This window comes from Henckelia pumila, unplaced genomic scaffold, assembly GCF_033568475.1.
Source record: "Henckelia pumila isolate YLH828 unplaced genomic scaffold, ASM3356847v2 CTG_38, whole genome shotgun sequence".
Classification (NCBI taxonomy): domain Eukaryota; kingdom Viridiplantae; phylum Streptophyta; class Magnoliopsida; order Lamiales; family Gesneriaceae; genus Henckelia; species Henckelia pumila.
In genome coordinates, this window is record NW_027331813.1 from 323,002 (window position 1) to 395,090 (window position 72,089).

The 72,089-nt window shown below is 39.2% G+C and overlaps 1 protein-coding gene across 1 annotated transcript; it reads right to left on the reverse strand.

Moving 5' to 3' along the window:
- Positions 1 to 28,351: 28,351 nt before the first annotated feature.
- LOC140871066 (uncharacterized) lies at positions 28,352 to 56,651 on the reverse strand. Its single transcript, XM_073273510.1, has 2 exons — positions 55,973 to 56,651; positions 28,352 to 29,157 (listed from the first exon to the last, which is right to left on the reverse strand). Exons 1-2 carry the CDS (start codon positions 56,649 to 56,651, stop codon positions 28,352 to 28,354), a joined length of 1,485 nt encoding a protein of 494 aa, XP_073129611.1.
- Between the last annotated feature and the right edge of the window lie 15,438 nt (positions 56,652 to 72,089).

Sequence of the window (72,089 nt, forward strand, 5' to 3'; positions counted from 1 at the left end):
TTACATATGACAATTCATATTGGGCCATAAACCAGGCCCATTAATAAATCCAACAACAATAAAAACAAATGTAAATTCCTAACATACACCTACAAAATTGGTCATGGCAATCGATCATCCTTATCCAATAACATTTAATTCAAAATTAATTTATTGGATAACATGCAATGGCAATTTAAATTTAAAAGGATAAAATCATATTTCATATATAAAATCTTATTTTACATACAAAATCATATTTTATCTTTTTATCAAATAAAATCATATTTTATCTATGAAATCCAATTTTAAACATAAAATCATATTTTACTCAATATATCCATAAGATCATATCTTATCATCAATTGTACCAAAAATAATTAATTTCAAAATTCAATTTAACGGATAAAATATTTAAATTTTCCAAAAATTCAAATTTATCCAAAAATCAATCTTAAAATTTTCGGACTCGAACAATTCGATCCGACGCCTCGTGGACCAATCAAAAACAATTTCGATCGGACCAAAAATAGAATTTTAACATATTAAAATTTAATTTAAAATTAAAAAATAATTTTTCCGCGGGCCGCCCGGGACATTCCCGGGCTGCCCGCGCCCCAAAGGGCTCGGGCCGGGCAGCCCGGCTGCCCCTAGGGCAGCGATCACATCGCTGCCCCACCCCCCGGGCAGCGATCCAATCGCTGCCCGGGTTTTTGCCCGAAATTTTTTTTATTTTTAAAATATTTATTTTGTTTCAAAAACCGAGGCTCAAAAATTTTTGTACAATCGATTAATTTAATCGCTTGATCTGAGCAACCTGGCTCTGATACCACTGTTGTAGAACGCGGTGATCAGATCAATCAGAATTGATACCCGGTGCAGCGGAAGTTTAAAAATTTTATATGGAACGATTCCATAATGGGTATCAAAACTTAACGATTAAATTGTGTGTGTAAAAATTAAATAACGATTATAAATTTTTACCTTCAATCTCGAATCGAGATTTTGGACACCAACAGATTGCTCTGCTCTTGTTGTATATCCCTGGAACTGATGGACGAACTGTTCTTCAATCAGGTCCACGAACGGATATTTAATCCCTCTGATAGATTGCACTAGAAAATCTATCAGAAGTTTCTACGAAGAGATTAACGAATTTGATCCGTTAAACCAGACTGTAATTCAAAATTCACAGACTGGATTTTGCCGAGCAGAGGGGGAAGGGGGGCGGCCACTACTGAGAGAAAATCACTAGGTTTTCGAAAATTTGTGACCTGTTGTGTGTAATTTCTGTACTGCAATAACTTATTTATAATGTAGGCCGCTAACAGCTTAGGGCCCATTAGTCATAAGTTCAAGCCCGACAAGCAAAGCCCGCATGTTCAGAAATTAATATAAAATTCATCATGACTCCGATTGATAAACCGATTTCACCAATGTGCACAGAAACCATTTCTGTACCTTTTAAAGTCAAGATAAATTTTTTTGAATCTGAATTCAGTGATTTCCAAAAATGCCCATCCCTATGTCATTTTAGGAAATCTTACTCCTCTACTCTTAATTAAGAAGTCCAACTTCTTTGTTCATTAAATTTAACTCTTTAAATTTAACTATCTCAATGGGGATTAAAAATCCATTACTCTGTGTGACCCTCAATGGTTCAGGGATACAGCTAGCCGTGGGCTCACAACTCCTTGTGACTCGGAACAACAATTTCCGACTTGCCCATCGAATCATGGTAAGAGCGTCTAGCAACATCGCCCCATGATTCCCTAGGTATCACTGATAGTGCCTACAAGAACCAATAGATTTTGGTTAGCGTACAGTACGGTCCCTTCATCCAAATATCCCGATCGAATCAACAACCATTGGTATATCGAGAGTCGTTCGAGATTCGATAACTATGCAATACATCTTGAAGATCAAATAGTGACATCGCATGTGCTACTAAGAAACCATTTCTTAAAACACATCATGTACTCTGGCCAGAGATTCGTCACACTAATATCTCCTCAGATCGCATAGGATATCCACACTCGCAAGTATGTGGTGAATCCTTGACAACAAAGAATCGACTCCTATATGTGTTGTAACTGTACCCAATCCCGACACCTGTTGACCCCAATAGAGTCGGTAAACGAGTCAAAGCACAGTACTAGCATATAGAGTCTCAATGATGTTTCAAGTAGTAAGGACTAATGGTGTACAACCAAAACCGCGGACTTTATCCACTCGATAAGTGATAACCACTTGGAAATTTCGGATAGGGTAGTTCAATCATTCATCGTATGAATATCCATTTGCATGCTTCGAATATCTCTATGTTCCTTACCAATGAAACGTGGTACTCTGCATCGCAAATGCTAGTCTCAAACTCGAGCGATCCTTATCCTTATTATCGGACGGCTCAATCGACTAGGAACAGTTTAGAATACACAGTGACTATAAGATGTGTTTCATGATAGACATCTCCATGTTCTACCACATCTTACATACACTATAGTATATTGAAGGTCTTTATCAAAACAACAATAGTATATCACAATATAACAATATGAAGAAAGATAAAGTCATTGCCATTAATAAAAGTGTAAATTATATTAAACAAAAGATTGTTTATACAAAGAGTCATCAAAGCCCTTAGCCACAAGTTGGCTCACCGGGCACCCACTCTTTCACGATTTTCAGAGTAATGATTTGATGCGTGATCCGTTCGGTAGACGATTGATATCACCCGACGTTTCACCTTCTCTTATTATGCCTATAAATATGAAGTGAATATATTAGTCGTGTAACAATAAGAAGTCATTCAATAAATCAGAAAACAATATGCTGGGTCCGGGAGGTGATTTGGCAGAAGAATTCGCCGCTGCGCTGACGAGAGTAAGGTCTCGAGAGTACGAAGATGATGTGTTCTTCCAGGTTGTTGAAGAAATGGAGACAATTGAAGAGTTGCGTCTGTTTCTCTCAACTGGCCATCCGCATGATTCTGAGAGAGACTATGCTGCCCTTGTGCAGCAATATGAAGACAAGCTGGGGTCATCTGACTCGATGTTGGTCTTCAGTCCAGAGGGCCTGTTGCTCCTCTCGCTTTACAAAAAGCTAGAAGGACTCGAGCGCTTCCGGTCGGATGATCTCGGCTACATTTGCTCTCCTACCAGGAAGCTTACGTTCTTCATGCTCTCTTGGAAGAGTGAGGTGGAGAAGGAGATCGGTAGGGCTCTTGAAGCCTTTAGGGCCCTTATGTAATATTTCCTTCTCTGTTTCCTGAAATAAACAAATCTATTTTGCGCATTATCTGCTTTTATGAATCAATAAGCAATAAAGTTACGTCACATCACACATTAAACGAGATATCATCGAGAAGTAAAACAGATATTGATGAAGACAAATCACTGTTTGCAAATAATAACTATTTTGAGCTTTTAGATAAATGCAAGAGTGCACAAATATCGATAATGTATGTTTATCAACAGTCTGAGCCAGTATTTCTTTCGGATTTTCTCGAAGATAAATTAGTAGGTAACTGTTGGCATTCATGACCTTTGGCCTTTGGTATTATTTGCCTATAAATACTGTGATGTAAACAAGTAAATAGATCATTTCTTCGTTGAAACAATAACAAATAACAAAAAAAATAATGGATGAATCCGATTTCGAAAGACGAAAGTCCATCTACAAAAGTAGAGTTGTGGAAAGAGGCATGAGCGTGTGGTATATGATGAAAGCCATTCGTCGTCAACATCGTTCAGGTGTTGTGCCTCTTAGGCCGGGCCTTGCTGCAGGGTTGCTGTGGTGCAAGCGTTGCTTGCGAACCCAGAGCACTGGTGTGGTGCTAAGGCCATCTGCTATTCGACTTATGATGCTGTTGGCAGAAAGAGACAAGATGCAGAACATATGTTTCGAGGATGACGTCTGCAATGGTCAAGGCTCGCTCTCCGTTTGGATGATAGAGTGGAGTCATGAAATGAGAAGCAGAATTTCTGCGGCTCATGCTGACTTCGGACTCACTAGGGGTTTGGGTTAAGCACTCCATGTAATGAAAGTATTTAAAAGAAATAAACGATTATTCCCCCTAAACTTATTATTGTCTTAATTTAAATCAATTAAACCAAGAATATTGCGAAAATAAGAAAACATAGCATCCGGCAATGGCTTGGTGAAAATATCTGCTGCCTGCTGGTCAATAGATACATAGATCATTTGAATCTCCTTTTTGAGTACGTGTTCACGAATAAAATGATGGCGCACATCAATGTGCTTGGTTCTGGAATGCATCACTGGATTTTGAGTGATTGCAATAGCACTCGTGTTGTCACAAAATATAGGAGCTTCATTTGACTTGATTCCATAGCCCCTAAGCTGTTGTTGTATCCACAGTATTTGAGCACAGCAACTACCAGCTGCAAGATATTTTGCTTCAGCAGTAGAGGTGTCAATTGATTTTTGCTTCTTACTGAACCATGAAATAAGTCTATCTCCCAAAAATTGACACGATCCGCTAGTGCTTTTTCTGTCAATCTTGCAACCTGCATAATCTGCATCTGAATAACCAACAAGGTTAAATTCTGAGTCTTTGGAATACCAAAGACCCACATTTGTAGTGCCTTTAAGATATTTAATAATCCTCTTGGCGGCGATGTAATGCGATTGCTTGGGTGCTGCTCGAAATCTTGCACACAAACATACAACAAACATAATATCTGGTCTACTGACCGTAAGATAAAGTAATGAACCGATTAGACCTCGATACATAGTTACCTAAACTGGTGCTCCTGCTTCATCTTTGTCATGTTTAATAGAAGCACTCATAGGGGTAGAAATGTCAGAGCAATTCTCCATACCAAACTTCTTGATAAGTTCTTCGGTGTACTTAGTTTGATTTATGAAGATGCCATTATCCAGCTGCTTGACTTGTAGTACGAGGAAGAAATTTAATTCTCCCATCATGCTCATTTCAAACTGTTCCTGCATCATCTTAGAAAATTTCTCGCATAGACAAGGATTAGTTGATCCAAATATAATATCATCTACATATATTTTAACGAGTAAAATGTGATCTCCTTTAACAAACTTAAAAAGAGTCTTATCGATTGTTCCTATAGTAAAGGCATGATCTAATAGGAATTGTGATAATGTATCATATCATGCACGCGGTTCTTGTTTTAAGCCATAAAGAGCTTTATCAAGCTTAAAAACAAAATTAGGAGTTAAAGAGTTGATAAAACCTGGTGGTTGTTCAACATAAACTTCTTTTTGAAGTAGACCATTGAGAAAATCTGACTTGACATCCATTTGATATACTTTGAAGTTTTTGTAAGCAGCATAGGCAAGGAATATTCTGATATCCTCAAGCCTTGCTACTAGAGCGAATGATTCGTCAAAGTCAATGTCTTCCTCTTGTCTGAATCCTTGAGCAACCAGTCAGGCTTTATTTCTTAACACTGTCCCATCCTCATTCAATTGGTTGCGAAACACCCATCGGGTGCCTATGATGTTTTGATTTGTCGGTCGAGGGACTAGATTCCACACTTTGTTTCTAGTGAATTGATTTAGTTTTTCTTGCATTGCTTCAATCCAGCTAGCATATTGTAATGCTTCATCTATGTGTTTGGGCTCTAGCTGTGAAATGAAAGCTGCATCCAATAACTCATCAATCAGTTGATTATGTGTACGAATAGGTGCCGTAGGGTTACCGATGACCAGATCAGGTGGATGATTTATATTCCACCGAAGATTTGGTCCGAGAGGATTTGCGCCTGTTTGAGTGTCTTCCTCATCCCTGATTGCGTTGTTATGTTCAATAGCACCCTCTCCGATTATCTGTTCGTCATTGATATGATCTACTCCTCCTTCATTGAGTTGAATAATCTCTTCTGCTTGCTCATCTCTTGTGTTAGGAGGGTCATCACTATCACTTTCATCTTGTAGAAGAGTTGATTTCAGCCTACTGGCTAAATCTTGAATGTCAGTTTGAAACTTTTCTGCACATACAGTAGTTTCATCAAAAATAACATGAATGGATTTCTCTATAGTCAGTGATCTTTTATTGAACACTCTGTAAGCTCGGCTGACTGAGGAAAATCCAACAAATATGCCTTCATCTGCTTTTGCATCAAAAGCTGTCAGGCAATGTTTTCCATTATCATGAATATAACAAACACAACCAAATACCTTAAAATACGAGACATCAGGTTTTGTGCCATTCCAGATTTCATATGGTTTTTTGTTGTGTCTCTTGTTAATCATAGATCTGTTTTGAGTGTAAAATGCTGTGTTAATTGCTTATGCCCAGAGTCTTTGAGATACATTGGAATCAACAATCATAGTTCTAGCTGCCTCTTTAAGAGTTCGATTTCTTCGTTCAGCAACCCCGTTTTGTTGTGGGGTCCGAGCAGCAGATAACTCATGCTTGATGCCTTGGTCATCTAGATAGGATTCAAGGGTTTTGTTTAAAAACTCAGTGCCTCTATCACTCCTGATCCTGTCTATCCCAGTATGTTTCTCATTTTGCATACGTTTGATAATTTTTAATTAGGTGAGTAGCAGTTTGATCTTTGGATGATAAGAAAATTATCCAAGTAAACCGAGAGTAATCATCCACAATCACTAAGGTATATCTCATTCCCCCTAAGCTCCTGATTGGTATAGGACCAAACAGATCCATATGTAACAGATCCAAGAATTTGGAAGAAGATGAGCATCCTTTGTTTTTAAAAGAGGCTCTCACCTGTTTGCCCTTCTGACAAGCGGAGAAAACTCTATCTATTTTAAAATCACATTTGGGCAAGCCAAGAACCAAATCATGTTTACTCAGATGCTTAATGGACTTGAAATTTATGAAAGAGTGGGTGCCCAGTGAGCCAACTTGTGGCTATGGGCTTTGATGACTCTTTGTACAAACGATCTTTTGTTTAATACAATTTACACTTTTATTAATGGCAATGACTTTATCTTTCTTCATATTGTTATATTGTGATATACTATTGTTGTTTTGATAAAGACCTTGAATATACTATAGTGTATGTAAGATGTGGTAGAACATGAGGATGTCTATCATGAAATACATCTTATAGTCACTGTATATTCTAAACTGTTCCTAGTCGATTGAGCCGTCCGAGAATAAGGATAAAGATCGCTCGAGTTTGAGACTAGCATTTGCGATGCAGAGTACCACGTTTCATTGGTAGGGAACATGGAGATGTTCGAAGCATGCAAATGGATATTCATAGGATGAATAATCGAACTACCCTATCCGGACTTTCCAAGTGGTTATCACTTATCGAGTGGATAAAGTCCGCGGTTTTGGTTGTACACCATTAGTCCTTACTACTTGAAACATCATGGAGACTCTATATGCTAGTACTGTGCTTTGACTCGTTTACCGACTCTATGGGGGTCATCAGGTGTCGGGATTGGGTACAGTTACAACACATATAGGAGTCGATGCATTGTTGTCAAGGATTCACCACATACTTGCGAGTGTGGATATCCTATGCGATCTGAGGAGATATTAGTGTGACGAATCTCTGGCCAGAGTACTTGATGTGATTTAAGAAATGGTTTCTTAGTAGCACATGCGATGTCACTAATTTGATCTTCAAGATGTATTGCATAGTTATCGAATCTTGAGCGACTCTCGATATACCAATGGTTGTTGATTCGATCGGGATATATGGATGAAGGGACCGTACTGTACGCTAACCAAAATCTACTGGTTCTTGTAGGCACTATCAGTGATACCTAGGGAATCATGGGGCGATGTTGCTAGGCGCTTTACCATGATTCGTTGGGCAAGTCGGAAATCGTTGTTCCGAGTCACAAGGAGTTGTGAGCCCACGGCTAGCTGTATCCCTGAACCATTGAGGGTCACACAGTGTAATGGAGTTTTTAATCCCCGTTGAGATAGTTAAATTTAAAGAGTTAAATTTAATGAATAAAGAAGTTGGACTTCTTAAATAAGAGTAAGGGAGTAGGATTTCCTAAAATGACATAGGGATGGACATTTTTGGAAACCACTGAATTCGGATTCATGAAAATTTATCTTGACTATAAAATGTGCAGAAATGGTTTCTGTGCACATTGGTAAAATCGGTTTATCAATTGGAGTCACGATGAATTTTATATTAATTTCTGAACGTGTGGGCTTTGCTTGTCGGGCCTCAACTTATGACTAATGGGCCCTAAGCTGTTAGTGGCCTGCATTATAAATAAGTTATTGCAGTACAGAAATTAAAAAAAACAACAGCTCATTATTCTGAGAGAAAAAAAAATCGAACCCTAGCTCTCTCAAAGAATTTTCGGCCGTCCCCCTCCTGCTCTGCCCGAGAAAATTTCGGTCTGTGATTTTGAATCGCAGTCAGGAATAACGAATCAGATTCGTTTAATCTCTTCGCAGAAAACTTCTGACAGATTTTCTAGTGCAATCTGTCAGAGGGATTTAAACCTCATTCGTGGACCTGATTGAAGGAGTTCATCAGTTCCTGGGAGATACAAGAAGCGCAGAGAAATCTGTGTGGTGTCCATTAATCTCGCTTCGAGATTGAAGGTAAAATTTAATTAATTGTTATTTGAATTTTACACACACAATAATTTAATCGTTGAACGGTTGATACCCACACCATGGAATTGTTCCATGATAAAATTTTTAAACTTCCGCTGCACCGGGTATCAATCGTGATTGATCTGAACGCCAGTTTTCCAACAGTGGTATCAGAGCCAGGTTGCTCAGATCAAACGATTAAATTAATCGATTGTACAAAAATTTTTTGAGTCTCGGTTTTTGAAACAAAATAAATATTTTTAAATAAAAAAAAATTTTTTTTTTCGGGGCAAAACCCGGGCAGCGATTGGATCGCTGCCCGGTGGGGCAGCAATTGTTGCTGCCATGGGCGGCGCACGGCGTCGCCCAGGGGCGGCGCTCAGCGCCGCCAGGGCAGCGCTCGGCGCTGCCCAGCGCAGCGCTGGGCGCTGCGCAGGGCAGCGCTGGGCGCTGCCCAGGGCGGCGCACGGCGCCGCCGCAGGCGCCGCCAGGGCAGCAACTGTTGCTGCCCTAAAGGGGCAGCCGGGCTGCCCCGGCCCGCGCCCACGGGTGCGGGCCGGCCCGGGAGTGTCCCGGGCGGCCCGCGGGAAAAATTAAATTTTTTATTTTAAAATTAATTTTAATGTGTTAAAATTTTATTTTTGGTCAGGTCAAAAATTGTTTTTGATTGGTTCACGAGATTTCGGATCGAATTGTTCGAGTCCGTAAACTTTAAAATTGATTTTTGGATAAATTTGAATTTTTGGAAAATTTTAATATTTTATCCTTAAATTGAATTTTGAAATCAATTATTTTTGGTACAATTGATGATAAGATTTGATCTTATGAATATATTAAGTAAAATATGATTTTATCTATAAAAATTGGATTTTGTAGATAAAATATGATTTTATTTGATAAAGAGATAAAATATGATTTTATATGTAAAATGAGATTTTATATATAAAATATGATTTTATCCTGTTTAAATTTGAAATGCCACTGCATGTTATCCAATAAATTAATTTTGAATTAAATATTATTGGATAAGGATGATCGATTGCCATGACCAATTTTGTAGGTGTATGTTAGGAATTTACATTTGTTTTTATTGTTGTTGGTTTTATTAATGGGCCTGGTTTATGGCCCGATATGAATGTCATATGTAATAAAAGTGGGCTTGGTTTATGGCCCGTTCCCACCCTAAAAATGTATCCCCTGCTTGTCATTGTTATTTATTGTAAATACATTAGATTTAGTGGGAGATCAAGATTTGAAGATGGTGGGCCCAGCAGACAATAAAGACGAAGAAATGTAAATTGGAAGCTAATGTAATAGGATTGCATTGCATACTGCATATTACCTAGGATTGGACTAAGACTCGTGATTGGCAACCACGGGTCAATTAGAAATGGAATCGATCATCCTATATAATATATGATATTATGATTGTATGCATGTTTTAGACATAATTGCGTGAATCCGGCAAGCATGCAATAATTTGAAAAATTGATGAGACAAATTTTCATAATTAAAAATCCCTCATTTTAAATATGATTTAAAATTGATATCAAGATAAATAAAGGAAATTTAAATTTGTTTAAATGTTCCTACCTTCCATCAACGGTCAATGTATGTGATGCTACCCGCGGATACGGTCCGGCTCATATTATTGGGGGGGCCCGTCCGTCGGAAAGCTGTACATTGGATCGACACATGTTGTAAGTTGGGTGGAACTCCCATGGGATTGGCTCATATTATTGGGGGATCCACATGGAGACCGTCCATCACAACTTAATATTGATGGGTCATCTTGACATGTCACTTTAAACGGCGTCATATTATTGGGCCCTTATTGGACATGAGGTAAAAACATGGGGGTTGCTTTGGAAGCAATTGGGCTCTACCTTTTGAGAATTATGGTTGGCTGATATTATTCGGGACCATAAGTTTGTCAATTGGACTCCATGTTCTCACTAAGGAAAAAGTTTCCCGTTTTCACTAGAGGGTAGTGAAATCGTTAAAATAGTGGGAGTGAGATTCATAAAATTAAATTCGCCTATTTTATGTCTTAGTAAATTTCTTAAACAATCATCGATAATTGTCTGTTTCATCTCAGTAATCCACATGTTTCTATTCTCCAACAAAACAAACTTATTGGCGCAAACAATACAGAATGATTCCATAAGTTAAGATTGTCCTAAGTTCGGAAAAGATTTTCTAAAGTGTTAGAAAAGGCTTCTCCGAAAACAGCCCCGGCTGATGTAACTGCCGAAAGGTTGGCCGAACTAGAGAAATGGTTGGACCATGATCTCAAGGCCAAATGTTACATGCAAAATTGGACAAGTCTAAACAAGTTTGCCATCACTGCAAGAAACCCGGTCATTGGAAACGTAACTGCAAGGAATACCTCAAGCAGTTGCGAACTGCAAAGGGTATGTTTTACATTAAAATGTTTTTCTTAATACTACTTCTTGGGTATTGGATACCAGATGTAGATCTCATATTTGCAATGAGTTGCAAAATGATGACAAGAAGTAATAGGCTAAGGATGGGTGAGACCCAGTCAAGGCTCGGGAATGGTTCCAGAGATAAATCCAAAGCTATAGGAGACATTTTTGCAGAACAATTTTAAGTTTTTTTGAGAGATGTTTTATTTGTTCCAGATTTGATTAAAAACATTATTTCTGTTTCTATGCTTGATAGAGATAGTTATTCTTGCAATTTTGTGAATGGGATTTGCAATATTTACAAGAATGAATGTTTGATTGGATATGGACAACTTGAAAACGATCTATATAACTTAAAACTAAAAGACGTTCCAATAAATTATATTGATAAACCGGCAACAACAAACAAAAGGAAAATCGATAGTCAAAACCCGGCGAACCTTTGGCATGCTAGGCTAGGTCATATTTCCTCAAGGAGGATGAACAAGCTAGTGGGAGAGGGCATGTTTGATATGTCTGATATTAACTCTCTACCTACTTGTGAATCCTGTCTAAAAGGGAAAATGACTAAATCTCCTTTTAAGGGGAAGCCTGAGCGTAGTCAAAATCTGTTGGATTTGATCCATACAGATGTTTGTGGACCATTTAGAGTTGGGACTCAATATGGCCACACCTACTTCATTACCTTTACTGACGATTATTCAAGGTATGGGTATTTATATTTAATGAAATATAAGTCTGAAGCATTTGAAAAGTTCAAAGAATTCAAGGCTGAAGTAGAAAACAAGCTAGGTAAAAGTATTAAAGCACTTCGATCGGATCGAGGTGGAGAATACTTAAGTACCGAGTTTTTGGACTATCTAAAAGAGAATGGGATTCTCTCTCAGTGGACTCCTCCTATGACACCACAGCTGAATGGTGTATCGGAGCGTCGTAATCGAACTTTGTTGGACATGGTTCGATCCATGATGAGCTTCATTGAGCTTCCACCTTCGTTTTGGGGCTATGCGCTTGAAACGGCGGTATTGTTGTTGAACAACGTCCACACTAAAGCAGTGGACAAAACACCATACGAGTTATGGAATGGCAAAGCTCCTAAGTATTCGTACTTGAGGATTTGGGGATGTCCTGCTTACGTGAAGCGGACAGTGGGAGATAAGTTGGATAGTCGATCCACCTTATGTTATTTTGTAGGGTATCCGAAGAATTCAATCGGATATTATTTCTATTATCCTGCTGAAACAAAGGTGTTTGTTTCTAGGAATGCCACCTTCTTGGAGAAGGAGTTCTTATTGGATAAGAAAGGCGAGATGATGGAACTCAAAGAAGTTCGAGAAGAACCCGAAATACAAAATAACGATCCTACGCCTCAGGAACCATTACTGGACACGCCTGAACCTAGAAGATCCGAGAGGACTTCTAGACCTCCTGTTCGATATGGTCTTCTTCTTGAAGGGGATCAAGATGAACCCGACATTGGATGTGATCCAAGAAACTTCAAGGAAGCAATTTCTGATGCGGATTCAAATTTATGGCTTGAAGCTATGCAATCTGAATTGGATTCAATGCATACAAACCAAGTTTGGTCTTTAGTAGATCCTCCTGATGGAATTGTTCCAATAGGGTGTAAATGGATCTACAAGAGAAAGCTTGGGCCTGATGTTAAGGTATTGACCTACAAGGCGCGATTGGTGGCGAAAGGTTACACTCAAAGACAAGGAGTTGACTATGATGAAACCTTTTCACCAGTTGCAATGTTCAAGTCCATAAGAATCCTTATTGCCATAGCTGCATGGTATGACTATGAGATATGGCAAATGGATGTGAAGACTGCTTTTCTTAATGGAGACATTAAGGAAGAAATCTATACGAAGCAGCCAGAGGGGTTCACATCCATGGGAAGCGAGCATAAGGTATGCAAGCTTCAGAGATCAATTTATGGTCTAAAACAAGCATCAAGAAGTTGGAACCAGAAATTTGATGAAACAATAAAAGATTTTGGTTTCATCAAGAACCCGGAGGAACCGTGCGTGTACAAGAAAGTAGTTAAGGATGCTGTGACATTCTTAGTACTTTATGTTGATGACATCCTACTCATTGGGAATGATGTAGGGATGTTGCAGTCAACAAAGATATGGTTATCAGGTAGATTCTCGATGAAGGATTTGGGTGAGGCATCCTACATTCTTGGGATACAGATCTATAGAGATAGATCTAAGAGAATGATAGGACTCACTCAATCAACCTACATCGACACCATATTGAAACGGTTTTCAATGGATGGGTCCAAGAGAGGACATCTACCCATGTGTCATGGAGTTTCTTTATCCAAGTCTATGTGTCCCAAGACTGATGCAGAGATAGAGAATATGACACATGTACCATATGCGTCAGCTATAGGTAGTATCATGTATGGGATGATATCTACCAGACCGGATGTAGCATTTGCTCTGAGTGTCACGAGCAGATATCAGTCTAATCCTGGTCAAATGCATTGGAAAGCCGTGAAGGACATTCTTAAGTACTTACGAAGGACTAAGAATATGTTCATGGTATATGGAGGACGAGATCTGAAATTGGAAGGCTATACCGACTCTAGCTTCCAAAGTGACGTGGATGACTCGAAGTCAACCTCTGGATTTGTGTTCATGCTCAATGGCGGTGCTGTCTCTTGGAAGAGTTCCAAGCAGGACACCACAGCGGATTCCACCACTAAGGCTGAATACATTGCAGCATCAGCTGCTGCTAAAGAGGCCGTTTGGATGAGGAAGTTCGTCCAAGAGTTGGGCGTCATTCCTGAATTTGTTGGTCCAGTCCCGGTGTACTGTGACAACACGGGTGCCGTTGCTCAAGCAAAGGAACCAAGGTCTCATCAAAGATCCAAACACGTACTGAGGAAATACCACATCATCCGGGAGATTGTGGAAAGAGGAGACATCACTGTCGAACGAGTGGCCTCTGCAGACAATATCGCTGATCCGCTTACTAAGCCCTTGCCAGGACCATTGTTTGACAAACATCGCGAAGCAATGGGTCTACGTAGTATGACTAGTTGGCTATAGGGCAAGTGGGAGATTGAAAGAGTGGGTGCCCAGTGAGCCAACTTGTGGCTATGGGCTTTGATGACTCTTTGTACAAACGATCTTTTGTTTAATACAATTTACACTTTTATTTAATGGCAATGACTTTATCTTTCTTCATATTGTTATATTGTGATATACTATTGTTGTTTTGATAAAGACCTTGAATATACTATAGTGTATGTAAGATGTGGTAGAACATGGGGATGTCTATCATGAAATACATCTTATAGTCACTGTATATTCTAAACTGTTCCTAGTCGATTGAGCCGTCCGAGAATAAGGATAAGGATCGCTCGAGTTTGAGACTAGCATTTGCGATGCGGAGTACCACGTTTCATTGGTAGGGAACATGGAGATGTTCGAAGCATGCAAATGGATATTCATAGGATGAATAATCGAACTACCCTATCCGGACTTTCCAAGTGGTTATCACTTATCGAGTGGATAAAGTCCGCGGTTTTGGTTGTACACCATTAGTCCTTACTACTTGAAACATCATGGACACTCTATATGCTAGTACTGTGCTTTGACTCGTTTACCGACTCTATGGGGGTCATCAGGTGTCGGGATTGGGTACAGTTACAACACATATAGGAGTCGATGCATTGTTGTCAAAGATTCACCACATACTTGCGAGTGTGGATATCCTATGCGATCTGAGGAGATATTAGTGTGACGAATCTCTGGCCAGAGTACTTGATGTGATTTAAGAAATGGTTTCTTAGTAGCACATGCGATGTCACTAATTTGATCTGTAAGAGTGGGTGCCCAGTGAGCCAACTGTGTGGCTATGGGCTTTGTTGACTCTTTGTATAAACAATCTTTTGTTTAATATTATTTACACTTTTATGGCAATGACTTTATATTACTTCATATTGTTATATACTATTGTTGTTTTGATAAAGACCTTGAATATACTATAGTGTATGTAAGATGTGGTAGAACATGGAGATGTCTATCATGAAATACATCTTATAGTCACTGTATATTCTAAAACCGTTCCTAGTCGATTGAGCCGTCCGATAATAAGGATAAGGATCGCTCGAGTTTGAGACTAGCATTTGCGATGCGGAGTACCACGTTTCATTGGTAGGGAACATGGAGATGTTCGAAGCATGCAAATGGATATTCATAGGATGAATAGTCGAACTACCCTATCCGGACTTTCCAAGTGGTTATCACTTATCGAGTGGATAAAGTCCGCGGTTTTGGTTGTACACCATTAGTCCTTACGACTTGAAACATCATGGAGACTCTATATGCTAGTACTGTGCTTTGACTCGTTTACCGACTCTGAGGGGGTCATCAGGTGTCGAGATTGGGTACAGTTACGACACATATAGGAGTCAATGCATTGTTGTCAAGGATTCACCACATACTTGCGAGTGTGGATATCCTATGCGATCTGAGGAGATATTAGTGTGACAAATCTCTGGCCAGAGTACTTGATGTGATTTAAGAAATGGTTTCTTAGTAGCACATGCGATGTCACTAATTTGATCTTCAAGATGTATTGCATAGTTATCGAATCTTGAGCGACTCTCGATATACCAATGGTTGTTGATTCGATCGGGATATTTGGATGAAGGGACCGTACTGTACGCTAACCAAAATCTACTGGTTCTTGTAGGCACTATCAGTGATACCTAGGGAATCATGGGGCGATGTTGCTAGGCGCTTTACCATGATTCGTTGGGCAAGTCGGAAAGTGTTGTTCCGAGTCACAAGGAGTTGTGAGCCCACGGCTAGCTGTATCCCTGAACCATTGAGGGTCACACAGTGTAATGGAGTTTTAATCCCCGTTGAGATAGTTAAATTTAAAGAGTTAAATTTAATGAACTAAGGAGTTGGACTTCTTAAATAAGAGTAAGGGAGTAGGATTTCCTAAAATGACATAGGGATGGACATTTTTGGAAACCACTGAATTCGGATTCAGGAAAATTTATTTTGACTTTAAAACGTGCAGAAATGGTTTCTGTGCACATTGGTGAAATCGTTTCATCAATCGGAGTCACGATGAATTTTATATTAATTTCTGAACGAGCAGGCTTTGCTTGTCGGGCCCCAGCTTATGACTAATGGGCCCTAAGGTGTTAGTGGCCTGCATTATAAATAAGTTATTTCAGTACAGAAATTACATACAACAGGTCATAATTTTTGAGACAGAGCAAAAATCGAACCCTAGCCTCTCTCTCAACAAATCGGCCGAACCCTCCCCCTCTGCCCGAGAAAATTCCGGTCTGTGATTTTGAATCGCAGTAAGGAATAACGAATCAAATTCGTGTATTCTCTTCGCAGAAAACTTCTGATAGATTTTCTAGTGCAATCTATCAGAGGGATTAAACCTCTGTTCGTGGACCTGATTGAAGGCGTTCATCGGTTCCAGGGAGAGACAACAAGAGCAGAATTGTTCTGTTGGTGTCCATTAATCTCGTTGCGAGATTTGAGGTAAAATTTATTTAATTGTTATTTAAATTTTACACACACGTAATTCAATCGATGAACGGTTGATACCCATACCATGGAAACGTTCCATGAAAATTTTTAAACTTCCGCTGCACTGGGTATCAATCGTAATTGGTCTGGGAACTCGCCAGTTTTGCAACAGTGGTATCAGAGCCAGGTTGCTCAGATCAATCGATTGAATTAATCAATTGTACAAAATTTTTGAGTCTCGGTTTTTTGAAACAAAATAAATATTTTTAATAAAAAAAAAAAAAAATTTTTTTTCGGGGGCGAAACCCGGGCAGCGATTGGATCGCTGCCCGGAAGGGGCAGCGATGGTCGCTGCCCCCAGAGGCGGCGCACGGCGCCGCCCAAAGGGGGCGCTCGGCGCCGCCCAGGGCGGCGACCGTCGCCGCCCAGCGGCGGCGCCAGGCGCCGCCCTGGCAGCAAGCGTTGCTGCCCTAAGGGGGCAGCCGGGCTGCCCCCGGCCCGCGCCCCGGGTGCGGGCCAACCCGGGAGTGTCCCGGGTGGCCCGCGGAAAAATTAATATTTTATTAAAAATTAATTTTAATATGTTAAAATTTTATTTTTGGTCCGGTCAAAAATTGTTTTTGATTGGTTCACGAGATTTCGGATCGAATTGTTCGAGTCCGTAAATTTTAAAATTGATTTTGGATAAATTTGAATTTTTGGAAAATTTTAATATTTTATCCGTAAATTGAATTTTGAAATCAATTATTTTGGTACAATTGATGATAAGATATGATCTTATGATATATTAGATAAAATATGATTTTATTTGTAAAATTGGATTTTATAGATAAAATATGATTTTATTTGATATGGAGATAAAATATGATTTTATATGTGAAATGTGATTTTATATATAAAATATGATTTTATCTTGTTTAAATTTGAATTGCCACAGCATGTTATCCAATAAATTAATTTTGAATTAAATGTTATTGGATAAGGATGATCGATTGCCATGACCAATTTTGTAGGTGTATGTTAGGAATTTACATTTTGTCTTTATTGTTGTTGGTTTTATTAATGGGCCTGGTTTATGGCCCGATATGAATGTCATATGTAATAAAAGTAGGCTTGGTTTATAGCCCGTTCCCACCCCCTAAAAATGTATCCCCTACTTGTCATTGTTATTTATTGTAAATACATTAGATTTAGTGGGAGATCAAGATTTGAAGATGGTGGGCCCAGCAGACAATGAAGACTGAAGAAATGTAAATTGGAAGCATATGTAATAGGATTGCATTTGCATACTGCATATTACCTAGGATTGGACTAAGACCCGTGATTGGCAACCACGGGTCAATTAGAAATGGAATCGATCATCCTATATAATATGTGATATTATGATTGTATGCATGTTTTAGACATAAATTGCGTGAATCCGGCAATGCATGCAATAAATTAAATATGATGAGACAAATATTTTTATAAATAAAATCCCTCATTTTAAATATGATTTAAAATTTATATCAAGATAAATAAAGGAAATTTAAATATTGTTTAAATGTTCCTACCTTCCATCAACGGTCAATGTATGTGATGCTACCCGCGGATACGGTCCGGCTCATATTATTGGGGGGGCCCGTCCGTCGGAAAGCTGTACATTGGATCGACAAATGTTGTAAGTTGGGTGGAACTCCCATGGGATCGGCTCATATTATTGGGGGATCCACATGGCGACCGTCCATCACAACTTAATATTGATGGGTCATCTTGACATGTCACTTTAAACGGCGTCATATTATTGGGCCCTTATTGGACATGAGGTAAATACATGGGGGTTGCTTTGGAAGCAATTGGGCTCTACCTTTTGAGAATTATGGTTGGCTGATATTATTCGGGACCATAAGTTTGTCAATTGGACTCCATGTTCTCACTAAGGAAAAAGTTTCCCGTTTTCACTAGAGGGTGGTGAAATCGTTAAAATAGTGGGAGTGAGATTCATAAAATTAAATTCGCCTATTTTATGTCTTAGTAAATTGTTAAACAATCATTGATATATGTCTGTTTTTCCTTTTCAGTATTTCATACAATGAATTCGCGAAATCCTTTATTCTCGATCCTCGAACAAAACAAGCTGACTGGCGCCAACTATACGGAATGGTTCCGGAAGTTGAAGATTGTCTTAACTTCGGAGAAAATGCTCTACGTGTTAGAGAAAGCACCTCCGAAGGAAGCACCAGCTGACATAAGTCCGGAGGAATTGGCCAAACTTGATGCATGGTGTGACCATGACATCAAGACCAAATGCTATATGCAAGCCTCGATGTCTGATGAACTCCAGAGGCGATTTGAGGACACGGTGAATGCTGCTGACATTCACACGCAACTCAAGGAACTTTTTGGGGCTCAGTCGAGGGCTGAAAGGTTCTCTACTGTTAAGGAGTTGATGACGTGCCGCATGCGTGAAGGGACTTCGGTCCGTGATCATGGGGTACGAGTGATTTGGCTCATACAGAAGTTAGCGACCCTTGATTTGGTGTTGGAGCATGAACTCAATGTGGACTTGCTGCTTCTATCTCTTCCTTCTTCATTTGATGGATTCGTGATAAATTTTAATATGAACAAGATAGAGGCCACCCTTGAAGAGATGGTCAATATGCTCGTTACATATGAATCCACACTTAAGAAGGATAAGCCAGCTTTCTTGGTGGGCTCCTCATCTTCTGCTAAGAAGGGGCCAAGTATGAAGGGCAAGAAACGTTCTGCCCCACCCAAGAAAGTGGAACCCGAGAAGAAGCAAAAGACAAAGGCTTCAAACGATGGAAAATCCAAGGATGTTTGCCATTACTGCAAGAAGCCGGGTCATTGGAAGCGCAACTGCAAGGAGTATCTTGAGCAGTTGGGAACTGCAAAGGGTATGTTCTATATCGAAATAAACATGTCACTTAATACAACTTCTTGGGTATTGGATACCGGATGTGGATCTCACATTTGCAATGATTTGCAGGTGATGACAAGAAGTCGCAGGCTTAGAATGGGTGAGACCCAGCTGAGGCTCGGGAATGGTTCCAGAGTTGAAGCTACGGCCATTGGAGATGTTTGTTTGATTTTGCAGAATGGTTTTAAATTATTGTTGAGAGATGTTTTATTTGTGCCAGATTTAATTAAAAACATTATTTCTATTTCTATGCTTGATAGAGATGGTTATTCTTGTAATTTTGTGAATGGGATTTGCAATATTTACAAGAATGAATGTTTAATTGGAAATGGACAACTTGAAAACGATCTATACAATTTAAAACTAAAAGACGTTCCAGTAAATTGTATTGACAAACCGGCGACAACAAACAAAAGGAAAATCGATAGTCAAAACCCGGCAAACCTTTGGCACGCTAGACTAGGTCATATTTCCTCAAGGAGGATGAACAAGCTAGTGGGAGAGGGCATGTTTGATATGTCTGATATTAACTCTCTACCTACTTGTGAATCCTGCCTAAAAGGGGAAAATGACTAAATCTCCTTTTAAGGGGAAGCCTGAACGTAGTCAAAATCTGTTGGATTTGATCCATACAGATGTTTGTGGTCCATTTAGAGTAGGGACTCAACATGGCCACACCTACTTCATTACCTTTACTGATGATTATTCTAGGTATGGGTATTTATATTTAATGAAATATAAGTCTGAAGCATTTGAAAAGTTCAAAGAATTCAAGGCTGAAGTAGAAAACAAGCTAGGTAAAAGTATTAAAGCACTTCGATCGGATCGAGGTGGAGAATACTTGAGTACCGAGTTTTTGGACTATCTAAAAGAGAATGGGATTCTCTCTCAGTGGACTCCTCCTATGACACCACAGCTTAATGGTGTATCGGAGCGTCGTAATCGAACTTTGTTGGACATGGTTCGATCCATGATGAGCTTCACTGAGCTTCCACCTTCGTTTTGGGGCTATGCGCTTGAAACGGCGGTATTGTTGTTGAATAACGTCCACACTAAAGCAGTGGACAAAACACCATACGAGTTATGGAATGGCAAAGCTCCTAAGTATTCATACTTGAGGATTTGGGGATGTCCTGCTTACGTGAAGCGGACAGTGGGAGATAAGTTGGATAGTCGATCCAGCTTGTGTTATTTTGTGGGGTATCCGAAGAATTCAATCGGATATTATTTCTATTATCCTGCTGAAACAAAGGTGTTTGTTTCACGGAATGCCACCTTCTTGGAGAAGGAGTTCTTATTGGATAAGAAAGGCGAGATGATGGAACTCGAAGAAGTTCGAGAAGAACCCGAAATACAAAATAACGATCCCACACCTCAGGAACCATTGCTGGACACGCCTGCACCTAGAAGATCCGAGAGGACTTCTAGACATCCAGTTCGATATGGTCTTCTTCTTGAAGAGGGTCAAGATGAACCCGACATTGGATGTGATCCAAGAAGCTTCAAGGAAGCAATTTCTGATGCGGATTCGAATTTATGGCTTGAAGCTATGCAGTCAGAATTGGATTCGATGCATACTAACCAAGTCTGGTCTTTAGTGGATCCTCCCGATGGAATTGTTCCAATAGGGTGTAAATGGATCTACAAAAGAAAGCTTGGGCCTGATGGTAAGATATTGACTTACAAGGCGCGATTGGTGGCGAAAGGTTATACTCAAAGGCAAGGAGTTGACTATGATGAAACCTTTTCACCAGTCGCAATGTTCAAGTCCATAAGAATCCTAATTGCCATAGCTGCATGGTATGACTATGAGATATGGCAGATGGATGTGAAGACTGCTTTTCTTAATGGAGACATTAAGGAAGAAATCTATATGAAGCAGCCTGAGGGGTTCACATCCATGGGAAGCGAGCATAAGGTATGCAAGCTTCAGAGATCAATTTATGGTCTAAAACAAGCATCAAGAAGTTGGAACCATAAATTTGATGAAACAATTAAAGATTTTGGTTTCATCAAGAACCCGGAGGAACCTTGCGTGTACAAGAAAGTAGTTAAGGATGCGGTGACATTCTTAGTACTTTATGTTGATGACATCCTACTCATTGGGAATGATGTAGGGATGTTGCAGTCAACAAAGATATGGTTATCAGGTAGATTTTCGATGAAGGATTTGGGTGAGGCATCCTACATTCTTGGGATACAGATCTATAGGGATAGATCTAAGAGAATGATAGGACTCACTCAAGCAACCTACATCGATACCATATTGAAACGGTTTTCAATGGATGGGTCCAAGAGAGGACATCTACCCATGTGTCATGGAGTTTCTCTATCCAAGTCTATGTGTCCCAAGACTGATGCAGAGATAGAGAATATGACACATGTACCATATGCGTCAGCTATAGGTAGTATCATGTATGGGAGATATCTACCAGACCGGATGTAGCATTTGCTCTGAGTGTCACGAGCAGATATCAGTCTAATCCTGGTCAGATGCATTGGAAAGCCGTGAAGGACATTCTTAAGTACTTGCGAAGGACTAAGAATATGTTCATGGTTTATGGAGGACGAGAACTCAAACTGGAAGGCTATACCGACTCTAGCTTCCAAAGTGATGTGGATGACTCGAAGTCAACCTCTGGATTTGTGTTCATGCTCAATAGTGGTGCTGTCTCTTGGAAGAGTTCCAAGCAGGACACCACAGCGGATTCCACCACTGAGGCTGAATACATTGCAGCATCAGCTGCTGCTAAAGAGGCCGTTTGGATGAGGAATTTCGTCCAAGAGTTGGGCGTCATTCCTGAATTTGTTGGTCCAGTCCCGGTGTACTGCGACAACACGGGTGCCGTTGCTCAAGCAAAGGAACCAAGGTCTCATCAAAGATCCAAACACGTACTGAGGAAATACCACATAATCCGGGAGATTGTGGAAAGAGGAGACATCAGTGTCGAACGAGTGGCCTCTGCAGACAATATCGCTGATCCACTTACTAAGCCTTTGCCAGGACCATTGTTTGACAAACATCGCGAAGCAATGGGTCTACGTAGTATGACTAGTTGGCTATAGGGCAAGTGGGAGATTGTAAGAGTGGGTGCCCAGTGAGCCAACTGTGTGGCTATGGGCTTTGTTGACTCTTTGTATAAACAATCTTTTGTTTAATATTATTTACACTTTTATGGCAATGACTTTATATTACTTCATATTGTTATATACTATTGTTGTTTTGATAAAGACCTTGAATATACTATAGTGTATGTAAGATGTGGTAGAACATGGAGATGTCTATCATGAAATACATCTTATAGTCACTGTATATTCTAAAACCGTTCCTAGTCGATTGAGCCGTCCGATAATAAGGATAAGGATCGCTCGAGTTTGAGACTAGCATTTGCGATGCGGAGTACCACGTTTCATTGGTAGGGAACATGGAGATGTTCGAAGCATGCAAATGGATATTCATAGGATGAATAGTCGAACTACCCTATCCGGACTTTCCAAGTGGTTATCACTTATCGAGTGGATAAAGTCCGCGGTTTTGGTTGTACACCATTAGTCCTTACGACTTGAAACATCATGGAGACTCTATATGCTAGTACTGTGCTTTGACTCGTTTACCGACTCTGAGGGGGTCATCAGGTGTCGAGATTGGGTACAGTTACGACACATATAGGAGTCAATGCATTGTTGTCAAGGATTCACCACATACTTGCGAGTGTGGATATCCTATGCGATCTGAGGAGATATTAGTGTGACAAATCTCTGGCCAGAGTACTTGATGTGATTTAAGAAATGGTTTCTTAGTAGCACATGCGATGTCACTAATTTGATCTTCAAGATGTATTGCATAGTTATCGAATCTTGAGCGACTCTCGATATACCAATGGTTGTTGATTCGATCGGGATATTTGGATGAAGGGACCGTACTGTACGCTAACCAAAATCTACTGGTTCTTGTAGGCACTATCAGTGATACCTAGGGAATCATTGGGCGATGTTGCTAGGCGCTTTACCATGATTCGTTGGGCAAGTCGGAAAGTGTTGTTCCGAGTCACAAGGAGTTGTGAGCCCACGGCTAGCTGTATCCCTGAACCATTGAGGGTCACACAGTGTAATGGAGTTTTAATCCCCGTTGAGATAGTTAAATTTAAAGAGTTAAATTTAATGAACTAAGGAGTTGGACTTCTTAAATAAGAGTAAGGGAGTAGGATTTCCTAAAATGACATAGGGATGGACATTTTTGGAAACCACTGAATTCGGATTCAGGAAAATTTATTTTGACTTTAAAACGTGCAGAAATGGTTTCTGTGCAGATTGGTGAAATCGTTTCATCAATCGGAGTCACGATGAATTTTATATTAATTTCTGAACGAGCAGGCTTTGCTTGTCGGGCCCCAGCTTATGACTAATGGGCCCTAAGGTGTTAGTGGCCTGCATTATAAATAAGTTATTTCAGTACAGAAATTACATACAACAGGTCATAATTTTTGAGACAGAGCAAAAATCGAACCCTAGCCTCTCTCTCAACAAATCGGCCGAACCCTCCCCTCTGCCCGAGAAAATTCCGGTCTGTGATTTTGAATCGCAGTAAGGAATAACGAATCAAATTCGTGTATTCTCTTCGCAGAAAACTTCTGATAGATTTTCTAGTGCAATCTATCAGAGGGATTAAACCTCTGTTCGTGGACCTGATTGAAGGCGTTCATCGGTTCCAGGGAGAGACAACAAGAGCAGAATTGTTCTGTTGGTGTCCATTAATCTCGTTGCGAGATTTGAGGTAAAATTTATTTAATTGTTATTTAAATTTTACACACACGTAATTCAATCGATGAACGGTTGATACCCATACCATGGAAATGTTCCATGAAAATTTTTAAACTTCCGCTGCACTGGGTATCAATCGTAATTGGTCTGGGAACTCGCCAGTTTTGCAACATGATCTTCAAGATGTATTGCATAGTTATCGAATCTTGAGCGACTCTCGATATACCAATGGTTGTTGATTCGATCGGGATATATGGATGAAGGGACCGTACTGTACGCTAACCAAAATCTACTGGTTCTTGTAGGCACTATCAGTGATACCTAGGGAATCATGGGGCGATGTTGCTAGGCGCTTTACCATGATTCGTTGGGCAAGTCGGAAATCGTTGTTCCGAGTCACAAGGAGTTGTGAGCCCACGGCTAGCTGTATCCCTGAACCATTGAGGGTCACACAGTGTAATGGAGTTTTTAATCCCCGTTGAGATAGTTAAATTTAAAGAGTTAAATTTAATGAATAAAGAAGTTGGACTTCTTAAATAAGAGTAAGGGAGTAGGATTTCCTAAAATGACATAGGGATGGACATTTTTGGAAACCACTGAATTCGGATTCAGGAAAATTTATCTTGACTATAAAATGTGCAAAAATGGTTTCTGTGCACATTGGTAAAATCGGTTTATCAATTGGAGTCACGATGAATTTTATATTAATTTCTGAACGTGTGGGCTTTGCTTGTCGGGCCTCAACTTATGACTAATGGGCCCTAAGCTGTTAGTGGCCTGCATTATAAATAAGTTATTGCAGTACAGAAATTAAAAAAAACAACAGCTCATTATTCTGAGAGAAAAAAAAATCGAACCCTAGCTCTCTCAAAGAATTTTCGGCCGTCCCCCTCCTGCTCTGCCCGAGAAAATTTCGGTCTGTGATTTTGAATCGCAGTCAGGAATAACGAATCAGATTCGTTTAATCTCTTCGCAGAAAACTTCTGACAGATTTTCTAGTGCAATCTGTCAGAGGGATTTAAACCTCATTCGTGGACCTGATTGAAGGAGTTCATCAGTTCCTGGGAGATACAAGAAGCGCAGAGAAATCTGTGTGGTGTCCATTAATCTCGTTTCGAGATTGAAGGTAAAATTTAATTAATTGTTATTTGAATTTTACACACACAATAATTTAATCGTTGAACGGTTGATACCCACACCATGGAATTGTTCCATGATAAAATTTTTAAACTTCCGCTGCACCGGGTATCAATCGTGATTGATCTGAACGCCAGTTTTCCAACAATTTAAATGGTTGAGCCGTTTATGCCATAACCACTGCTTATCATTCTGAGCAACAAAACAAGTAGGAGCTATCGGTTGTTTACTTTGCAAATTCAGCCTATACGTGTTTTGTTCTCTTAGTCCAGTTAGCATAATATCTCCGTTTGTGGGGACCCGGGTTGCTAATATTATCTTGGGGCAATTTATTAGAATTAACAATTAATCAAGTAAACAAAGAATATAAAGAACCAAGAGCTAAAAAAAAACTTTTTTTTTTTTAAAATTACACAGTCTCGCTCGATCGGCAAAAGTTGCCCGATCGAGCGAGCTCAAACTTGAAGCTCTCGGGTCCAGGACAAACTTGGCCTCGCTCGATCGGTGAATTTCTACCGATCGAGGGGGCACAAAATTGATTTCTCTGCCTTGCAAAATAAGGGCCTTGCTGGATTGGTGAATTTCTACCGATCGAGCTGGCTACATTTTCCAAAAAATACAGGAAAGATTTTTGCTGTCCAAACTTGAAACATACAAACACATACTCTGATACAAGCTTCAAAATAATAAACATGCAATCTACTAACATCTGATAAGCTTTCCTACACAAGTTACACATGTAGTTAACAACTTATACAACATTCTTGTATTCTTTTCTAACATGTTTATCCACTCAAAGTACATGTCTTGCTGCTACAACCCGTATCCTCACATGCTAAGACTCTATCTCGAGCTATCCCTGTCTTTTCTGACCAGCTCCTGCCCCACCTATTGCCATGCACACATACAAAACAAAGCAATAGCCGGATACCTCCGGTGAGAATAAAATCCCAGTATAAACAACATAAAGCGCGAGATAATAAACGTGAATGCAATGCATATGGCAAAAGAGGCTATCAAGCTTATATCAATCGAATATAAGTTCTTTGGGATCCCGAGGAAATAAAATCTTTAACGAACACCAACTCACCCAATCGAGGTGAAGTTAAATACTTTATTTTCTCTGACTTTGGTGCAACTATAGTGAGTCTTCTGGCTCTGGATGTAAGTCTACAATCCGTGCCACTCAACTACAGCCCTCCAAACGTCATATGCACTCTAGGCCTTTCAACCCTCTGTGCTTTTTAGGCTGGAGTTCAAGATGAATGCAACATGTTCTGTATGCATTAAATGCTATAAAACATCTTGAACAACTAATCACATAAGCATGTAAAGCAATCAAAGCATATAATCACATAAAATACATAATCAACCAAGTATGTGATTAACAAGGAAATACTCGAAACGATAGCTATTTTGAGTGTGCTATCCCATCTGGATTCGCTATCATTTATATCTTTCGATGTCGAGTCTGAAAGTACTTCAAATCTGTAAATACAATCAACAACAACATGTCAAAATCTGCTCAGCTTCTCAACTTCATTTCAAATACAATACTAGCAAACCTTGCTTCAACTCTTTCTCGGCTCGAATCGGGATTCTCGAATCGTCAATCTTCGAATGAAAGCTGAGAAATAACATATCAAATAACTAACAATATCAGATGCAACTCAAACCATGTTTTCTTTTAATCCATAATATCAAAGTCTTGACATTTTGCGAATCGACGGCGTAACGGCTACAAACCGGCAATCCAAACAATATCACAATCGATCCAACAATCCATATAACTCATTATCTCTAACATATCATCACACATAACTCGAAAATCATCATAATCAGATAGGGTAGGGTTCGAATTTTGCTTCATAAAATCATATAAAATCCGAACGATAGTCTTTTTCCAAACCGTCTGCGATTATGTAATCGATACCGCTCATAAATGCTTATATCTTAAAATCATAAATTTCCATCTTCAACATACAAATAAAGTCTGAGAAAGATGAATGAAACTTGTACCAAAATGAAGGTCTCGGAGCGGTGATCGCAGATATATATTTATTCGGAATTTCTGATGACCGGAGCGCGAGTTATCGAAGTTTTTAAGAGACAAAAATGGAGTCTTTCTTGTTGCTGTTCGATTCTCCCTTTTGTTTCTGCTGAGTACACGTTGAATTCAGATATTAAAAGTGGGAATTAAGATAAATATAGCCAAATTGCAGTTTAGTCCCTGAACTTTTGGCTATTTGCAATTCAGTCCCCGGAAAAGCGATTTAATTCAATTTCAACCCTTTTCAATTTAAGAATATTAGAATTTAATTCTAAACTCTAAATATTCCCAAATTCAATATTCTCGGATTAAAATTATATAATCCCGGGCCTTACACCGTTGCTAGATTTGATCATGCAAGAATGTTTAAGAAATTCAACAGTATAACCATTGTCACATAGTTGACTGATGCTGATCAGATTATAACATAAGTTATCAACGAGCAATACGTCATTAATGATAAAGTTACCATGAGTAATCTTACCCTTACCCACGGTCTTACCCTTCGAGTTATCACTAAAAATAATCTTAGGCCCTTTGTAATGCATGATATCGGATAGTAAATCTTTGTTTCCAGTCATGTGTCTGGAACATCCGCTATCAAGATACCACGTTGACCTTTCTGTTGCACTATTCTTCTCGACTGATTTTACTGATAGTACCTATAAGAAGAATGTACAACCATGGTACCCTTATCTATTTGGGTCCAAATTGGATTAGACCTTTTGGAACTCACACCTGAATTACTCTAACGGTTTTACCCATGTGAGTGTTTACAAAGTGAGTCGGTCGAGGTACACGATGTGAATTTGTGTGTGATCTAGGCTTTACAGTGTACTGTTTGAACTTTTGATCTGTGTTATTCAGTCTATATTGTTTTTGAATAGGCTTACAATTTAAGTATTGGTTATGTGTCACCCGATGATTCCTGTACTTGAGTTGACTTGGTTCAAACCTTGATTGTTTGAACTTAGTTTGGTTTCCCATTCTTTGTTCATTCAATCTTGGTTTATTTCATGTCTCTTCTTTCCTTGGGATCTTAGGTTTCACATATCCTAGTCCTTCATGCTTACCTTTACCATAGCGACTTGGTTGTTTAACATCTGCATCTGGTTCAGTGTGTTCATATATCGTACTAGATCGAACAAATCTCATCTCATTGGGATTGTTCCCACTAGAGTATGGTTGAGTATTTTCTTTTGAGCCAGTACATTCATTTGATCCATATCCAAGACCGGTTTTATCACCTGCTTGCTTCTGGTTCTCATGTATCTTATCCAAAGAGACAGAAGCCTTATTCCAAGCATTGATTGTTTTAAGCAACTTTTGATTTTCAAATAAAGTAGCTTGGAATACTCGTTTCATATTATCATTCTCAGTAGCTAACAGATTTAGCTTAGTCCTTAGACCATCAAGTTCTTTTTGCTGTAAACAGCTAGATTCCCTTGATGTATCAATGAGACATGCTTTTTCTGTTTTTGATTCCTCGAATGGTATAGAAAGCTTCTTATACTCAGTGACCATCTCATTTAGTGCCTGAATAACTTCCTCTTGTGTAAAGTCAGATGAGTTGAATTCAAATACCTCAGTTTCATCTTCTTTATATATGGAGTTAGCCATGAGACATTGAACTCGCTCTTCCTCGTTTTCCTTGGATAAGCTATCTGTATCGGTTGAGTCAGATTCTATTTCAGCCCATTTGTTTTTCCCTTCGTCTGCAACTAGTACCTCCTTCTTCTTTCGATATGTTCTTCTTCCTTCTTTGCCTTTCTTCTTCTCATAATGCTGCTTTCTTTCTTCATTCTTAGGTTTAGTACAATCTGCAATAAAATGGCCTTGCTTGCCACAGTTAAAGTGTAGTGACCCTTACCTAGATCACCTACTAAACAGAACTTAGGCATGCAATTAACTTAATTAAACGGATATCAGAATAAAACTGCGGAAACCATAAACAATATACAATCCCAAGGCAAGGAATCTGTAAATACCAAAATATTATACAACCAGATCGAACAGCTGTATCAATCCAAATAACAATAGAATAAAACCTAGACGAAGCTCCAGCTGGCCAACCACTGCCTAGCCCCTCTTGGATCCACCCGCCTCGTCCAATAGCAAACCTGCCCCATGGAATAGGGTGTCCAGAAACACAGAGTACGAGACGTGAGCATAAAACGCTCAGTACGAGAGTATGAGTATACATGCATGCAAAGTGAACTCCCTATAACTCGAGGTCAAGGATCAGATACAAACACAGACCGGGCCCTGACATGTAGCACGCTGTGCCGTCGCTTCAGGAGGTGGCTCCCATATCATAATACCCGTGGATTTACCGGACCCAAAGCCATGGAAGTCCATCCACTAACAGGATAGAGTACAACCCTACTAATAGACATCTCGAAGGAGATAGCTCAGTATGCAAATGAATGCAGCATAAATCAATGACATATAAATCATGCAATCACATAATACATGCATACTCAGTCAGGATATCTCGAACAGTACTTTCGTACCTCAAATCAATGCAAGCTCTACCAACTCTAGGACCATGCCTATAGTCTGCTCTACACTGCCAAATGATACTACTATCATTAAAGTGCTCTAAAAGCCTTAACTAAGCTATTGCAGACTCCTAAATATTTTTAGAAAGCAAAAGCTATACCTTCGTCCGTCGATAGCCCTTTGATGTCGATGCCTCCAAACTTGGGCACAACTCCGCTGCGACTATCGAACGCCTCGTTGACCCCCGGATCAAGCCTTGGAAGACTAGAACTAAGCAAATAAGACTAGAATGGAGAGGGAAATCTCAAAATTTGCAAATCAGAATGAAGCCTCGGCCTTCTATTTATAGACCACGATCGAAACGTCCGATCCTGCCATCGGGGCTTCCGAAGAGCCTCATCTTCCATGTGTCAAACTATCACTGGTTGACTTTGGATAGGGGTGATCGGTGTTGGAAAACTGGCGAGTTCCCAGACCAATTACGATTGATACCCGGTGCAGCGGAAGTTTAAAAATTTTTCATGGAACGTTTCCATGGTATGGGTATCAACCGTTCATCGATTGAATTACGTGTGTGTAAAATTTAAATAACAATTAAATAAATTTTACCTCAAATCTCGCAACGAGATTAATGGACACCAACAGAACAATTCTGCTCTTGTTGTCTCTCCCTGGAACCGATGAACGCCTTCAATCAGGTCCACGAACAGAGGTTTAATCCCTCTGATAGATTGCACTAGAAAATCTATCAGAAGTTTTCTGCGAAGAGAATACACGAATTTGATTCGTTATTCCTTACTGTGATTCAAAATCACAGACCGGAATTTCTCTGTGACAAAGCAAGGGGGCGGCCGAAATATTATTTGAGAGAGCTAGGGTTTTTCGATTTTTGCTCTCAAAAATTATGACCTGTTGTGTGTAATTTCTGTACTGAAATAACTTATTTATTGTTGGAAAAACTGGCGAGTTCCCAGACCAATTACGATTGATACCCGGTGCAGCGGAAGTTTAAAATTTTTCATGGAACGTTTCCATGGTATGGGTATCAACCGTTCATCGATTGAATTACGTGTGTGTAAAATTTAAATAACAATTAAATAAATTTTACCTCAAATCTCGCAACGAGATTAATGGACACCAACAGAACAATTCTGCTCTTGTTGTCTCTCCCTGGAACCGATGAACACCTTCAATCAGGTCCACGAACAGAGGTTTAATCCCTCTGATAGATTGCACTAGAAAATCTATCAGAAGTTTTCTGCGAAGAGAATACACGAATTTGATTCGTTATTCCTTACTGCGATTCAAAATCACAGACCGGAATTTTCTCGGGCAGAGGGAGGGAGAGGCGGCCGAAAACGTTTTTGAGAGGGGCTAGGGTTTCGAAAATCCTGTCTCAAAAATTATGACCTGTTGTGTGTAATTTCTGTACTGAAATAACTTATTTATAATGCAGGCCACTAACACCTTAGGGCCCATTAGTCATAAGCTGGGGCCCGACAAGCAAAGCCCGCTCGTTCAGAAATTAATATAAAATTCATCGTGACTCCGATTGATGAAACGATTTCACCAATGTGCACAGAAACCATTTCTGCACGTTTTAAAGTCAAAATAAATTTTCCTGAATCCGAATTCAGTGGTTTCCAAAAATGTCCATCCCTATGTCATTTTAGGAAATCCTACTCCCTTACTCTTATTTAAGAAGTCCAACTCCTTAGTTCATTAAATTTAACTCTTTAAATTTAACTATCTCAACGGGGATTAAAACTCCATTACACTGTGTGACCCTCAATGGTTCAGGGATACAGCTAGCCGTGGGCTCACAACTCCTTGTGACTCGGAACAACACTTTCCGACTTGCCCAACGAATCATGGTAAAGCGCCTAGCAACATCGCCCCATGATTCCCTAGGTATCACTGATAGTGCCTACAAGAACCAGTAGATTTTGGTTAGCGTACAGTACGGTCCCTTCATCCATATATCCCGATCGAATCAACAACCATTGGTATATCGAGAGTCGCTCAAGATTCGATAACTATGCAATACATCTTGAAGATCAAATTAGTGACATCGCATGTGCTACTAAGAAACCATTTCTTAAATCACATCAAGTACTCTGGCCAGAGATTTGTCACACTAATATCTCCTCAGATCGCATAGGATATCCACACTCGCAAGTATGTGGTGAATCCTTGACAACAATGCATTGACTCCTATATGTGTCGTAACTGTACCCAATCTCGACACCTGATGACCCCCTCAGAGTCGGTAAACGAGTCAAAGCACAGTACTAGCATATAGAGTCTCCATGATGTTTCAAGTCGTAAGGACTAATGGTGTACAACCAAAACCGCGGACTTTATCCACTCGATAAGTGATAACCACTTGGAAAGTCCGGATAGGGTAGTTCGACTATTCATCCTATGAATATCCATTTGCATGCTTCGAACATCTCCATGTTCCCTACCAATGAAACGTGGTACTCCGCACCGCAAATGCTAGTCTCAAACTCGAGCGATCCTTATCCTTATTATCGGACGGCTCAATCGACTAGGAACGGTTTTAGAACATACAGTGACTATAAGATGTATTTCATGATAGACATCTCCATGTTCTACCACATCTTACATACACTATAGTATATTCAAGGTCTTTATCAAAACAACAATAGTATATCACAATATAACAATATGAAGTAATATAAAGTCATTGCCATAAAAGTGTAAATAATATTAAACAAAAGATTGTTTATACAAAGAGTCATCAAAGCCCATAGCCACACAGTTGGCTCACTGGGCACCCACTCTTACATTTATAATGCAGGCCACTAACACCTTAGGGCCCATTAGTCATAAGCTGGGGCCCGACAAGCAAAGCCCGCTCGTTCAGAAATTAATATAAAATTCATCGTGACTCCGATTGATGAAACGATTTCACCAATGTGCACAGAAACCATTTCTGCACGTTTTAAAGTCAAAATAAATTTTCCTGAATCCGAATTCAGTGGTTTCCAAAAATGTCCATCCCTATGTCATTTTAGGAAATCCTACTCCCTTACTCTTTTTTAAGAAGTCCAACTCCTTAGTTCATTAAATTTAACTCTTTAAATTTAACTATCTCAACGGGGATTAAAACTCCATTACACTGTGTGACCCTCAATGGTTCAGGGATACAGCTAGCCGTGAGCTCACAACTCCTTGTGACTCGGAACCACTTTCCGACTTGCCCAACGAATCATGGTAAAGCGCCTAGCAACATCGCCCCATGATTCCCTAGGTATCACTGATAGTGCCTACAAGAACCAGTAGATTTTGGTTAACGTACAGTACGGTCCCTTCATCCATATATCCCGATCGAATCAACAACCATTGGTATATCGAGAGTCGCTCAAGATTCGATAACTATGCAATACATCTTGAAGATCAAATTAGTGACATCGCATGTGCTACTAAGAAACCATTTCTTAAATCACATCAAGTACTCTGGCCAGAGATTTGTCACACTAATATCTCCTCAGATCGCATAGGATATCCACACTCGCAAGTATGTGGTGAATCCTTGACAACAATGCATTGACTCCTATATGTGTCGTAACTGTACCCAATCTCGACACCTGATGACCCCCTCAGAGTCGGTAAACGAGTCAAAGCACAGTACTAGCATATAGAGTCTCCATGATGTTTCAAGTCGTAAGGACTAATGGTGTACAACCAAAACCGCGGACTTTATCCACTCGATAAGTGATAACCACTTGGAAAGTCCGGATAGGGTAGTTCGACTATTCATCCTATGAATATCCATTTGCATGCTTCGAACATCTCCATGTTCCCTACCAATGAAACGTGGTACTCCGCATCGCAAATGCTAGTCTCAAACTCGAGCGATCCTTATCCTTATTATCGGACGGCTCAATCGACTAGGAACGGTTTTAGAATATACAGTGACTATAAGATGTATTTCATGATAGACATCTCCATGTTCTACCACATCTTACATACACTATAGTATATTCAAGGTCTTTATCAAAACAACAATAGTATATAACAATATGAAGTAATATAAAGTCATTGCCATAAAAGTGTAAATAATATTAAACAAAAGATTGTTTATACAAAGAGTCAACAAAGCCCATAGCCACACAGTTGGCTCACTGGGCACCCACTCTTACAATCTCCCACTTGCCCTATAGCCAACTAGTCATACTACGTAGACCCATTGCTTCGCGATGTTTGTCAAACAATGGTCCTGGCAAAGGCTTAGTAAGTGGATCAGCGATATTGTCTGCAGAGGCCACTCGTTCGACACTGATGTCTCCTCTTTCCACAATCTCCCGGATTATGTGGTATTTCCTCAGTACGTGTTTGGATCTTTGATGAGACCTTGGTTCCTTTGCTTGAGCAACGGCACCCGTGTTGTCGCAGTACACCGGGACTGGACCAACAAATTCAGGAATGACGCCCAACTCTTGGACGAAATTCCTCATCCAAACGGCCTCTTTAGCAGCTGATGCTGCAATGTATTCAGCCTCAGTGGTGGAATCCGCTGTGGTGTCCTGCTTGGAACTCTTCCAAGAGACAGCACCACCATTGAGCATGAACACAAATCCAGAGGTTGACTTCGAGTCATCCACATCACTTTGGAAGCTAGAGTCGGTATAGCCTTCCAGTTTGAGTTCTCGTCCTCCATAAACCATGAACATATTCTTAGTCCTTCGCAAGTACTTAAGAATGTCCTTCACGGCTTTCCAATGCATCTGACCAGGATTAGACTGATATCTGCTCGTGACACTCAGAGCAAATGCTACATCCGGTCTGGTAGATATCATCCCATACATGATACTACCTATAGCTGACGCATATGGTACATGTGTCATATTCTCTATCTCTGCTTCAGTCTTGGGACACATAGATTTGGATAGAGAAACTCCATGACACATGGGTAGATGTCCTCTCTTGGACCCATCCATTGAAAACCGTTTCAATATGGTATCGATGTAGGTTGATTGAGTGAGTCCTATCATTCTCTTAGATCTATCCCTATAGATCTGTATCCCAAGAATGTAGGATGCCTCACCCAAATCCTTCATCGAAAATCTACCTGATAACCATATCTTTGTTGACTGCAACATCCCTACATCATTCCCAATGAGTAGGATGTCATCAACATAAAGTACTAAGAATGTCACCGCATCCTTAACTACTTTCTTGTACACGCAAGGTTCCTCCGGGTTCTTGATGAAACCAAAATCTTTAATTGTTTCATCAAATTTATGGTTCCAACTTCTTGATGCTTGTTTTAGACCATAAATTGATCTCTGAAGCTTGCATACCTTATGCTCGCTTCCCATGGATGTGAACCCCTCAGGCTGCTTCATATAGATTTCTTCCTTAATGTCTCCATTAAGAAAAGCAGTCTTCACATCCATCTGCCATATCTCATAGTCATACCATGCAGCTATGGCAATTAGGATTCTTATGGACTTGAACATTGCGACTGGTGAAAAGGTTTCATCATAGTCAACTCCTTGCCTTTGAGTATAACCTTTCGCCACCAATCGCGCCTTGTAGGTCAATACTTTACCATCAGGCCCAAGCTTTCTTTTGTAGATCCATTTACACCCTATCGGAACAATTCCATCGGGAGGATCTACTAAAGACCAAACTTGGTTTGTATGCATCGAATCCAATTCTGACTGCATAGCTTCAAGCCATAAATTCGAATCCGCATCAGAAATTGCTTCCTTGAAGTTTCTTGGATCACATCCAATGTCGGGTTCATCTTGATCCCCTTCAAGAAGAAGACCATATCGAACTGGAGGTCTAGAAGTCCTTTCGGATCTTCTAGGTGCAGGCGTGTCCAGCAATGGTTCCTGAGGTGTAGGATCGTTATTTTGTATTTTGGGTTCTTCTCGAACTTCTTCGAGTTCCATCATCTCGCCTTTCTTATCCAATAAGAACTCCTTCTCCAAGAAGGTGGCATTCCTAGAAACAAACACCTTTGTTTCAGCAGGATAATAGAAATAATATCCGATTGAATTCTTCGGATACCCTACAAAATAACATAAGCTGGATCGACTATCCAACTTATCTCCCACTGTCCGCTTCACGTAAGCAGGACATCCCCAAATCCTCAAGTACGAATACTTAGGAGCTTTGCCATTCCATAACTCGTATGGTGTTTTGTCCACTGCTTTAGTGTGGACGTTGTTCAACAACAATACCGCCGTCTCAAGCGCATAGCCCCAAAACGAAGGTGGAAGCTCAGTGAAGCTCATCATAGATCGAACCATGTCCAACAAAGTTCGATTACGACGCTCCGATACACCATTAAGCTGTGGTGTCATAGGAGGAGTCCACTGAGAGAGAATCCCATTCTCTTTTAGATAGTCCAAAAACTCGGTACTCAAGTATTCTCCACCTCGATCCGATCGAAGTGCTTTAATACTTTTACCTAGCTTGTTTTCTACTTCAGCCTTGAATTCTTTGAACTTTTCAAATGCTTCAGACTTATATTTCATTAAATATAAATACCTATACCTAGAATAATCATCAGTAAAGGTAATGAAGTAGGTGTGGCCATGTTGAGTCCCTACTCTAAATGGACCACAAACATCTGTATGGATCAAATCCAACAGATTTTGACTACGTTCAGGCTTCCCCTTAAAAGGAGATTTAGTCATTTTCCCTTTTAGGCAGGATTCACAAGTAGGTAGAGAGTTAATATCAGACATATCAAACATGCCCTCTCCCACTAGCTTGTTCATCCTCCTTGAGGAAATATGACCTAGTCTAGCGTGCCAAAGGTTTGCCGGGTTTTGACTATCGATTTTCCTTTTGTTTGTTGTCGCCGGTTTGTCAATACAATTTACTGGAACGTCTTTTAGTTTTAAATTGTATAGATCGTTTTCAAGTTGTCCATTTCCAATTAAACATTCATTCTTGTAAATATTGCAAATCCCATTCACAAAATTACAAGAATAACCATCTCTATCAAGCATAGAAATAGAAATAATGTTTTTAATTAAATCTGGCACAAATAAAACATCTCTCAACAATAATTTAAAACCATTCTGCAAAATCAAACAAACATCTCCAATGGCCGTAGCTTCAACTCTGGAACCATTCCCGAGCCTCAGCTGGGTCTCACCCATTCTAAGCCTGCGACTTCTTGTCATCACCTGCAAATCATTGCAAATGTGAGATCCACATCCGGTATCCAATACCCAAGAAGTTGTATTAAGTGACATGTTTATTTCGATATAGAACATACCCTTTGCAGTTCCCAACTGCTCAAGATACTCCTTGCAGTTGCGCTTCCAATGACCCGGCTTCTTGCAGTAATGGCAAACATCCTTGGATTTTCCATCGTTTGAAGCCTTTGTCTTTTGCTTCTTCTCGGGTTCCACTTTCTTGGGTGGGGCAGAACGTTTCTTGCCCTTCATACTTGGCCCCTTCTTAGCAGAAGATGAGGAGCCCACCAAGAAAGCTGGCTTATCCTTCTTAAGTGTGGATTCATATGTAACGAGCATATTGACCATCTCTTCAAGGGTGGCCTCTATCTTGTTCATATTAAAATTTATCACGAATCCATCAAATGAAGAAGGAAGAGATAGAAGCAGCAAGTCCACATTGAGTTCATGCTCCAACACCAAATCAAGGGTCGCTAACTTCTGTATGAGCCAAATCACTCGTACCCCATGATCACGGACCGAAGTCCCTTCACGCATGCGGCACGTCATCAACTCCTTAACAGTAGAGAACCTTTCAGCCCTCGACTGAGCCCCAAAAAGTTCCTTGAGTTGCGCATGAATGTCAGCAGCATTCACCGTGTCCTCAAATCGCCTCTGGAGTTCATCAGACATCGAGGCTTGCATATAGCATTTGGTCTTGATGTCATGGTCACACCATGCATCAAGTTTGGCCAATTCCTCCGGACTTATGTCAGCTGGTGCTTCCTTCGGAGGTGCTTTCTCTAACACGTAGAGCATTTTCTCCGAAGTTAAGACAATCTTCAACTTCCGGAACCATTCCGTATAGTTGGCGCCAGTCAGCTTGTTTTGTTCGAGGATCGAGAATAAAGGATTTCGCGAATTCATTGTATGAAATACTGAAAAGGAAAACAGACATATATCAATGATTGTTTAACAATTTACTAAGACATAAAATAGGCGAATTTAATTTTATGAATCTCACTCCCACTATTTTAACGATTTCACCACCCTCTAGTGAAAACGGGAAACTTTTTCCTTAGTGAGAACATGGAGTCCAATTGACAAACTTATGGTCCCGAATAATATCAGCCAACCATAATTCTCAAAAGGTAGAGCCCAATTGCTTCAAAAGCAACCCCCATGTATTTACCTCATGTCCAATAAGGGCCCAATAATATGACGCCGTTTAAAGTGACATGTCAAGATGACCCATCAATATTAAGTTGTGATGGACGGTCGCCATGTGGATCCCCCAATAATATGAGCCGATCCCATGGGAGTTCCACCCAACTTACAACATTTGTCGATCCAATGTACAGCTTTCCGACGGACGGGCCCCCCCAATAATATGAGCCGGACCGTATCCGCGGGTAGCATCACATACATTGACCGTTGATGGAAGGTAGGAACATTTAAACAATATTTAAATTTCCTTTATTTATCTTGATATAAATTTTAAATCATATTTAAAATGAGGGATTTTATTTATAAAAATATTTGTCTCATCATATTTAATTTATTGCATGCATTGCCGGATTCACGCAATTTATGTCTAAACATGCATACAATCATAATATCACATATTATATAGGATGATCGATTCCATTTCTAATTGACCCGTGGTTGCCAATCACGGGTCTTAGTCCAATCCTAGGTAATATGCAGTATGCAAATGCAATCCTATTACATATGCTTCCAATTTACATTTCTTCAGTCTTCATTGTCTGCTGGGCCCACCATCTTCAAATCTTGATCTCCCACTAAATCTAATGTATTTACAATAAATAACAATGACAAGTAGGGGATACATTTTTAGGGGTGGGAACGGGCTATAAACCAAGCCCACTTTTATTACATATGACATTCATATCGGGCCATAAACCAGGCCCATTAATAAAACCAACAACAATAAAGACAAAATGTAAATTCCTAACATACACCTACAAAATTGGTCATGGCAATCGATCATCCTTATCCAATAACATTTAATTCAAAATTAATTTATTGGATAACATGCTGTGGCAATTCAAATTTAAACAAGATAAAATCATATTTTATATATAAAATCACATTTCACATATAAAATCATATTTTATCTCCATATCAAATAAAATCATATTTTACTCAATATATCATAAGATCATATCTTATCATCAATTGTACCAAAATAATTGATTTCAAAATTCAATTTACGGATAAAATATTAAATTTTTCTAAAAATTCAAATTTATCCAAAATCAATTTTAAAATTTACGGACTCGAACAATTCGATCCGAAATCTCGTGAACCAATCAAAAACAATTTTTGACCGGACCAAAAATAAAATTTTAACATATTAAAATTAATTTTTAATAAAATATTAATTTTTCCCGCGGGCCACCCGGGACACTCCCGGGTTGGCCCGCACCCGGGGCGCGGGCCGGGGCAGCCCGGCTGCCCCCTTAGGGCAGCAACGCTTGCTGCCCTGGCGGCGCCTGGCGCCGCCGCTGGGCGGCGCCGAGCGCTGCCCTGCGCAGCGCCCAGCGCTGCGCTGGGCAGCGCACAGCGCTGCCCTGGGCAGCGCCGTGCGCCGCCCTGGGCGGCGCCGTGCGCCCCCTTTGGGCGGCGCCGTGCGCCGCCCCTGGGGGCAGCGACCATCGCTGCCCCTTCCGGGCAGCGATCCAATCGCTGCCCGGGTTTCGCCCACGGAAAAAAAATTTTTTTTTTTATTAAAAATATTTATTTTGTTTCAAAAAACCGAGACTCAAAAATTTTGTACAATTGATTAATTCAATCGATTGATCTGAGCAACCTGGCTTTGATACCACTGTTGGAAAACTGGCGAGTTCCCAGACCAATTACGATTGATACCCGGTGCAGCGGAAGTTTAAAAATTTTTCATGGAACGTTTCCATGGTATGGGTATCAACCGTTCATCGATTGAATTACGTGTGTGTAAAATTTAAATAACAATTAAATAAATTTTACCTCAAATCTCGCAACGAGATTAATGGACACCAACAGAACAATTCTGCTCTTGTTGTCTCTCCCTGGAACCGATGAACGCCTTCAATCAGGTCCACGAACAGAGGTTTAATCCCTCTGATAGATTGCACTAGAAAATCTATCAGAAGTTTTCTGCGAAGAGAATACACGAATTTGATTCGTTATTCCTTACTGTGATTCAAAATCACAGACCGGAATTTCTCTGTGACAGAGCAAGGGGGCGGCCGAAATATTATTTGAGAGAGCTAGGGTTTTTCGATTTTTGCTCTCAAAAATTACGACCTGTTGTGTGTAATTTCTGTACTGAAATAACTTATTTATAATGCAGGCCACTAACACCTTAGGGCCCATTAGTCATAAGCTGGGGCCCGACAAGCAAAGCCCGCTCGTTCAGAAATTAATATAAAATTCATCGTGACTCCGATTGATGAAAAGATTTCACCAATGTGCACAGAAACCATTTCTGCACGTTTTAAAGTCAAAATAAATTTTCCTGAATCCGAATTCAGTGGTTTCCAAAAATGTCCATCCCTATGTCATTTTAGGAAATCCTACTCCCTTACTCTTTTTTAAGAAGTCCAACTCCTTAGTTCATTAAATTTAACTCTTTAAATTTAACTATCTCAACGGGGATTAAAACTCCATTACACTGTGTGACCCTCAATGGTTCAGGGATACAGCTAGCCGTGAGCTCACAACTCCTTGTGACTCGGAACCACTTTCCGACTTGCCCAACGAATCATGGTAAAGCGCCTAGCAACATCGCCCCATGATTCCCTAGGTATCACTGATAGTGCCTACAAGAACCAGTAGATTTTGGTTAACGTACAGTACGGTCCCTTCATCCATATATCCCGATCGAATCAACAACCATTGGTATATCGAGAGTCGCTCAAGATTCGATAACTATGCAATACATCTTGAAGATCAAATTAGTGACATCGCATGTGCTACTAAGAAACCATTTCTTAAATCACATCAAGTACTCTGGCCAGAGATTTGTCACACTAATATCTCCTCAGATCGCATAGGATATCCACACTCGCAAGTATGTGGTGAATCCTTGACAACAATGCATTGACTCCTATATGTGTCGTAACTGTACCCAATCTCGACACCTGATGACCCCCTCAGAGTCGGTAAACGAGTCAAAGCACAGTACTAGCATATAGAGTCTCCATGATGTTTCAAGTCGTAAGGACTAATGGTGTACAACCAAAACCGCGGACTTTATCCACTCGATAAGTGATAACCACTTGGAAAGTCCGGATAGGGTAGTTCGACTATTCATCCTATGAATATCCATTTGCATGCTTCGAACATCTCCATGTTCCCTACCAATGAAACGTGGTACTCCGCATCGCAAATGCTAGTCTCAAACTCGAGCGATCCTTATCCTTATTATCGGACGGCTCAATCGACTAGGAACGGTTTTAGAATATACAGTGACTATAAGATGTATTTCATGATAGACATCTCCATGTTCTACCACATCTTACATACACTATAGTATATTCAAGGTCTTTATCAAAACAACAATAGTATATCACAATATAACAATATGAAGTAATATAAAGTCATTGCCATAAAAGTGTAAATAATATTAAACAAAAGATTGTTTATACAAAGAGTCAACAAAGCCCATAGCCACACAGTTGGCTCACTGGGCACCCACTCTTACAATCGGAGCTTCCGATCCTGATCGGAGCTTCCGATCCTGCCACACGTCATGCCTGACGTAATTCGATCGGAGCTTCCGATCGCTCACGGAGCTTCCGATCCTGTTCGGAGCTTCCGATCTGTCCGATACCCAATTTGTTTAATTAGCGTTGATTAATCCCTTAATCACTGATTTCGGGTACGGGCTACTACATTCTCCCCCACTTAAGATGTTTCGTCCTCGAAACAGATCTTAAGTACTGAATGTAACACAAGGTACAGAAACATTCTTTATTCAAATCAAACGTTTACAGAGTTTGCAACTGAATACAACTTAAGAATGAAATCAAAACAACTCAGGATATTCTGTGCGCTTCCTGTCTTCGAGGTCCCAAGAAGCTTCCTCAGTGCCTTGGAACTTCCACTGAACTAAAACCAGAGGAATGACTTTGTTCCGCAAAACCTTATCCTTATGATCCAGGATACGAATAGGTTTCTCAACATAGGTCAAATCCTTGCTCACCTGAACCTCAGACCGCTGCAGAATATGGGACTCATCCTCCACATACCATCGCAACAGAGATACGTGGAACACGTCGTGAATACTGGAAAGATGCGGTGGCAAAGCTAATCGATAAGCCAAATCGCCAATGCTCTCCAAGATCTCAAACGGACCGATAAAACTGGGAGACAACTTGCCCTTAAGGCCAAATCTGAGAATTTTGCGAAAAGGTGACACTCTCAGAAACACTTTCTCTCCGACATCGAACTGCAAAGGCCTACGCTTGGTGTTAGCATAGTTGGCCAGACGATCCTGTGCAGTCTTAATCCGTTTTTTGATCTGATCAACAATGTCTACCGCTTGCTGGATAAATTCTGGTCCCTCAGCCTATATCTCCCCTACTTATCAGTCTCCGGATGATAGGCAGTACTCAAACTGAGAGTAGTACCCATCGCACGCTGAACACTCCCCCAGAATCTAGAAGTAAACCTGGGGTCCCGATCGCTGACAATGCTCACAGGAACTCCATGAAGTCGAACGATCTCCTGAATGTACAACCGAGCCATACGATCCACATTGTACTCCCGGCTATAGGCAATGAAATGCGCTGACTTGGTGAGTCGGTCCACCACAACCCAAATAGCATCACAGTTCCTTGGGGATACCAGCAAATGGGTCACAAAGTCCATTGTGATAAACTCCCATTTTCATTCAGGAATAGGCAGACTGTGAAGCAATCCTCCAGGTCTTCGGTGCTCTGCCTTGACCTGTTGACACACCAAACATCTCGAAACAAACTAATAAACACTGCGTTTCATTCCCTTTCACCAGAAACGAGTACGTAGATCCTTGTACATCTTGTTGCTCCCAGGATGAATACTCAACTTAGTGCGATGCGCCTGAGACAAAATATCCTCTCGCAACTCTACATCCTGCGGAATCACAAGCCTACCAGACAAACACAGAAAGCCATCTGACTGATAATGAAATCCAGATGAGCTACCCTCGTTAGCTAGACGAGCTAAACGCTGGGTCTTCGAATCAGACATCTGAGCATCTCGAATCCGCGAATACAAAGCTAGATCAGATAATATCGCAAACATCTGAATACTCTGCATACCTTTCTTATGTTTGAACGTATATCCTAAAGTACAACAGTAACTGATCGCACTAGGCATCGAACAAGTCTGAAGTGCGGATAGTCGCACCTTGCGACTCAATGCATCAGCGGTGAGATTAGCAGCTCCCGGATGGTACTTAATCTTGCAATCATAGTCCTTAAGCAAGTCCATCCAATGTCTCTGCCTCATGTTCAACTCCGTCTGAGTGAACAAATACTTGAGACTCTTATGGTCGGTGAAGATCTCAAATTTCTAGCCATATAGATAATGACGCCAGATCTTCAAAGCGAACACAATGGCTGCTAACTCCAAATCATGGAATGGATAGTTGTCCTCATGAAGTTTCAGGTGTCTAGAAGCGTATGCGATCACATGCCCATTCTGAGTCAGGACACAACCTAACCCTTGAAGAGAAGCATCAGTGTACACCACATACCCTCCAGATCCTGATGGTAATGCCAACACTGGCGCAGAAGTTAACCGCCGTCAAAGCTCACAGAAGTTCTCCTCACACTCGGAGGACCACTCGAAATCCACACCCTTGCGGGTAAGTTGCGTTAACGGTCGAGCTAACTGAGAGAAGTTCAGAATTAAGCGACGATAATACCCTGCTAGACCCAGAAAACTACGGATCTCAGCAACTGTCGTCGGACGCGACCAATTAAGCACCGCCTCAATCTTGCTTGGATCAACAGAAATCCCCTCCCTGGATATGATATGGCCAAGAAAGACCACTCGATCCATCCAGAACTCACACTTGCTCAGCTTGGCGTATAACTGCTCATCTCGAAGAGTCTGCAGTACCAACCGCAAGTGAGAAACATGCTCTTCCGTATTACGCGAATACACCAAGATGTCGTTAATGAATACCAAAACAAACTTGTCCAAATACTCCCTGAAGACACAGTTCATCAGATCCATAAATATAGCCGGCGCATTAGTCAATCCAAATGGCATCACTAGAAACTCGTAATGCCCATAGCGAGTACGCAATGCAGTCTTGGCTACATCCTGATCTCGGACTCTCAACTGATGATACCCAGATCTCAAGTCAATCTTGGAGTAAACTGAAGTGTCCTGCAGCTGATCAAACAAGTCATCAATACGAGGCAAAGGATACTTGTTCTTCACAGTGACTCGATTCAGCTGCCAATAGTCAATGCACAGCCGCATCGACCCATCCTTCTTCTTCACAAAGAGAATAGGAGCTCCCTAAGGAGATACACTAGGACGAATGTACCCCTTGTCCAAAAGATCCTGTAGCTGATTCTTCAACTCACGCATCTCTGACGGAGCCAGACGATACGGTGCTCGAGAAATAGGCGAAGTACCAGGCATCAACTCTATGCCAAACTCGATTTCTCTAACAGGAGGAAAACCCGGAATCTCATCAGGAAATACATTTGGGAATTCGTTCACAACAGGAATACTCTCTATCCCGATGCTCTCAACGGACAAATCAACTGCATATATAAGTTAGCCTTCCCCGCCAGACGCTAGAGCTCGACAGGCTCTCAAAGCTGATACAAAAGGCATCGGGGGTCACACTCCCTCTCTATAGAAAAACCAGCTATCATTCCCCCCGGATGAAAGCGTACTAATCTCTGGTAGCAGTCCTTTGAAGCTCGATAGGTAGTCAGCATGTATATCCCCAGAATACAATCGAAGTCATCCATCGCAAGAACCATGAGATTCGCTAACAGAATGTTCCCCTCGAACTCTAAAGGGCAACCCATCTCTAGACGCTTAGCCAAAGAAGATAGGCCTGTCGGAGTAGAAACAGACATCACTACGTCTAGTGCAATGTATGGTAACTTATGCCTCTTAACAAAATGTGCGGAAATAAAGGAATGAGATGCACCAGTGTCAATAAGTACAAGAGCAGGTATACCATAAAGCAGAAATGTACCTGCGATGACTTTTTCATTCTCCTCCACTGCCTGATCATGTCTCAGGCAAACACCTGGCCAGAAGCTCGTGGCCTCAAATGAGAACTCCCAGCAAGATGTCCCTGCAACCTCTGCTGAACGGTGGCCTGAGAACCAGATCCTGAAACAGAACCAGAACTGCCTCCCCCAGATAGTGGACAATCCCTCCGGATATGACCCACCTCACCGCAACGAAAACAAGCTCCAGAAGCTTTACGGCACTTGTCGGATGAATAGTTCTTCCCACAGTGATCACACTTGTCCTTCTTTCTGAAACAAACAACACCAGCAGAGCCAGAGGAAGAAGAAGTAGATCCAGACTTCTTGAAAGATTGGGCATGGGGACCCAAAGAACTAACAGGTCTCGACTGAGAGAAAGACCTGTTCTGTCGAATGCTGTCCTCCGCCTGTTGACAACGGCTCACCAAGCCCTTGTAGGACATGTCGTCACCAACCGCCACACGGTCATGGATCTCAGGATTAAGGCCCTGAAGGAACAGATTATACTTCATCTCGGAGCTGTCAGCAATCTCCGGGCAATAATACAATAGATCGAAGAACTTCTGCTGATACTCGTCAATAAACATAGCTCCCTGATGCAGACTCAGTAGCTCACCCGCCTTCGTCTGTCGGAGTGCAGGAGGAAAATATAGCTTTGTGGAAAGCTGTGCGGAATTCGGCCCAGGTGGCCACTCCTCTCGCCGCAACAAAAGTTGCAGAAGTAAACCTCCACCACCTGCGCGCACGTCCATCCAAAAGATAACCTAGTGTCTCCATCTTCTGGTCCTCGGTGCAGTGAAACGTCCGGAAAGTCGTCTCCATGCGGTCTAACCAGTTATCCGCCTCTTCCGGAGACTCACCTCCGCCCAAGGGCTTAGGCCCCATCTGCAAGAATCGACGTACACTGAAACGGTCCTCATCTCGATGATGATGGCGGCGTTCCCTACGAGGCTCCCGGTCGGCATCACCCCAACGCCTGCCAATACTGCCATGAGAACTCTGGTCATCATGATCTGCCATCTACAAAATTAACCTAACGGTTATCTTATGTAGAATCTAAATCCCAAGAATACTTTGCATGCTCTAATACCATAAATGTAGTGACCCTTACCTGGATCACCTACTAAACAGAACTTAGGCATGCAATTAACTTAATTAAATGGATATCAGAATAAAACAGCGGAAACCATAAACAATATACAATCCCAAGGCAAGGAATCTGTAAATACCAAAATATTATACAACCAGATCGAACAGCTGTATCAATCCAAATAACAACAGAATAAAACCTAGACGAAGCTCCAGCTGGCCAACCATTGCATAGCCCCTCTTGGATCCACCCGCCTCGTCCAATCGCAAACCTGCCCCATGGAATAGGGTGTCCAAAAATACAGAGTACGAGACGTGAGCATAAAACGCTCAGTACAAGAGTATGAGTATACATGCATGCAAAGTGAACTCCCTATAACTCGAGGTCAAGGATCAGATACAAAAATAGACCGGGCCCTGGCATGTAGCACGATGTGCCGTCGCTTCAGGAGGTGGCTCCCATACCATAATACCAGTGGATTTACCGGACACAAAGCCATGGAAGTCCATCCACTAACAGGATAGGGTACAACCCTACTAATAGACATCTCGAAGGAGATAGCTCAGTATGCAAATGAATGCAACATAAATCAATGATATATAAATCATGCAATCACATAATACATGCATACTCAGTCAGGATATCTCGAACAGTACTTTCGTACCTCAAATCAGTGCAAGCTCTACCAACTCTAGGTCCATGCCTATAGTCTGCTCTACACTTCCAAATGATACTACTATCATTAAAGTGCTCTAAAAGCCTTAACTAAGTTATTGCAGACTCCTAAATATTTTTAGGTAGCAAAAGCTATACCTTCGTCCGTCGATAGCCCTTTGATGTCGATGCCTCCAAACTTGGGCACAACTCCGCTGCGACTACCGAACGCCTCGCCGACCCCCGGAACAAGCCTAGGAAGACTAGAACTAAGCAAATAAGACTAGAATGGAGAGGGAAATCTCTGAATTGGCAAATCAGAATGAAGACTCGGCCTTCTATTTATAGACCACGATCGGAACCTCCGATCCTCGATCGGAACTTCCATTCCTCGATTGGAACGTCCGATCCTGCCATCGGGGCTTCCGAAGATTCTCATCTGCCACGTGTCAAACTATCACTGGTTGACTTCGGATAGGGGTGATCGAAGCTTCCGATCCTGATCGAAGCTTCCGATCCTGTCACACGTCATGCCTGACGTAATTCGATCGGAGCTTCCGATCGCTCATCGGAGCTTCCAATCTGTTCGATACCCAATTTGTTTAATTAGCGTTGATTAATCCCTTAATCACTGATTTTGGGTACGGGCTACTACATAAAGCATGCGTGTAAGGCCCTGAAATTAATTATTTTGGGATTAGTGGAATTTATTAATTATTGGAATTGAATTTATGGGAACTAGTTGAGCCAAGATTGAATTGATTTAAATTGGAGTTTCAGGGACCGGTTTGCAATTTAGATGATTGGACTTAGTCAAAAACTTGACTTATTATTATCTACTCTATCCTACCCATACCTCTCTCTCCCTTACCCATCACTCTCTCCTCCCCATCCCTCACGTACAGAATCTAGAAAAGCCATGGCCAACGATATTTCAAGCTTTTTCTCCGTCCGATTCGCATGATCCGACCATTAGTTTTCAGATTCGAGATGAGATTCACGATAATGGCAACGAGGGCGTCGTTTTGACGTAAGTTTTGCTACGATCCATAAACTTTGACTTTTGTTGGCTTGTCAGAATTTGGATTTTATATGATTTTTGGAGCATAAATTCGAATATGGGGTTTTGAATATTGTTGAGATTTTTTGTGTTTTGGAGGAATTGGAAGATGATATGAGTTGTTTAGAATTGTTGGATGTTGTTGATTTTTGGTTTGACCGTTTATAGCCGTTATGCCATCGAAATCGAGTTTGAATGCAAGATGGTATTGTTTCGGTTTGATTTGCAGGTTTTTTTGAATTAGTAGATTGATATCGAATCCGTATGTTCAACATTTTCAGATTTGGGTTGAAGGTTCGGGTTTGGAACGAACTTGGGAGCTTTGAACCGATTCAAGAGTTGAAGACGGTATAGTATTGAATTTTTTTGAGATGGCTCGACCTATTTTGATTTGATATTGATTGAGTTCGTTGTATTTTTCAGATTTGAATTCCCGACGAACTTGAAAAAGTTAAGAAGACAACATTTGAATGAATGGGACGATTAACTCAAATTTGAAATAATTCGAGTGCCCAAAAGAAATCACTTACTGCATGTTATTTGTTGGTGTGAACTTGATTGATTTATTTTGATATTGCATAGCATTCATATTGAGCCAATTACCTTGGTTTTACGGGCAAGAGAGGCCCAGAGGAGTTAGATGTTCTGTGGACTCTAGTTGAGTGACATTGGTTAGCAGAATTTTACCAATTGTCGAGAAACACTCTCTATAGGTGCCCAGAGTTTAGAGGAGTAAAATATACACCGTCCACCTCGATCGGGAGAGTCGGTGTGTTGGTGATATTTTGTCCTCGGGATCCCAATTGAGAGAAGAGAACCTTTACCTTGTAATTATCCAGACTTGATAATCTTTGTTTTAAAGACATGCATTGCATTTTATGCATTTTGATTTGGAATTATTGACATGCCATTGGAATTCTTAATTGGTTGTGTCATATCTCATGTTTGATATATTAAGTTATGTACATGTTTTCTCTCTTTTACTGAGAATTGTATTCTCACCGGATTTATCCGGCTGTTGTCTTGTCTTTGTATGTGTGCTTGGTAATGTGTGCTTGGTAACAGATGGGGCAGGACCGAGTCAGAGATCGCTTGGCTAGGTGGTCGAGTTGATAGAGCGAGGCCTCGTTGTTGTAGGAGTCAATTTTGTTTTCGAACTCGGTTGTACTTGTTGTATTTTGATTGTAGAACTTAGAAGTGATGCATGTTCTACTAGATTGATTATTGTACAACCCTAGAACTTCATGTATTGTATTTTGACAGTTTGGTATATCAATGCATGTTTATGATTAAGATGGTTTATGGTTTTGCACTTTCCCAAGCTTTAGTTTTGCTTTTTGGGAGTGTTTCTCAGTGCATGTCGAAGGGGCAGCGTGCCCGCGCGACTTTAGGAGCGCCCGCGCCTCCCCTGGGATTGCAATTTTGCATTTTGCGAAATTCCGGCGCGCCCGCGCCTGATGTTCGAAATTTTAAAAAAATAATAAATAAAATTTTTTTTTGTTGTTTCGCGACGTGATTTTGCGTCGCCATATGTCCGATTTTGCGTCGCCATTTGTGCTGGATTAATTTATGTTTTATTTGCCGAGATTAGATGATTAGAATCGAGGTCTCACATTAAGTGGTATCAGAGCGATAAGATCTTGGATTGAATTAGAGTGAGCGGGGTAGATCGAGTCTGCATGAATTTAATTGTCGCATGTGATTGTTTTATTTAAATGATTTATTTAAGATACATGCGAACATGCTTTATTGATTAAGAATTATTTGAATTACATGGTTATCTGATTTAAATTTTAAAGCATGAATTACTTGAAATATGAACTGTATTTCTATTTCGGATCCGAGTACCACCTTCTGTTTGAGCTAGCAGATCAGAGATTGTTTGCGATGTGAATTAGAATCCAATTGAAATCAAAAATTCAGTAATTTGTAGTTGAACGAACTTATCAAAAGAGATGTGGAACACCGAATTTTGGAGATGGAGAATTAGTATCCTTTCATATCGAATATCAGAATTGTCTCCTGAGAATTTTAGCAAAAGACAACCAGCAGTAACTCCCACGACTGATCTAGATCGTACCACCATTGCACGGATAGATGTCACTATGACACCGATGGGATTACTACCAAGGAGGTTTTAGTCGTTTAGATTACCAATTTTGAAGAGTACCAAGAATAATGTTGGATGCAGAAGTTGAATAGCAGAGATCGATCAGTTGGGTGATTCTCTGAACTACACAGGTGATCGGAGAATTCGGTTAGTGTGGTATCAACTTAGAGGATTGATAAAGGTTGGTAGAATTTGTAGAAGAGAGCATTAGGGAATCAAGGTTTGATCAATTTTTGGAATCCTCTTTCATCTGAATTTCTTCGAGAAATTCCTTTTCATCATTTGATCAAAGTTAGAGGGACTTAGAGATCATCTTTAATCGAAGAGAAAGCAGTTTATGAAATCAGTGAGCAGTGCCTTGAGATCAGAAGACGCTGTCAGGTCTGTCATCAGCCCGGACGCTAGGCCAGAGTTTGTCATCATGATATTATCGAAAGATCTCCGAAGGAAATTTCCTTTTGTCTTTAACTCCGACAAAGATACTAGCCGCTTCAGTTGCTCCTATCAGCCGCAATAACAGAATCTATGAGAACTTAATCATTTGACGAATCAATCTTCGAGGCAATAGATTCTAGTTGTACTCTTATCGAGGGTCAGACTCATATTTCACCGATGATGACCGCAGGAAACAGTATAGTATGGTTTCTCTTCTTATTTTGATATGATCGGTTACGCACCTTATCTTTCTTCTTATTGATATTTATTGATGCATCTCGGTTTGTTGAATTTTGATTATTATTAGTCGCAATTCTTTGAATTAATGGGATGAGTTGGAACCGAAAAGTATTGTACTTCAGCTTCTGATTTGATTGAGATTTTGATTTGATTGTAACTGAACAGTATCGTACTTCAGTTATCAGATTTTGATTTGATTGTCTGTTAGCTGCTTTATCTAGTACAGGACTACTGTGGATTGTTTCAAGAAGTTGACAGATTCAGATCCGAGTCAATAGACGAACGGAAATCCTCCGGTAAGGATTCTCGATTCCAGGATTATTTGTTAGTTGATCTGCCGAATGACCTTCGGTTTTCAGAATTTCGCGGAGGAATTCTCTTGTTCACAGTTGATGTCCTAGAATCTAGCCTGAATTGGTTGATACACCAGTGGTTAGAGAGTTGCTGTTATCATCCAGATGAGATTTCTGGATTACTTCTGAGTCATGAGGTTAGATTCAGCAATGACTTGAGATCAGACATCATCGACTAAGAGTTTGATAGAAAAAAAGTATTGAAGACTGGACTTGGACCAAGGTAAGACTACTTTGGAGTATATTCGTACCGTTTGAAGTGAAACTCGTCTACAGTATTGTAGATCTTTTGAACTGAATCTATCAGAGGTATTTAGATGGAGTTAGAAATTCTTATCGATCTTTTCGGTTCTGTTCGAAGAATAGTACTGATCATACAGAGTATTGGAGAATGGTCTTACAGAATTGAGTGCCGAGACGTTGCATGCTATGCTATTGAAGTCTGAATTTTGATTGTATCGAAATGTCCTTTCCTCGATCATATTAATTCTAGAGCTGGAATTTCTGTGATCATTGCAAGACCGAAGCTATTTTGATTGAAGCCAAACAGACATCTGTACCTGAGAATTGAAGATTTTGATCTATAGCAGATTTTCGAGAGATTCTTATCGTCGTGAAGCCGATTTCCCATCTAACTCCTGAGAATACACTTGTACCTGAACCGAATCTTATGAGATCAGTTTGTGTGACATGAAATAGAGATCGACCCGAGCTCCAGTATTTCTTATTTCCTCTGTACTAATAATCTTCAGTGCATTGCATCTTCTTATCCAGATTCGGGAGGTATTCTTATTCAGAGGGAGCCTGCGATAGCTCAGTCATAGTAGCAGCTGAAGCAGTTTGAGACTCAACATCTAATTCATGATATTGTATTGGCAGTGATCTTATTGCCTGTGAGATTGGGCATCACTATCTCCAGTGAAATTTTCGATGTCTTTTCTGAACTGAGAAGTCAAAGTTTGAGTTTCGCAACCGAACTGATTTTGAGATTGAGGAAAATATTTGATGTGATGAAGAATCTGATGGTGAATTCCAGTATGATCCGAAGTAATAGAATGCAACAACTGAGGTTTGAACAGAATGATCTATTATTATTTTATCTACTACCGTTATTCTCTTTGAGCCGATGGATCTGTTCTTATTTTATCTACTATCCTTGACTTCGTCGACCGATGAGTGTTGCATTTCTGATTTAGAGTCTGGAACAGATATGAATTCTATCAGAATTCTTTTATCCGAACTGAGCCAGAATTGATTTATAAGATGGAGATAGCGAAGAAAACAGATTTGTTCGGGAGAATTTATTGAAGAAGGGCCAGAACTGGGCACAGTCTGAGTTTCAGGGCAGTGACGACACCTCAATGGTGAGTAATTGTTTTGTTGTGCCAGAGATTTTGATTGAGACAGAGTATCTTGAGATTGGCACTTTGCAGTTATTCATTAGTCTTTCAGACGGCCGAAAGATATTCAGAGGATTGAGGAATCGATCAGTCTGTAAATTAGAAGCCATCTGAGCTTTATTAGACCGATTGCAGAAATCTGCTACTTCTTTTTGTACGAAATGAATTCCAGACTCAACCCGATGTTGAGAAGTTGGTAAGAAAGAATTTCAGATTGTTTTGCCCTGTCGCAGTTTATCTGTGCAGAATGGATTCAGACACGGCATTATGATTAGGATTGTTATTAGGAGGATTTTCAGATAGTTGACTTGTCAAAGTCTGTCCTTTTAGAATGATATTTTCAGTTAACTCTCACCTTGAACTCAGTCTTTAAGAGACTTTTGTTATTGGATTATATTTGGATTCAGTTATTATCCTCAGAACGACAGACAGCCAAGAATAAGCGATATAGACTTTAAGAGGATATGTTGAGCTGTAGTGCTTGATTTTGGCACTAGCTGGATGGATTTCTCATCTTTTGCAAAGTTACTGTACAACAGCTATCAGACGAGTATCTTGATATCAACTTTTGTAAATGAGCTGTATGAGAAGAAATGAGAATCCCAATTGAATTGGGATGATTTTCTAAGTTCCCTGACTTGGGATCAGATTTGATTCGAGGTTCGATGGACGAATGGAGATTTCCTGTCTAGGATGAAGATGATTTGAGAAAAAGGATGAACGAAGTATTTGGATTCCGATGCAGATCTCCATACTTATGTTCAGGGAGGCCGAGTAATTCAGAAGATTCCTCCTTTTAGAGGCTGTGGCGGTTATGATAAGAGAGAGAACTGTCTTGATGAACTCACGGGTTCCTCTGTGATTCTAGATGAGATAGGCGATCTCTCATACCGACTTTTACTCCTTCAGTTCTCCTTGCTTTCCACTACTTTGTTCTTCCATATTCTTTGGGTATTCTTGACGTGCTTCACGTCTTTTGTTGCCAAATTCACAGATTTTTCTTTGATGTTGAGACGGAAATTGGTGAATCTCCAGTTTTGTTTAAGACAACCGATTCAAATGGGTTTGTGCAGTTGAGCCGATACGGATTTGAAGAAACGGTTCAAGAAGCGGAGTTTGATTAGAACCGCGATTCAGAGTTATTGTTTTTGAGAGAATAATTATTATAGCAGTCTTTGAACTTTGTCTTGTTTTATGAGATTGAACTGTTTTGATTTCGAGGACAAAATCGATTCTTAGAGGGGGAGAATTGTAAGGCCCTGAAATTAAATATTTTGGGATTAGTGGAATTTATTAATTATTAGAATTGAATTGATGGGAACTAGTTGAGCCGAGATTGAATTGATTTAAATTGGAGTTTCAGGGACCGGTTTGCAATTTAGATTATTGGACTTAGTCAAAGACTTGACTTATTATTATCTACTCTATCCTACCCATACCTCTCTCTCCCTTACCCATCACTCTCTCCTCCCCATCCCTAACGTACAGAATCGAGAGAAGCCATGGCCAACAACATTTCAAGCTTTTTCTCCGTCCGATTCGCACGATCCGACCGTTAGATTTCAGATTCGAGTTGAGATTCACGATCACGGCAACGAGGGATTCGTTTTGACGTAAGTTTTGCTACGATCCATAAACCTTGACTTTTGTTGGCTTGTCAGAATTTGATGATTTTTGAGTATGTCATTTTTGAGCTAGCATAGACCGTGTATTCGAAGTCGGTTTGGAAAAAGAACGAAGTTTGGATTTTATATGATTTTTGGAGCATAAATTCGATAATGGGGTGTTGAATATTGTTGAGATTTTTTGTGTTTTGGAGGAATTGGAAGATGATATGAGTTGTATAGAATTGTTGGATGTTGTTGTTGATTTTTGGTTTGACCGTTTATAGCCGTTATGCCGTCGAAATCGAGTTTGAATGCGAGATTGTATTGTTTCGGTTTGATTTCCGGGTTTGTTTGAATTAGTAGATTGATATCAATCCGCATGTTCAACATTTTCAGATTTGGGTTGAAGGTTCGGGTTTGGAACGAACTTGGGAGCTTTGAACCGATTCAAGAGTTGAAGACGGTATAGTATTGAATTTTTTTGAGATGGCTCGACCTATTTTGATTAGATATTGATTGAGTTCGTTGTATTTTTCAGATTTGAATTCCCAACGAACTTGAAAAAGGTAAGAAGACGACATTTGAATGAATGGGACGATTAACTTGAATTTGAATTAATTCGAGTGCCCAAAAGAAATCACATACTGCATGTTATTTGTTGGTGTGAACTTGATTGATTTATTTTGATATTGCATAGAATTCATATTGAGCCAATTACCTTGGTTTTACGGGCAAGAGAGGCCTAGAGGAGTTAGATGTTCTGTGGACTATAGTTGAGTGACATTGGTTAGCAGATTTTTACCAATTGTCGAGAAACACTCTCTATAGGTGCCCAGAGTTTAGAGGAGTAAAATATACACCGTCCACCTCGATCGGGAGAGTCGGTGTGTTGGTGATATTTTGTCCTCGGGATCCCAATTGAGAGAAGAGAACCTTTACCTTGTGATTATCCAGACTTGATAATCTTTGTTTTAAAGACATGCATTGCATTTTATGCATTTTGATTTGGAATTATTGACATGCCATTGGAATTCTTAATTGGTTGTGTCATATATCATGTTTGATATATTAAGTGATGTGCATGTTTTGTCTCTTTTACTGGGAATTGTATTCTCACCGGATTTATCCGGCTGTTGTCTTGTCTTTGTATGTGTGCTTGGTAATAGGTGGGGCAGGACCGAGTCAGAGATCGCTTGGCTAGGTGGTCGAGCTGATAGAGCAAGGCCTCGTTGTTGTAGGAGTCGATTTTGTTTTCGAACTCGGTTGTACTTGTTGTATTTCGATTGTAAAACTTAGAAGTGATGCATGTTCTACTAGATTGATTATTGTACAACCCTAGAATTTCATGTATTGTATTTTGACAGTTTGGTATATCAATGTATGTTTTTGATTAAGATGGTTTAGGTTTTGCACTTTCCCAAGCTTTACTTGTGCTTTTTGGGAGTGTTTATCAGTGCATGTCGAAGTGGCAGAGCGCCCGCACGACTTGAGGAGTGCCCGCGCCTCCCTTGGGCTTGGAATTTCGCATTTTGCGAAATTCTGGCGCGCCCGCGCTTGATGTTCGAAATTTTAAAAAATAAATAAATAAATAAATAAAAATTTTGTTGTTTCGCGACGTGATTTTACGTCGCCAAATGTCCGATTTTGCGTCGCCATTTGTGCTGGATTAATTTATGTTTTCTTTGGCAAGATTAGATGATTAGAATCGAGGTCTCACAATGCGGGACCATCCTCTGTATGGTCTTGTTTGTAGTAAGGTTTAAATTTTTTATTATTACGCATAAATTTCCCAAACCTTTTGATAAAGAGAGACATAGCTTCTCCACTCATTTGTTCCGCTGTCTTCTTTGTTGTATCCTCGATTGGTTGAGATAGGATAGTTGTCGTTAGTGCCTTGGTGGGGTTTGACGCTAATGGTTCTTCCTCTGTTCGGATTCCAAGTTCAAACTCATATGCTTTGAGATCTGCAAACAGATCATGAAGCTCTAGCTTGTTCAGATCTTTTGATTCCCTCATGGCTATGGTCTTGACATCCCATTCTCTGGGTAGTGCTCGCATAACCTTCAAAGCAATTTCACGATTAGTGTATATCTTTCCAAGAGCAATTAATTCACAAATAATATTGCTGAATCTTTCGTCAAACTCAGTCATTGTTTCTCCTGGTTTCATCTTGACATTGTCAAACATCTGTATTGCTACAGTGAGTTTGTTTTCTTTGGTTTGGTCGTTCCCTTCGCACAGTTGAGTGAGTTTCTCCCAAATTTCTTTGGCAGTTGAGCACGCCTTGATTTTGCAAAACATATTTTTGTCCAGCGTCTTGTACAGCATATATTTGGCTGCATTATCAAGATTTGCTTTCTTTTTATCCTCATTATTCCATTCCATTATGGGTTTCTCGACCATCTGTGATTCTCCTCCAGTTATGGCTACATCATTGTTGACTTTGAGAATCTTCATGGGTCCGTCAGTGATAACGTACCACATATCATCATCTTGAGCAGAAAGATGTGCCTGCATACGAATTTTCCAGTCATCATAATCTTCTTTAGAGAACATAGGAATTTTATTTAAAGATGTCATGATGAATATCAGTAGCTAAATAGAAAAACCCTTTCTGATACCACTTGTTGGGGATCGATATAGTGTGTAGAGGGGGGGGGGGTGAATACACAATATTGATAGTCTTTAAAATCTAATGCAATATGGTTGAGTAAATGTTAGTTCACTCGACCGGTTTTCATTTAGCCTGCTAGAAATGTAAGAGCAACTATGATTAGTGCGGAAATAGCTCTCAACATGCTAGATGATATCCATGGAATGATGAAATGCAATAACGTAAGTAGACACAGATATGTTTCTTGGATATTCGGAGCTCAATCTCCTACGTCACCCCTTCTTCCACCTCGAAAGGATTCACTAGAAGACTTTGGTTATTACAACATCTTGCAATACACCCGATCCAAGTTAGGACTTATCCAATGCCTAATATGGAACTCCTAGATTCACAGTGATAATATTTGAAGCTCTTATCAAACTTTTCTTAAGATGGTGATGATGATTGTCTTAGTCTCTTGAGGACTTAAGACTTCTCAAATCCTTGTATTAGGTAGCGTTCTTCAAACGATATCTGGATTTGAGCAACCCTTGAAAAGATCTCTTCAAAGATCGGATAAAGCTGTTAAGGCTAAGGGTTTTCACTTTGAGCGGTTGAGTATTCAAGATGGGTTCGAGAGCTCAGATAGACAGATTCTCAATAAGCGTTTGTTGTGTTGTGTTTTGTCGTCTCTTTTTTGTCTAGAGAGGCTTTGATATATATAGCCTTTGTCTTCAACGTTTTTCTTCTTTGTCCAATGGTAGAATTTCCCTACTGATAAAGCTTTCTGAATATTTCGTACTTGGAGCGCCTTTAATTGTCTATTCAATGTGTCGCTTACATTAAATGCTATTTAAGGCTTTCTCACTTTATCAAAAAAATCCTTAAATGCTTCCTCCTTTTGCTTTTCAGTTGTCTTGTCACTTTATGATATTTGGAAAACTGTAACTTCGAAATGTAGCGTATAGCTTTTTGTATTTGAATTTCGGTAGATATCTCAGTCGGTAGATATGTTTGACATACAACTGTTTTGCATCTTTCGTTGGTTGATAAGCTTTAGCTGAAGTCGGTAGATATGTTCTTGTTCGGTTGACGCACAACAACTTTTCATGCTTTGGCTGCCGTTAGTAGATATGTCTTTGTTCGGTTGGCGTAGCTGCTTATACAAATAAATGGCGGACGACTAAACAACAAAGTATTGTTTTGTTATCACCAAAAGTCAGGATTCAACACCCATCACCTCCTCCCTAGCCGTCTTCCTCCATTGTTGTGCCTCTTTCTCTTCTTTGAGCTTTCAGATTTTAGTTTTCGGTTGATCCGTCCGTTAGAAATTATTTTTGAAGGCAGATTAGCGATCACAGCAGCAGAGCTTCGTTCTATCGCAAGTATTTCTCCGATCAGTTGTACTTCTATTTTTGGATGTAGTTAGAATCGATTGAGTTTCGGTTATGTCGTTCTTGAACGAGTTCTTATCGTTTATTCTCAGTCGGTTTTGAATTAGGGCGTCGTTCAAAATTGTTATGATTTTTGAAAGCCTATTTTGAAAATGGGGATTTTGAGATGTGTTGGATTTGTTTTGTTGTTTTAGAATTGATACGAGTTGTTTTCAATGTTGTACTGCTGTCTGCGTTTCCGATTTGATCAGTTATAGCCGTTATGCCGCCGATTTGATTTTTGAGATTTTGAACCGTTTGAATCGTAGAACTTTGGAAAATGGATTTGTTCATCGTTGTTGATTATCTTTTGCCTATGTACAGATTTGATTGGAGTTTGTCGAGCCCAGAGTTATCAGGAGTCGATCGTCGAAGAGTTGGACGAAGAGCGGTAAAGACTTTACCTTGAGCGATGTTGTTGTTTAGGTTGTATAGTTTTTGATATAACCTTTTATTGTAGCTTATCCAGAGTTGGAGCTATTCGTATCGAAAGGTACAAGCAGTCATCGTTTTAGCGGGATAGCACACTCGAGATAGTTGGTTCTTGAGTTTTCCCTTAAATCACATACTTGCATCAATACTTGTTCTAGAATGTGAAACGTGTATTTCGTTGTTTGAGCTTTGTCATATGGCTTAATGCTTTATGTTTTCTTATGCACTCATCTTGGGCAAAACCTTTGATTTCAGCGGGCAGAACGACCCTTTTTATTTAGAAGTTTTGGGGGCTATGTTGCGAGTGGCCTGGGTTTTAGAAGTTCATCTAGTGTCAACATACTCCTTATAGTCGCACCAAAGTCTAGGGGATTGGGATATGTGGCACCACCTCAATTGGGAGAGTCGGTGAGTCGTTACGTGATCTCATCCTCGGGATCCCAAAAGCAGAGCAGCAATTCCTTGATTATCAGTTTTGATATCCCTGTTTTAAAGACATGCATTTCATTCGTATTAGCTTTGAATATGTTGTCTGTATTACATGTTTTGAGTTATTACTTTTTATTGCATGTTATGTTGATTTTACTGGGAATATCTTTCTCACCGGAGTTATTCGGCTGTTGCTTTGTTTTGTATGTGTACTTGGCAACAGGTGGGACATGATCAAGTCAAAAGAGGCTTGGTTAGAGTCGAGATCAAGGGATAGAAGTGAGACTCTGTTTAGAAGTCTATCAGCATGTCTATCTAGATTATATTGGAACATGTTTAGATCTTGAACTTCGTTGTTTATGTTGTATAGACTTTGCGAGTATTGAAGTTGTATATTGTCGTTGCATGTATTATGAACCTTGTTATATTTTTGAATGTATTGGACTTGATTTTTGGCAAGAATCCTGCTGTTTTTCAATTCTGTACTGTCATCGCTCGATCGGTAGAATTTGACCAATCGAGCAATGGACTTTGGGCCATGTTTCTATTTTGCAGAAAAGTTGCCCGTTCTATCGGTTGAATCTTACGGATCGAGCGACGCTGGATTCATCTGGATAGTAAGTTTGGAATTTCTTGCTCGCTCGATCGGTTAAGTTCTACCGATCGAGCGAGGCCTTGTTAAAAAAAATTTCCTTTATTGCTTTTAGTATTGGATCTTGTATGCTTAATTATTGTTTATATCCGAGATTAGATGTTTAGAATCGAGGTCTCACAATATTTTTTCTTACCTCCATAGTTTTTCACTTTCATAGGACCCATTAAATCCATTTGCAAAAGTTCAAGACACCGTGTTTTCCCAAAGCATTGTAACACGGGGTGCAACACGCGAGTTTTCTTATCTTTTTGACATGCACCACAAGCATATGAAACTCTAGAATTCAAATTAGGCATACGTCAGAAAGCTTCATAATTACATAGATTTTTCAATGTCTAGAAATTTGTATGATCCAGCTTTTGTTGCCATAAATCAAGATCATCCAACTTTGTGTGTTTTTAGGCAAGTTCCTCTCCAAGTTGATAGCAATTGTCTGCTGATCTTGTACATATCATAACACACATGTTAGCATTATCAAAAACTATACAAGTATTTTTTTTTAATCAAATTTAAAATGCAAATCATCATCACACAATTGACTAATAGATATCAAGTTTGAGTTTAGTACCTTGACATGTAGCACATTGTGAAGCTTTGGGAGTCCTTCCACATTCAATTTTCTGTTTCCAAAAATTCTTCCTTTTGCATCACCTGCATAAGTCACTTTACCACTTGTTTGTTCACTGTAGTCCGTAAGATGCTCTTTCGAACCTGTCATGTGGAGTGAGCTTCCAATATCGAAGTACCAGTGAACTACAGTGTTAGTTTTCAACGAAGTATAAACAACAAAGCACTGAAATTCAAAATTTTGTAACCAGATTTTTTTTACCGTGGGTCTTTTGTTGGAGGTTTTTGTGCAACATGGGCGGAAACATCCGATTTGACTCCCAATATATGCAGTCATTCTTAAGCTTGAAACAATAGGACCTGATGTGACCTGGTGAAATAGTAATGACACACAAAATTATGCTTCCATTTCTTTGGCTTTTGAGGAGGAACACGCTCTTTTGATGGAAACTTATTGATCGGTGGAGCGACAGTGGGAGTGATGGAATTATAGCTACTTTGTTTTCACAAACACAATCGGTTTAGATGATTTTCCAACTTCAAACACTCTATTTTCTAACTCTAATCTAGCCTTGCCATCTTTACCCATTATAAAATCAAGCTTTTATGTACTTGCATTAAACATAGAAAGTGTTAGAGTTGCCTTTTCAAGCTCCCCCTTAGCCTTGCATAATTCAAGATTTTTCTTGCCAAGAATCACTTCAAGCTAAGCCACATCATATTTCAAATCAAAATTATCTTTAGAGAGAGTTGTGTTCAACTGGTTTTGTTTGATCCAATAAGCATACAACTCCTCATAAGTTTTATGTACACTCTCCTTAGTTATATCATCATTTTCAAATTCCTGATCACCAGATTTAACATCAGTTGAATTGAAGCAAACTAATTTTTCACTGGTGTTGCAGCCTGGTGTTGCAACACCGGAGGCAACACCTAGTGGGTTGAATTGAAAGGACCTCTTTTCTTTCAACAATTTAGTTAGGGAGGTATGATCTTCTTCTTCATTCTGTTCTTGATTTTTGTCAGAGTCATAATCACTCAAGAAAATAGTCATATCTTTGTTGATTCTATTTGCACATTCAATTGCATGGTGTTCATATCCATTGCATTCCCTGCATTGCAAATAGTTATAATTCTTGGTATTATATTGATTATTAACAACAACCTTGGTCGACATGGTTCTCGAGTGAATGACACCCTCGACAGATTTTCAGGATCAGTTAAATTGGGCTAGGGTGCTTAGATTATTGTCCAACTTTCTTTTTGTCTCTCATCTTCTTCAAATAACCATCAAACTTATGGGTGATCAAGAAAATTGAATCTTCACACAAGTCTTGACTTATTGACTTTCGGTGATCGGAGTGTGATACCAGCAACCGGAACGTCCATGATAAACCTACAAAACAAAAATAACCCGAATCTCTCTTAGTATTGTCAAGAGTTGGCACAGATGCCACTTGTAAGGTATAATTGCGATTTATCTTTAATTATTGTAGAGTTAGTGTTGTCTAAGGTGTTAGAAACACTAGAAATAACATGCAGCAAAATTAGTAAAACACGAATAATGAATAAAACAAATAAAACCAGAGATAATCATGCACAAGTAACTAGTACTTGTGCGGGTGTCTTAGGGCCAAATAATCACTATAAACATAAATCAATTTTACAAACCAATACTAGTGATTTTTACGAAAAACAGTAAAGACTAAATTTCTTACCAAATTGATAAACCAAATTGCATCCTAAAAAACCAGAATAATGAACACAATCAGATGAAACTCCCCTATGTCAAAACTAGAGAGACAAAAAAGATCTTCAAACAAACTATGCACTAAGTGTTGTCTCCAATGTCTCCAACATGTACGGCAACACAAGGAAGGAAGCAACAACGACTACAAAATTTCTTTAGAAATCTTTAAATTCTTATGCGTGATTTTTCTCTGAAAGCTCTGTGAATTCAACGTCTAAAGTCATAGTTTGTTTGTGCGCATGAATTTTTTTATAGATGAGATTCCAAGCTTGGAAAGAATTCCTTAGATAGAGTCTTACACAATAAGAAAATCAAGTTAATAAGGAAATTGCTCTTTTTAACCACACTAAATCATATCTTGATAATATTTGGTAAACAAAAATACTCGAAAATACCATATCAAGATATTATTGAATCTAGGTAAATATTCAATCTATAGGTTCTCGATAATATTTAAATATTAAGCTTATAATAATATATCACATCTAGAAAGGCAAAATTCTCAAAGTAATCTTTTCAAACATAGTAAAATATTATCAAATAATTAATATTCCTTTCAGAAATTATGAAGTTTTATGATTTTTTTTAGCGCGAAAGGTTTCAAAGACATGAAATATTTATGTAAGTTGATGGGAAGATTTTATGAGAATTTTATGAAGATGATGATGAAGTTTATGAATGATGATGCATGAAAAATATTTTGAATTTGTATGTGTTCTTGTGGTAGCAGTACGAGATTAGTACTTCGGATTGAGCTCAAGAGGGACCCTTCCAAAGAATGAAAGTTTAAGTGGCCAAGGCCGAGATGAGATGCATATTGGCCAAGGTCAGTATGTTTCATATATTTGTTGTACAATTATCGCGATCACAGGAACCCAATATGCTCATAAATGGTGGCTATCACAATTGCAAATGATGCAATCATGGATGGATCGCATGTTGATCTAGTTGCTAAGACGGTTCAAGATCCATTAGAGCTACCGCAAGGGCCGATAAAGACGAGTCAAGCCAAGAAGTTTAAGGAAACACTCAATGGGATGTTTTAGAAGGTGACATTTAGTCATGAAGTGTTTGAAATGAATGGAGGTCCAATTGAAGCGCATTTGAATGTTATTGAAGTGTTAAGAGATCAAGAGAAGAGAAATTTCGAGGGCTGGACAGATGCATCGCGTGCCCCAACGCAATTTTATGCGCTCCTGCACGCCTGAAGCGCGCCCCAGCGTGACAGACATGTTTTGAATACTCGGAAACAAAACACGCTCGTGCTCCAGTGCAAGTTTGTGGGCCCCAACGTGCCTGTGACGTACAAAAAAACACACAGTGCGGCATGTTTGTTTGTGTTTGGGATTTTTGCTATATTTCTTATATTTTTTCCTATTTTTTAGTGTTTTAGAGCTATTAAGAATCTATCTTTTGCATATTTTACATTATATTTTACCTTTCAAAGTTATAATATAAAAAAACTAGATAAATTCATTATTCAATACAAGATTATTCAGTTTTTTATTATTATCAACTAAAATTCTCTCTAGAATTTTGCCAAAGTTTTGCTTTGTTCTTCAAATTAAACTTATCAAAGTTTAATAACTTTATGGCAATTGTCAATTGTTATTTATCGTGGATTGTCAAAGATAAGTTATTTGAAGGTCTCTTTGAATCACAATTGTTTACCATGATTAATTGTTACTAGTGTTTCTAAACTAGGGGTGATTATCCTAAACTTGTTACTTGTTTCAAGGTCGGGAAAAATTTTTGATTCTTTATTTTTATTGAATTAAGGGCGCGATTTCTCTAATAATCGTATTTGTTTTTCATAGCTATTAAGATTCATATTAGTTGGTATCAAGAGAAAAGGTTTTGAGACAAGTAAGTTTTCAATATCTTTGATTCTTATCCGTTCTTCGTCTGACTCTATTATTTGTAGAATTTTTGCGTAGTTTCTGTCAATCTTGTTGCCCAAGTTTCATGTCTTGTGCTACAAGTTATTCAAAAAAAATCTATTTCGGTCAAAAAAAAAAAGAGGACAGAATTTTTATTAAAAAAAAAGAGAGAAAGGAAAAATAACTTCTGGCCAATTTGTTTTGTCTTTAATTATCCTTGGGTGAAAAGTTTAATTCAATTGTCCATAGTCTTTTTGCTTGTTTTTGTGCAGTCTACGTGAGTCAATTTGCAAGTATCTACAAGTTTTGAACATGTGAGTTTAATACATACAAAACCACAAAGTATAAGCTATTTCATATATTCTGAGTGAAAAAAAAAGAGGGTGAGTGATCTTCTTTGGAGTGACTTGTGAGAATTTGGGTGATGAATTTTTATTTCTAATCGTTTATTGCAGGTACATGGCGGATAAAAATCCTAATAAAGAAGGAGGGGAGAATTTGAACAAAAGAATTTCAAAGTTCAAATGGAGGCGTATATTGAGCATATGACTAGGATGATGAGGGTGGAGTTGGAGACAATACATGAAAAGATGAGAAAGTTGGAGATGAGTGGTAATAGTCGGAGTAAAAATAAAAATAGGACGATGGATGATGATTTTTACATTGGGGGTGATCACGAAAGTCATGATGAAAATTGAGAGAGAGAGAGAGAGAGAGAGAGAGAGACGATATCATGTGTTTGGTAGAGGGAAGAGAGAGGCGGTGCGTGAAAAATATACTGATGAGAGTGTGGAGGATGAGAATATTAGTGATATTAAATAAGATTTAAGACAAAAAATATTCTCACAACTAAAATTTATCAATTTTTATTTAATTAATAATTAATAATAAAAAATTATAATAATATATTTTCATATGTAACATATCATAATAAATTAAAATCGTTTCGATTCAAAATTATTATACATTCAAATTATGAATAAGATATTAATTATTTAATATGAAAAATATATAATTATATATTATTAATATATATATATTATATAATATATTAATATATATTTTTTTTGTCAAGACGGGTCAGGGACGAGTTTGGCCAAAACGCGGGACTCGCATGTGGACCCGCTTGGCTGGATCTAGCCTCATAGCACTGGGCCGAATTTAATGTGGGGCCAAATTTAAACTCGACCCATTGTCATCTAGCTCTAATCAGCAACTCAAGTTTCATGACAAGTTAGAAATATTGGCTCTATAAGCATGTACTCTTCTTTTCTTTTCTTTTTCTTTTAATTTTTCCCCGAGACCACCAACCATGCTAAAATGATATTAGTTGTTGATAAAAAAATAAATCTAATAAAAAATAAAATGAGTTTTTTTAATCTGGGTTTCCGGGTAATTAATTTTCTGCCCCGAGTTTATTATAAAAAGATTGAGATGATCATAACTTATACGACATCCTCAATTATATAGACAACGTTCTTTTTTCTTCTTTTTTCTCAAATATGTATAAGATCGTATTATATTTAGTAATATTTTTATACTCTTTTATTAAAATATAAATATTTCTTTGAATCAAAAATTTTTTGAAAGGGATAAATATAGATAAAATATGAAGTTTATAATTTTTTTTCTAATGATATATTTTAAAATGTGTCAAAAAAAAAGTAAGCTTATATAATCGATATTGATGTAGTATGATTTTGGCGTAAATTCAAATTTATTACTTGTATAAATTGAATATTTAACATGAAAATAGAAAGGATTACTATAAGCGACTATAGGTTCACTGTATTAATTGGTTCAATAAACATTGCCGGTGCCCTCCGTTTCACTTCGATGCTTCATTAATTAACCATGAATTAATAGTTGTGGGCTTTGCTCATCTATCCTGGTAGATTTCAACCTAGTATATGGGTATTACCCCAATAATAGATCTAATGTCCCATTATTTGTCACGTCAACAATATATAATTAATTACGTCTATGTGTAAAAATACGAACCGTTGAATGCATGGTTTGGGTATTACCCATATTCTAGGATCTCATCTACCATCTATCCGCAGCTAACCCCACCATAATAAATGCGTCCATACATCTCCATTGAATAAAGATCTTATTTAACTTTAACTAAAAATAAGAATTTTGGTCCATGTATAATTGATGTAAAAGTCAAATTCCCGTATTTGATTATCATGAATTATAATTGTATTGATTGGTGATAAGTGTTGTTTTTATTCATTATTTTGTGTTATTTTCGAGTCTATTTAGCATGCATTGTTCCTTCTTTAAGGTCATTTTTTGTTTGATTTATTTATTATTTATGCATGCGGTCTACTTCTTGTTTCTCCTGATTTGAATGTAGGTACAATGAAGAAATCATGATTTTTTGGCAAAAGTTTATGCGCTCGAGCGAAAGTTTTTACCCTCTCGAGCGCGTGAAGGTGAAAATTGATGAATGAGGCAGAAAGTTATGCGCTCGAGCGGGTACTTTTTACCGCCCGAGCGTGATCGCGAAAAGGAAATTTGTATCGGGCGGACTCTTAAAAAGGAAACAAAGAGATAATGGACTCTGAGGCTATAAAAGGGAGTTTTAAGGCGCAGAAAGAGGGGATTCAGATTTAAACTGGAGATGACGGCTAGGGCTTGGGATTTTGAAGGCTATTGAAGAACGTTCTATCTTCTTCTTCTCTATTCTTCTTCTTGTTTATGAATAAAACTAATTTTTGAATTATGTTTTTTGTTTATGAAGTAGTTTTTTCTTTCGATTAAGACTACGAGATTGGGCCGAGACTGATTTATGTTAGACACGTGGACTATTATTTAGGATTTTGATCTATTTGAATTATTAATTGTTGAATTTTTCATGTTGTTCTTGTTAATGATTTGGCCAATTATTTGCTTGATTTGTTGATTGATTCTTAGTCGAAATATTAGGAATTCATTTCTGTTTCACTCCAATAATTAACACAAGGTTAAATTGATTAGAAATAGTATTCGATTTCATTGTGCAGTTTTAGGTGAAAAACTGAATTTTCATATTGTTTAATGCGTTTAATTTTGATTAGAATTAATTAAAAATAATTAATCCATCCAACTTGAATAGGTTTGACAAAGTCTAGAAATAGATTGTTGAATAGAATAGGAAATTCACCGTAATTTGGAATAAACTTGAGTCTTAGATTTTGTCACGTGTATTCATGAATTAGCTCGGTACCTTCGTGTGTCTTGATCGATTTATTTAATATTGAATTTATTCTTCAAATTTTAGTTCAAGTTGTTTTCCATATTTTTACTATTAATTTATTTATTAGTTCAAGTTTTAATTGAATAAACTCAATATCCTTTTATTATTGAGTCTATATTAAGTAAAATAATTATATTTTGGTAATAATCTATTAGTCTCTGTTGGATCGATACTTAAAATCATCGTCCATTTATTATTACTTGACCTAGTATGCTTTAACAGCATTGACTGCAAAAATTGAAGCTTTATCTCATCAAATGTCAGAGATGCAATTAACTTCTGTTAATCAAGTCCAAGGAATTGTCGTCGAAGAACAATTTTGTTGTCCTTAGAAAATACTGCGAACACATACAATCCGGGCTGGAAAAATCATCCTAACCTTTCATGGAAGTCCTTAGAAAATACTACGAACACTTCCAAACAAGAAGAGAAAAAGCCAAGATTCGAGGAAATCATGATGATATATGTCGCTAGAACTGAGACAAGACTGCAGAATCAAGATAACAATGTTGAGCAAGCTAGAAATACAGATGGCGCAGATAGCCACACAGCTCTCGGCCCGCGCTTCTGGGTCACTTCCTAGCGATACTGAAAAGAATCCAAGGAATTTCAGTGTAGTGAAAGCAGTGGCTGAACCAATCACTGTAAAAGTGGGGGATTTAAGCGAAAGCAAGGATAGCATCAAGATAGCATCTGACACAGCAAAGCGAGGTAAGTCTGCTAACTCTGATATTAAAGCTAGTGTAGATATAAGTAAACTCCTTTTTCCCCAACGAGCAAAGAAGCTACAATTGGATAATCAATTTTCAAAATTCTTAGAGATTTTCAAAAAACTTCACATAAATATTTCGTTTGAAGATGTTTTGCCCCAAATTCCTAGTTATGCTAAGTTTTTGAAAGAAATTTTTTCCAATAAGAGAAAACTTTTTTATTTTGAGACGGTGAAGTTATCGGAGGTCCGCCATTTTACAAAATAAAATTCCTCCAAAACTTAATGATCCTGGTAGTTTTTAATCCCCTGCACCATTGGGAATTCTTTCTTTAGTAAGGCATTGTGTGATCTAGGAGAAATTATAAATTTGATGTCTCATTCTTGTTTTGAAAAACTAGGAATTGGTGAAGTTAGATCAACCACAATTTTCCTGCAGTTAGCTAATAGATCTATTAAATACCTCTGTGAAATTGTGGAAGATGTTTTTGTAAAGTTTACAAGTTTATATTCCTAGTGGATTTTGTTGTACTTGATATGGAAGAGGATCGAGAGATACCTTTTATTTTAGGAAGACCGTTCTTAGCCACTGGAAAGACTCTTGTTGATGTGTAGAAGGGAGAACTGATATTGAGATTAAATGAGAGTGTCGTGTTTAATGTTTTTCATTCTATTAAATATCCTACGGACACCTCTGATTGTTTTAGAATTGATGCTACTGACGAGTTGGTTGAGTGTAATTTGCAGGAACAGTTATCTCGAGACCCACTCGAGAACTGTATGACAAGATCGGCTACTGATGAGGTCGATAGTGAAGAAGCGGAGGAATGTGCACACTACTTGGATGGAACCAATCCACTATCTAAATTGGTAAATTCAAAAATAGGGGAGCTTAGGAACATCCCAAAGCTATTGAAGTCGTCTACTGACGAGCCCCCTATTCTCAACCTGAAACTCATTCCTTCTCACTTGAAATATTTGTATTTGATCGATAATGATAAGCTTCCAATAATTTGTTCATCGTCTTTGACAGGGAGCGAGGAGGAGAAATTATTGAGGGTGATTCGAGATCACATTAGAGCGATAGGATGGAGCATAGCTGACATCAAGGGGATCAGTACATCCATGTGCATGCACAAAATCCTCATAGAGGCCGACCATAAGACATTAATCCAGCCACAGTGATGCCTAAATCCTGCAATGCAAGAAGTTGTAAAGAAATAGGTGATTAAATTACTCGATGTAGGTATTATCTTCCTTATCTCTGATAGTGAATGGGTTAGTCCAGTCTAGGTAGTTCCGAAAAAAGGGTGGAATAACTATAGTTGAAAATAAGAATAATGAACTTATTCATATACGGAGTGTTACTGGGTGGCTTGTTTGCATTGATTATAGAAAACTTAATGACGACACCTGTAAGGACCACTTCCCCCTCCCTTTTATTGATCAAATGGTGGAAAGGTTGGCCGGACATGCTTTTACTATTTTTTAGATGATTATTCAGGTTATATGCAGTTTCCTATAGCACTAGAGGACAAGCACAAGACCACTTCACATGTACATATGGTACTTTTGCATATAAGCGAATGCCTTTTGGATTGTGTAATACACCGACAACTTTCCAGAGATGCATGATAGAAATATTTCATTATATGGTAGAAAAATTCATTGAAGTGTTTATGGATGATTTCTTTGTTGTAGGTTCTTCATTTGATGAGTATTTAGTTAATTTGTCTAATGTTTTAAAAAGATGTGAAGAATCTAATCTTGTGCTGAATTGGGAGAAATGTCATTTCATGGTGAGGGAATGTATTGTTTTGGGGCATAAAATGTCTGAAAAAAGGGGTGGAAGTAGATCGAGCAAAGGTAGAAGTTATTAAAAAACTTCCCCTCCAACAAACTTGAAAGGCATAAGGAGATTTTTGGGGAATGTTGGTTTTTATAGGTGATTTATTAAAAACATTTCATCAATTTTTAAGCCTTTAACCAATTTGTTGATCAAGGAAGTGCCTTTTAATTTTTTTTTTCCACGTATTGAAGCAGAAACTAATCACCACGCCTATTATAGTGGCTCCAGATTGGATTCTGCCCTTTGAATTGATGTGCGATACTAGTGACAATGCTTTGGGTGTTGTACTAGGGCAGAAGAGAGATAAAGTCCTTCATGTAATTTATTATGCAATTATCACTCTTTATACCGCCCAGGTGAACTATGCCACAACATAAAAAGAACTCCTTGTTGTAGTATTTGCGGTGGAAAATTCAGATCATATCTGGTCGGGAGTAAATTCATCATCCACACTGAACACTCAGTTATGAAAGTACTTGATGAGCAAGAAGGATGCAAAGCCACGGTTGAATCATTGGATGTTGTTGCTACAAGATTTTGACATGGAGATCGTGTTGGCTGTTGTTGCTAAAAGAGTTTGACATGGAGATCGTGGATAGAAAATGTACAGAAAATCAAGTTGAGGATCACTTATTTCGACAGGATAATCACGAAACTAAGGTTCAGATAATTCATGATGAATTTCCTGACGAGCAGCTATTTGAGGTCACCACTTTACCATGGTATGCGGACATAGTAAATTATTTGTCAAGTAATTTTCTTCCCCTTCACTTAAATTATCAACAGAAAAAAAAATTTATATTGTTTGAAATATTTTCTATGGGAGGATCCTTTACTTTTTAAGATTTGTGCAGACGGTGTTATTCGTAGATACATTCCAGCAGAGGAGGTAAGTTCTATCCTCACACACTGTCACACAAGACAGACCGGAGGCCACTTCGGCGCGGGTAGAACCGCTGATAAAGTCCTTCAATCGGGTTTCTATTGGCCTTCACTGTTTAAAGATGGTTATAATTTTGTGAATGTGTGAGACCTCGATTCTAAACATATAATCTCGGATTAAACAATAATTAAGCATACAATAATCCAAGGTTAAAAGCAATAATTTTTTTTTTTGAAATAAGGCCTCGCTCGATCGGTAAGATCCAACTGATCGAGCGAGCAACAAAAGCTAAAGTTACTGCCTGAAGAACACCAGCTCCACTCGATCGGTAATATTCAACCGATCGAGTGGGCCACTTAAATGAAAAACAAAAACTTGGCACAAATGTCATCGCTCGATCGGTTAAATCTCACTGATCGAGCGGTGACAGAACAGAGCTAAATAAACACCAAAAAACTTGTCAAAGCTCAAGTCCAATACATCAAGATGCATAAAAAGGTTCATAGTACATGCAACGACGACATTCAATCCTTAATATTCAAATAATAGAAACTACAAACAACAACAAGCTCGAGTTCTAACATGCTTCAAATCATAAACTAGATTGACATGCTGATTCAACTTCTAAACCGAGTCTAACTTCTATCCCTTGATCTCGACGCTAACCAAGCCTCCTCTGACTTGATCCTACCCCGCCTGTTTCCAAGTACGCATACAAAACAAAGCAACAGCCGGATAACTCTGTGAGAAAGATATTCCCAGTAAAAGCAACATAACATGCAATAACAAGTATTAACTCAAAACATGTAATACAGACAACATATTCAAAGCTAATACGAATGAAATTCATGTCTTTAAAACATGGATATCAACTCTAATAATCAATCTGATTTTGGGGTGCCGAGGATGATATAACGTAAATAACCCACCGACTCTCCCGATCGAGGTGGTGTCACGTATCTCCATCCTCTAGACTTTGGTGCGACTACAAGCAGTATGCTGACACTAGGTGAACCGCTACACCCAGACCACTCGATTATAGCCCCCAAATCTCGAGTGTGCTATCCCGCTAAAATGATGACTGCTTGTACCCTTCGATATGAATAGCTCCAACTCTGGATAAGCTACAATAAAATATTATATCAGAAACTATAGAACCTAACAACAACAACCGCTCAAGGTAATCTCTTTACCGTTCTTCGTTCAACTCTTCGACAATCGACTTCTGCTAACTCTAGGCTCGACAAATCCAAACGAATCTGTACATAGGCAAAAGATAATCAACATCGACGAACAAACCCATTGCCAAAGTTCTACGATTCAAACGGTTCAAAATCCCAAAACTCAAACCGGCGGCATAACGACTATAAACTGATCAAACCGGAAATTGAGACAGCAGTACAACATTGCAAACAACTCATATCAATGCTAAAACAACAACGACAAAACAAATCCAACATATCTAAAAATC

Coding starts and splice junctions, on each gene's coding strand:
- LOC140871066 (XM_073273510.1), bottom strand. CDS start 56,651: ATGAAGATTCTCAAAGTCAACAATGATGTAGCCATAACTGGAGGAGAA. Junction 29,158..55,972: donor AAGGTTTGGGAAATTTATGC/GTAATAATAAAA, acceptor ATTTTATTGCAG/ATTGTACTAAACCTAAGAAT.